Genomic DNA, 53,739 nt, shown 5'->3' with positions numbered 1-53,739 from the left:
ATGGGCACTGGCTAATTGTCACTTATTTATTCATTCAAATGAATCCGTTTGATTTAAAATGTAGGATCATGTGTTTAATTTGACAGAATAATGTAACCTCTCTCAGTTTGAACATCATCTAGGATACTCTTGACACAAGCTTCCCTTTCACAAATAAACATCTCCATGCACAGAGAAATAAAACTAAACTGCAAGTGTGTTTGTGGGTTTGAGATAAATACCTATATATTTGTCATTCTAGACAACTATTCAGTCCCAATTAATGTTTACTGATTAATTGTAGCTTGCAAGAAGCAGGCTGACAGTGACAGCAAACAGCATATGGGAGTAATAAGATACTGCCTGAACGTTCTAAGTCATTTGTAAAAACTGTATTATTTCTCAGCACTGTTCCGTGCTAGTGATTTGCATGAACACAATATATTCAGCTACATTAAAGGATTGTTTAGGATAGTGAATAAAACTGACATACACCACACTTACTAAATACTTGCTAAATACGAGCTTCTATGGTAGCCTATATATAACATAGCCCAGGGATATGACTCCAAAAAATCAATTGTGCTCAGTTCCCATTTGTTAGGCCAACAGCCCCACGGTTCAGAGCAGATCATCATTTTGGGCCCTGAGGACAATTATATTGAATATCTTTCTGTGGGACCTAGTTTGCCTCACAGCCATTCCATTCTTGATCAACACAGTGTAACAATCTGACCTTATAGCATGCTAGTCTAAATGGGAAAAGAAAGAAGCAAAGAAAGAAAGACACAAACAAATGTTGACTCTTAAAAAAACATTGGAATAGCCTATTGCGTTAACAACACAAAATGCCCCCCAAACAAGACAACATTCCCTGCTGAATAAAAAGATGGCCAGCAGCATGTCCACATGTTTGCTTTCTTAACACTCCTGCACCTATCCTACCGGTAGCCCACCCACAACAAAATAGAAAACAGAAAAACATCCTTCTTCTCAGGGCAAAAACAGTCAAACTCACAGAAGCGTATAGAAGTCTACTGCAGAAAGTGCATAATGTCAAACAACAACAACAACAAAAACACATATAGTGGCAATAACCCTATGGGAGGGCATCCTCCACTGATGGTCCTTGAGTTGCCGTGGACCAGTTTTGGAGGTTTGTTTGTATACAAGCTTCAGTCGTGAAGACATCTCATCAAGAACTCAGACTACAGACACTAGCCTAATGCTTGAGAAACAAACTGTTGTAATCTACAGTCTTCTGTAGCCTAAACGGACTGACTAAGACAATTGACACCTCAAATCAACTAATTTAGTAATCCCATACAGAATTTGTAGGCTATCAATCAGATCCGAGACAAAAAACACCGGTCATGGTGGTTGAGGTGCTGGAATTTAAAGTCAATAGGCTAGTCAAGCGCAAAAATTAATTTGTTCAAGCTTTTTGTCAAATACTTTCTTCAGGAATCAATGATGCTTAAGTGGGTCATAAAAGAAAGGTTTTAACATGACAATTTCCACTGTAACCTAGGGCCTACTGTCAACAACAACAAAAAAAGAAACACTGAAAGACAGAGAAAGAAAGAAAGAAAGAAAGAAAGAAAGAAAGAAAGAAAGAAAAAATGTGAAAAAGAAAGAAAGAATGACTAGAAACAAAACATGTAAATGTAAATGTAAAAGTCAGGTCATGTCATCATCAGAAGAATCACATGCCTACTTGGATGGAAGAGCATGGAACAAGGGTAACCCCTAACGGCCAGCTACGGATAATACCACAGAAGTACGTACTGTGAGGTAGGGGAGTGCACGTCACGGGGAAATTCAGGAACAGGAACTGGTGTGATGACGTTGAATGTTGATAGAGACGATGGCATCCATGGAGCAGTCTCTCCTAGATTTAACTGACAAAGAAACCCGTGAAAAATTGTCATTGTGGGAACGACGGACTGATCCCATGGCGCCGTTAACAGATAAACAGACAGACTCGATTTTGGAAATTCGTACCGCAGCTGAAACACTTCCCATTCCATCTGAGGTGAGTGCATGCTAACTTGTACATGCTAATGGTACATTGCTAGTTATCCTGCTGCATACTTTAGTAACGTTACCTTTTCTCTTGTGAGTCGGTTGTGTGTCATATAGGACAGTTGACATGTCATGTAAAGTTTTCATAGAAAGGTTGCATGCACCCATCTGTACTATTATCATATAAACAGAGGGTGCTTTTGACTGCATCTAGCTACAGTGATTCCAATGAGTGAGGTAGCTTGCCAGCTGGCTGGCTAACTGGCTTGCTAACTCTGCTCTCTCATTGCTATGTTAGGTCTACCCGGTTAGCGCTAGCGAGCTAGAAAGCTAACATAAAGTTGCTGTGGCAGCCTAATCGACTTGCCACGTCGCTAGCTGACTAGCCATTTATAAAAAATATAACCCCCCCATGCTGCGTGATTCTATGTATGTCCTTAGGTTTCATGTCGTTATTTTGCGAAATCAAGGGCTAAATTGATTTACGTGTAGAGGAATGGGTTGCTATTTGTTAAGTTACAATAGAATGATGTGATAGGACAGCTGATAAATCTGTCAACAAGCTAGCCAAGTTCAGTTGTGTGTTAGCTATCTAGGAGACTTACATTTAAAATTTGCTTGAATGAACAGTGTTTCTGTTTGAAGTTATGTTGCCAGTTCCCAGTGAATGCTATGTATGTCACATTTTGATCTCTTCTTTTTCATGTAGTTGCCTATCGAGGACCTCTGCAGCCTGACCTCACGCTCTTTGCGTAGCACGTTCACGACAACAGTGCCAGCATCTACGGAGGATGTGCTGCTAAAGGGCTTCCAAGCATTGGACCTAGAGAATGAGAGAATAGAGACGGCTCAACAGGTTAGCCCCCCCATCAGTCCACGGACTCAGTTACTTTTGTTTATGTTGAGTGTCCTTGTCTAATGACAACAACTTCTATCTGTCCTATCTGTTCTACAGTTTTTCTCTTGGTTCTCCAAGTTACAAGTTCAAATGGATAATGATGAAGGAGCTAAATACAGGTTTGGAGAAGTCTCTTGTCAGCATGACAGTCTTGCATGATTGGTCATTCAACTTTTATGATTCTATAATGTTTTGTAAAATGTGTAAAGCCCAGACGTTTACTTATTGTGAATAAGTGAGCGCAAGGCACTTGATTTGCGCTTTACACTATCTTTGTGTAAGAGATACTTTAGATAAAGATACTTTACACTATCTTTGCTTAAACTCTGGAAATTATATTTGGATTCTGGCTTTGTAGAGCAGGTATCTTCCATAAGGATAACCATGAAGTGTCATGTTTTATTCCGTCTGGCAGAAAAACAAGAGACAGTCTGAATGGCTATCAGGAACACTGTGACTCCATTTTGAATGACGTGAACGAGGCACTGCAGCACCTCGACTCGCTACAGAAGCAGTATCTGTTTGTGTCCACCAAAACAGGCACTTTGCACGAGGCCTGTGAGCAGCTTCTGAAAGAGCAGGTAAGAGAGCATGTTAGCTGAGAATGTGTGCTGGTGACTAAAGCTGGGGTTACACTTGCTGCAGACAACGCGTTCATGTTCGCATCATGGCTGCCTCGCGTGTTTTGCGTCGTTTGGTGCGTCAGCTGTAAGCGAACATGATGCGTCCGCGAGATGCAATACCGACAAGATAGTAGGGGGCGATCATGGAGATCCAGTGTCTCCGTGTTGTTTGTTTACATGAGCATGTGATCACTTGAGGCGATGTCATACCCGGCTTTAAGGTCCAATTTCCACATCTGATATTACTATAGTAATAGTGAAGACCTCCAGTTGGGTGCGTAATGCTGCATCAAGTCTGTTCACAGGACACAGCAGGTCGCACGCGAGCGCATACACTTACGCTTGGTCTAACAGCAAGTATGACCCCAGCCTTAAACAGACATTAAGACCAGTTCTTGCTTTTTCAGTATTCTGGCAATTAAATCCCAATTTGTCTTGTTTCTCAGTCTGAGCTTGTGGACTTGGCAGAGAGCATTCAGCAAAAGCTGTCATATTTCAATGAGTTGGAACACATAAATACGGTAGGTTTCAGTTACTATTTTGGGTCCTTTTTAAAGTGTGCCAGTTGTCCCACGACACTCTACAAATGTTACCAACTCTCTTTATCTCCTCAGAAATTAAATTCCCCTACCCTCTCAGTGAACAGTGAAGAATTTATTCCAGTACTTTCTAAGCTGGACGACTGCATCGAATACGTCTCTTCACATGTAAGTATATATGTGGTCTTTTTTTTTGGATATGTAAGTGTGGCTTTTTATGTTTCCTTCACCCCACTGGCAGAGTTTGCCTTCAGGGTTGGATGAATGTCAAAGGCTGAGCATGCACTGATGTAATATTCATTCTTCTCTCTGTTTACAATTCAGCCAAATTTCAAGGACTATCCTGTGTATCTCACCAAGTTCAAACAATGTCTCTCAAGAGCTATGCACCTCATGAAGACCCATACTGTGAATACCATGCAGAACCTTACTAGTCAACTCACAAAAAGGGTACGGATGCTTGCATGAGAAGTATGGCACCTGAATGACTGCACTGAAGTGTTATGGATGCTCTGTATGTTTCAGTTATTAACTCTTTCTCTCTTCTTAGGATCCATTGGGAACAGCCAATGCAGATAACGCTTTTACACTGTACTATGTGAAGTTCAGAGCCGCTGCTCCAAAAGTCAGGGTAATGTGTATGTCCTTGATCACAGTCTGTTTACATTGAAGTGGGCAGATAGCAAATGTTTTGCATTCCTCACACTCACAGAATGTTTACTTGTTTTTCTTGTTTTTCCAGACGTTAATAGAACAAGTAGAAAAGCGGTCGGAGAAGATTCCAGAGTAAGCTGAATTGAATTTGATTCAATTTAGCACAACTTTTTTTCTACAGTGTTACTGTTGTAATTGTCTGTTGTGTGTCTCGAGCTCCATTTGAGAAGACTGTAATGTCCCTTGTCCTGCGTAGATACCATCAGCTGCTGGATGAGATCCACCAGTGTTACCTGGACCAAAGAGAACTCCTGCTGAGTCCCAGCATCACCTCCACCATCACTGACCTGACCAGCCAGAACAACAAGGACCACTGCGCCCTGGTACCGCCCTTCAGACTGCAAAGCTCTCACACGCTATATCATGCATCATTGATTGATTGATTGATTGATTGATTGATTGATTGATTGATTATTCCTCCTGATAGTACGACATTTTGACCAGCACTGTAGTGATTGTTGGTGTTCTCCTCCCCCAGGTGCGCAGTGGCTGTGCCTTTATGGTTCACGTCTGTCAGGATGAACACCAGCTTTACAACGAGTTTTTCTCCAAGCCCACGTCAAAATTAGAGTGAGTCCAACACCACTGATGTTTTTCACTGAATAAGCAGTTCATGGTTATGAACTCAATCGATGAGCGTGCAGCTACCTGAGATACAGGTGTGACGAATTGACCAGCTTTATGACCGATAGAGAACATGTTCTCGATCCGGTTCCATTCAGAATTAAGAAGAAGCTAGTGAACCAGCTAGTGAACCAGCTTGCAAAAAGTCAAGTCAAGTCAAGTCATTTTTATTTGTAAAGCGCATTTAACATGCACAGAATGCAGCCCCAGGCGCTTTACACACAAGACTAATACATTAGACAGTGCCGAACAGAGCACTTGCTGGTTCAAGTCTGGACCTCCAGGATGGGGGGGGGGGGGTCCAGTGGGGCTCAGTGCTGACGGCCGGTTGCTTATTCTGCTGTGTGTCCCACAGCGAGCTGCTGGAGAAGCTGTGCCTGTCCCTGTACGACGTGCTGCGGCCGCTCATCATCCACGTCATCCACCTGGAGACGCTCTCCGAGCTCTGCAGCATCCTCAAGAACGAGATGCTGGACGACCACGTCCACAACAATGGTGACGCACCGCACTGGCACACTCGCTCACACTCACACTCGCACTGTACTAGCACTCACACTCACACTCACACATGCCATGAACGGGATGTCATTTGGATACCTAAATATGGACACAGATGTTTCACTCTGTAATCAGAAAATGTCTGACGGTTTGTTTTGTCCAATGCCAAGACATAGGGCACACGGTATAATGCTGAGTGTGACCCAGTTGTGATGACCTAGTTGCCATGGCGTTCTCCTGTCACAGTCTTTTTATAATCTCTTGCCCTGAACTGACCATGGTGCCGTGCATATGCTTGCGTGAAACTGTTTTTGGTGTGTGTGTGTGTGTGTGTGTGTGTGTGTGTGTGTGTGTGTGTGTGTGTGTGTTTGTGTGTTTCTGACCACTGGCAAGCTGACCTTATTGTGAGTTTGTGTGTGTGAAACCACTGGCAGGCCAAGCTGATTTGCATGCCGTTTTGAGGTTGTGTATGATTTTTGTGTGTGTGTGTGCGTGAGGGAGAAAGAGAGAGAGTGGCCACTGGCAGACTGAGCCACATCTCATGCTGTGTTGTGACTGTGTGTGTGAGACCACCGCTGGGCCAATCCCTGCTGTGTTTTGAGTGTGCGTGCGTGAGTGCACACACACACACACACACACACACACACACACACACACACACTCACAAAGAAGCGTATGTGTGTTTGCGGCCACTGGCACTCACACACACACACACACACACACACACACACACACACACACACACACACACACACACACACACACACACACACACACACACACACACACAGACACACAGACACACACAAGCCTATATGTGTGTGTGTGTTTGCGGCCACTGGCAGGCCATGCTGAAGTGTGTGTGTGTGCTGTGCTGTGTCCCCCTGGTCAGCGGGGCAGCTGGGGGCCTTTGAAGCGGTGGTGAAGCAGATGCTGGAGGACGTGCAGGAGCGGCTGGTCTACCGCACACACATCTACATCCAGTCCGACATCATCGGCTACAACCCCGCCCCCGGGGACCTGGCCTACCCCGAGAAGCTGGAGATGATGGAGGTGCGCCGCCGCCGCCGTTTGCTTGTCTTCGTCCCGTTTTAATCGTTTGTTTATTTTTCCGTTTAAATTGCTCGTTTGTTTGCGCGCTCTTGCTCCGCGCGGCCCGACAGGCTCCTCTCTCTTTAATAGCGTTTTTTTTTGTTGTCGTTTTGTTTTTCAGAAAATCGCCCAGAGCCTGAAGGAGGAGCAGCTGCGCTTGCAGTCGGCCGAATCCTCGTTCTCCGACGTGCAGCTCGAGGACCCCGAGGCCAGGAGGACCATTAGCTCTGGTTAGTGTGTGTGTGTGTCTGTCTGTGTCTGTGTGTGTGTGTGTGTGTGTGTGTGTGTGTGTGTGTGTGTGTGTGTGTGTGTGTGTGTTGTCACGATGACAAAAGGCAGGAGGATGCCAGGACGACGGAGAGTCACGCTGGCCTCTCCGCCGGTACTGGACCCTTCTCTCGGGCGGCTACAGGCCTTATTTTTTTTCCCCCTCGACTCTCGCTCGGCCTCTGCTCCTCACGCGTGCGTGATGTTTCCCTTGATGTTGCTGCCCCCTAACAGGCGGAGGAGGGGAGGGCTCGCGGCCGCAGACGTCCATCTCGCCGGCGGATTTGCACGGCATGTGGTACCCCACCGTCCGGCGCACCCTGGTTTGCCTGTCCAAGCTGTACCGCTGCATAGACGTGAGTCGCCGCCCCAGCACATCGGGGATTCAGTCTTTTCTTTCACAACACATTGTCTCGTGGCTTTATTGTTGGGGGGAAAAAGTGTCGGTGTCGGGGGACGAAGGGCTTTGACTTCTGCTGTTTAGACGTTCTGCTTGTGCACAGATCAGACAGTCGTAGTTCTTTTGGTAATCGGCGTAACATCTATCCATGTGCAATGGCGACTGTAGAGGAGTTTTAGCTTTTTACGGAGTAATGGTCTCTGTCACGAGGTCTTAATGCCCCTTTTGAAGGACACCGTTTCTGTTTTTTTTGTGTGTGTGTGCTTTTGCAGAGAGCGGTCTTTCAGGGCTTATCTCAAGAAGCCTTATCAGCCTGCATCCAGTCTCTCCTCAAAGCCTCCGATGTCATCCTCAAGAACAAGGTGGACACCGCTTTCCAGGGATACATTGTTCCCTTTTACACAAACACACACACGCACACGCACACTCTCTCTCTCTCTCACACACACACACACACACACACACACACACACACACAGAATTTACTCTTTCCGAAATTACATGTGTCAGGTTGATTTCCCACCACATTAGAAGACGCGGCAGTAATTTATCTCGTATGGCCACAACAGATATTACTTTTTTAAAAAAAATGATAAGGTGGTGATATTTTTTCTCTCCTCTGCACAGATTAAACGCAGTTTTTTCTCCCCTCCCCTCCTCCCCTCCCCCCTCCCCTCCTCTCCTCACGGGCTGAGAATAGAAGCAGTCGTCCCAGCCATGAATTAGTCACGGTGATTTCTTACGGCAGCGAGGGGCTGAGCCCTGCTTCTGCTGGCTCTCCATTGTGCCGCGTTCCCCCCTGTCTGCCTAACCTGGCATGTAAATACACTGTGCTCTTGGATCCAGCACGTCAGGAGGGGGGGGGGGAGGGATTGTGATGAATTTCAAACCAGATGTCAGGATGGCTTTCCAGGATCAAAGGGAGGCCCCTTGCGCGAGGCTGTCTAACAAATCCTTCACACACACACACACCACCACCACCATCATCACCACCCCCCTCCCCCCCCAGGCCTGCCACAGCAGCACAGACACGCAGCACAGACAGACGTTCAGACAGACAGACAGACGCTCCGACAGACAGACAGGCAGGGAGTGAGCGGGAGCTGCTGCTGAGAGTGTGCTAGCATGTGTTCCACCTCAGCGCCCTGAGGTGCCTTTAGCCACAGTGCACCTTTTGTATCTCCCGTGAGAGTCCAGCTCTGTCTGGATGAGTCAGGGACTGGCTGCTATAGTTACACCAACTCCCAGGGTTAGAATAGAGGTCTGAGTGTGTTGTCTGTGGATGAAGGTGTGTGTGTGTGTGTGATTCCTTGGACAGCTGTGGCGAGGCGGTGGTGAGGGTTAAGTCTGGAGGTTAAGTTAGCACGCGGGCCACACCTGACTGCTCTTTCTGCCCCTGCAGACGCAGGTCGACGGACAGCTGTTCCTGATTAAACACCTGCTCATCATGCGCGAGCAGATCGCCCCGTTCCACACCGACTTCGCCATCAAAGAGATTTCGCTCGACCTGAAGAAGACCAGAGGTTTGGGCCCCCTCACACTTGTCTTTCAACAGGCTTTCAACACGTGCATGTTGAGACGGCTCTGTAGCCAACACTAGGGGGCAGTCTTAGTCTTGCACTGGCTTGGGAATTGTGCGTTGTGAGTGTCTGTCTGTGTGTGAGAGCCTTGTCGTCTTTTGTTAGACGCTGCATTCAAAATCCTGAACCCCAGGGCTGTCCCCAAGTTCTTCAGACTCAACAGTCACAATGCCATCCTGGAATTTCTGTTGGAGGTAAATCATTGCTCTCTCTCTCTTTTTTTTGTATTTCCTTGTGTATCTTTTCCTGTTTTTTCGGGGTTGGGGAGGCAGGAAAAAAGCTTAATAATTTAGCCAGCAGTGCACCCGGAATGATTTATTATGCATGCCGTGCTTGATTGCCTCTCGCCATGCCTGCTGTCACACGTGCGGCGCTGTGTGCTGTCACCTCAGGGCACCCCCGAAATAAAGGAGCACTACATCGACTCGAAGAAAGACGTGGACCGCCACCTCAAGTCCAGCTGCGAGCAGTTCATTCAGCAGCAGACTGGCATCTTTGTGGGGAATCTGGAGGAGTTCCTCACCAAGGTGAGTCTGGAGAGGCGCCACGGATCCAGAGGCTTGGGCCGCAGCCCGAGACACTGTTTACCGCTCACACACACACACACACACACACACACACACTCCCCAGCCATGCTTTCCAGGGCTCTCACTCAATGGGAACACTGTCTCTGGCATAGCACAGCACACTGAGAGCCGTAGCTACTACAGGAGAGCACTAGTCCCACTGTCGGAGCAGTATTTCATAAATAAAATATGTGTTTAGTCTTTTTTGGGGAAGTCAGTCTGATTAAATAGCAAGCAGCAGCCCATCGCTCATGTGTGTTGCAATGCTGCCATGTTCTGTGTTTTATGTGAGCAAGGGTAATTTTTTTTTATGTGATTGGTCACTCTGATAAATCAAACGCCACACGCGTTGAGCAGGGGCTGCCTGAGCCAATGTGACGTGAGCGCTCCTCTCCCCGAGGCCACTACAGGCTTGTCACTGTGCTTTTCCAGGTGTCGGCTCTGAAAACAATGGCCGTCCAGGGAGGGCCCACGTACAACCTATCCCAGCAGCCCTGGGCCCAGCCGGGTGAGTCAGCTCCCATCAGCCTCACGGGGCGTGCGCCGGTGCGAGGAGAGACAGGCTCAGATCCGCTCCAACACCGCCCTCCTCCTCCTCCTCCTCCTCCCCGCCACCACACACACACACACACACACACAAATACACACACACGCACCAAAAAAAGTAGCATCAGACAGCTTATGCGGGCAGAGCAAGTGTTTAATGTGAGCACTGCGCGCGAGCGTGCCTTCTGACATTTTTTTTGTGTGTGTTTTTGTTCTCTTTGTCTCTCTCTCTTGTCACACACACGCAGCCAAGATCCACGACCTGGTGATGGATACGTACCGGGTTATAAAGAGCAAGCTGCCCGGCACGCTGCAGAGCATGTCTTTGTACTTGGCCAACAGAGACACGGAGTTCATCCTCTTCAAGCCTGTCAGGGTGGGTGGGCGCCGCTGTTACATCCTCGTCCTCCCCAGTCCGTGTCACTACCCATTTGCTGTGTCGGGGGGGTGGGGTGGGTGGGGGGGGCTGGTCGGGGGTTGAAGCGCCGGCGCTCACAGTGTGAACGGACTGCCTGGTGCCACTTCCCATTTGCGTTCGCCTCCCAACTTTCTTTTTTTTTTTTTTTTGTGTTGCGCGAGACAGAAATTGATTCCCCTTTTATACAAGACTTTTTGGCAGCTCTCTGTAAAAAGGGAAAGCCTGCGAGTACGTGTGTGGGTGCTCCTTCTGTAAGACGCTGCCATCTTTTTCAGCCCTCTCTGAATGTCTCTCTCTCTGTCCGTACAGAATAACATTCAGCAGGTGTTCCAGCGGCTGCACGCCTTGTTGCAGGAGGAGTACAGCGGGGAGGACCTCCAGATCATCGCCTGCCCCTCCATGGAGCAGGTAAGGTACCCCCTGGCTGCGGGCACGTGACTGCAGGCAGCATGGCAGGCCTCGCGCACGCACACACACACACACACACACCCGGCCAGATGGCTGCACACGTGGGGATTTCGAGGCGAGGGGCGGTGGGGGATGAGGAAGTGGGGGCAGCGGAATTGCAAATGAAGTCTCATCTCTGGCGCCATGTGCTTGGGTCCTTCCAGATCAACCTGCTGCTGTCTGTAAATAAGTAGTGGCCAGGTGCGGCCGGCCCGGCGAGCCCGGCCGAGTGGAGTTCCCGCGAGGCAGCGCTGCGATGGCACATCTCCTTTTGCCACACCACCCACTCCACTCCACTCCAGTGCCCCACCCCCCCCCCCCCCCCCTCTTCAGACCTCCCCTCCCCCGGAGCAGCGGCCCCTCCAGCAGCGCGGAGCACAAGCGGCGGTGGCGGCGGCGGCGATGGCGGCAGCAGCGGAGCGCCGAGCCGAGCCAAGCGTAGCCAAGCCGGTGGGAAGGGTTCCAGGAGGCTGCAGGGAGCCTATGGTGAGAGGAGCGTCTGGGGAAACAAGTTGGCGTTACGGAGCTCGGCTTGCCAGAGATGATGCAACAGATGACAAACACACAATTTCCCAAACAGTGCTTCTGCCTGGAAATCAGACATGATCCGGATTTGATTTGTTTTAATATATATATATATATGTGTGTATATGTACTGGAATTACTTGTATTTTTTAACAATCTAGTGCAGTTTTAATGGGAACTGAGAGTACGTGGGGCTTGTATTGGTCTTGGGATACGTCTGTGTTGTGGTGTGGGTTTACGGTCCGCAGAGCGCTCGGACTATACGATCGACATACTGTATCTTTGCGATGAAGCTGAAGGTCTCGCTTTGGGCCTCGGTAGCCCAATTTGCAGGAGCTTTTCTGGCATGGGCTGTCTCCTTTATAAGGACTAGTATAGAGAACTCTACAGGTTTCCAGTGTGTGCAGGGGGACTTGCTTTGTTGGTAATGGAGGGAAGACAGAGAGGCACGGCATAAAGATAGCTCTTCTAAGGGGAGAGCCACCTGCAATTAGGAAGGTCTGGCTTCCAAGTGCCCATTATGCCATCAATCAGTTGTTTTGTTAGCATGCCACGAGCAGTCAGGCTTTTAGAAGGGTCTTTAAATAGAAAACTTTCAGAGGGGGAGTTATAGTACCTCTCCTGGGAATCCTGGCAAAGGGAGAAACATTTATGGACTAACTCATGGACTTCAATGGACAAGTATGGCAAATCAGATATGCAGTACTATATTATATATCCCCACTAACAGATTAAGCTTTCAAAATACATATATACACTAAGATCATTTTTTTAGAGCAATACTATACAACCATGGTATAAATCAAACATGAAGTTATACGTTTCTATGTATCGTCCCCATCACAATGGTGAGGCATTAAGCACTTTTAAGAAATAGAAGTTTTGAATATGGGAATTAAATTTGCAGCTGAAGCAGAGTGTGTGAATTTCGAAGACTATGAAAAAAAAAATATCGTTGCACTCCTTCGAGATCCATTCCATCTTCATGACAGACACCTCAGCTACAAGCCGAAACCTTTTTTTTTTTTTTTGTAAAACTTGCTGACAGAGTTTTCGTTTAATGTTCCCACCATTTCACAAAACCTCCCTCATCCAGTTCTCAGGAGGACGTCTTCCCTGTTTTCTAGGAAGTCGGCTTCAACGTTCATGTAATTCCACCAGCCCTCCCCTGTCAGTAATGTGTGTTCAGGCAAAATATGTAAATTGGGAAAAAATCTTATGTTTTGTACCATTTTCTTTTTGTATATGAAATTTTATTCTACTATAAGGCATGAAGGGGGCTCACTTTGCACTGGCAAGATGTTACAGAATCATTCATTCAAGATACCACCATGGTACTGATTGTTGTACTTAACTTTCAATAAAGTAACAGATTTATTTAACATTTCCAAAAGGCATTTCCCCATTATTTCTCACACTACTCACACACTCATACACAGCAGTAGACTGGTAAACCCAGCCTGACCTGTCGGCGATTTGATTTTGTCCTGCAGCTCAGGCTGGAAACCGCTCATTTTTTTTTATCTACTTCCATTACAAATCTTCAGGGACCAATTGCAATCGCAAAGGTGGTTTATCAACCTGGTGCACTCAGATCATTGGTCCGATTGGTTGAAGGACTATCTAAATACGTACGGAGTCATTTGAACAATGCCCGTTGATCACGCCTCTTGTGCAGTAGAAAATACAGAGCAGACTCCCCAGACTAATGTTCCATCTTAAAAGATTGAGCATGGTCTGGTGATAGCCAGTCTAACACAGCAGGGTGTGAAAAGGAACCTCTATGATCATACTGAAAAACTTCACTGCTTACTTACGCAACATACAACATGTACTTGATGACATTGAAATGAACTGCATTTATACTTTGCATTATATTTCTGCTTTTTATTTCTGATATGAATCAATTTGTCCATGTGAAATCAATCGTGCCGTTCTTGTCAGGATATGAGGTAATTTGGGCCTGGATGGCCTGTGCTGCTTTGCCCTCTCCCTCCTCCTCCTCTCCCCCTGAGCACGGAGGCTGTACTGGGGGCCGACCTGGCCGGGCTCGGGCCGCTGAAAGGACACGCTGCCCTGGAGGTTCAGTAGCAGGCTGGAGATCTGCACGCTTCTCTTGTGGAGATAAGACTCGAGGATGTCAGGGCCTGGCCACATGAGGCCCTTTGAGTGTCCCACCTAGTGAAGCAGAATTATGGAGGGCTCAGCTGAAAGAACAGAACCAATGCTGCCGACAGGCTACCTGCTGAATAGGGCTGCTCATTTTTGTTATATTAAGTTCAGTATTCCAGATTTCACTTTAATCTGGGCCACTTCTGATCTGAGAGCTGAGAGCTGCACATTTCTTTTTGATTGCAATTAATTGCAGCCTTTGTGATTAGCTAATTCCATTAGTGCAAATTGCGATTTCGATTCAAATTGATTAATTGCGCAGCCCTACTGCTGAAGATATGACGTTGTGATATTTTCAGCCCGCAAAGTCGTCCGTCCAAGCTCACCTTGAGTTTGGTCCCCATGTTGAAGCGCACGCTGTTCCTGCCGGCGGTGAAGGTGAGGGGGATGTTCTCCTGGCTGCAGATGCGGATGCTGATGTGAGGGCTCAGCATCATGCCGATGGACTGTAGGGGCGGGGCGTGAACGTGGGCGCTGAGGTCCAGCCAGCTCCAGCATCTCTTCAGCGCCCCACTCTCGCTGCTCCAGGTACCACCCTCACGGGTCAGATTCACACTTGGGACAAAGAGCATCAAAGAGCGCGTAAGCAGATGGGTTTTGAGCACAAGAGCGCACTCAAAGTACTGTAATATAAAAGTGGGTTTTAAAAGCACAAAAGCAGCGTACCAAACAAGACAATCAAACAGCATGTAAGCAGATGTAAGCAGGTTTTGCACAAGAGCTCTTGCACCAAGCTCTTCAGAGAACATCTCCTCTCATAGCACTACTTACAGCTAGTCTTGCTTATCCTACGGACAATTGCACTCATTGATGCACTTAGTACACTCATTGATGCACTTATTGTGGTCGGTGTCTATTGTTGTAAAATGTGTTGCTAGAATTGCTCTAAAAAGCTTAAAAATGTTTTTACCATGTTGTAAGTTGCTTTGGTTAAAAAGCGTCAGCCAAATGTAATGTAATGTAATGTAAAAGAGCGCTCCCAAAGTACTGTAATATAAAAGTGGTTTTAAAAGCACATAAGCAGCATACCTAACAAGACCGTTGGGGTGGTAGCACGTGGCCTGGCCCCTGGATGTGAATATGGCCTGAATCCGCGGCAGGTATGGAGCGTCCTCCAGTATGATATAAATAAAATGTCCAGGATGGACTAAAGATATAAGGACTGCAATCCGACCTGATCGATAGCTAATGAGTCATTAAGGTAAGGAACATTTGCTCCATGTATAAGTTTCATAATATATAATAATAATATATAAGTTTCAAAGTCAAAACAAGAAAGCGAATGAAAAGGATACAAAACATGTCCTGTTCCGTCTGGAAATATAAGGACAAATGTTTTGCCATTCCTGTAGTATCTCACAAGGATGTTTGTCCTCTGTAAATGACAATGTGAAATGACGTGAAGTAACAATGCGTTTGGCTAGGACAGTAAACTGCTGATCCGAATCACATTAGCGAATCATGAAAAGGGAGACAGTTAGACACCTTGACCCCTGGTTCCCTATCTGGAAGGTTCAATGTCTCAGGAGGGGTAATGATTTCCATTTCCGGAAGTTGAGACTCCTCTTGGATGTTCCATAAGTCATTTGAAAGTCGATAGCAGATGGTGTTCTTTGAAACCATTTTATTTCCGGCTGCATTCAAAAGCAATGACAGTCAGTGCTGATATACAGATATGCTGATTTCAGTCAAATATTTGAAGTGTTCTTGAGAGCATGGTTATCTTATTTAATATGAAACTTTAATAGAAACAATTTATATGTTCATTAGGAGCCAGCTATTTCACTATTAAAACTAATATATATTTAATATTTAAGGATATGTATATAGCCTAATAGTACAAAATATTTACATGAACCTACGTTGTCTGGTGTAAAATACAGAGGGGTTTGAGTCTTGGGATCTTTTAGACACCCATTCTCTCAGCCTGGAAGACACAGAATGATGGTGAGCGCATTTTTCTGTAAGTGGAAGACACCCCTTCATAAATCTGAAATACAAGATGCATGCAATCCCCTCCTTAGAACCGACTTCCTATGATATCAGTTGACATGTCATCACCTCTGCGCTAGCTTTTCCTTGCCTTCGGTCAAAAGGGGATGAGGGTCGACGTCATTGATCTTTCTGTTTTCCTGTACAGATTTAGAGGCCTTTCCCTTCTCCTCTTCCCCCTCTTTGGGATCGGCCATCCTCCAGGCAACCTCACAACAAAACGACTGACAGCGGAATCACGTTGAGTGGGACAAAAGGGAATTCAAATGTAAGACATGAAAAAGCTAGACGTTGGGTTGGGACCCCCACCTCCGCTGGGTCGGTCATTTTCTCCAGCTGCTCGCGAGTCACTGGGGGTTTCTTCTCTCGCCGGCAGTGCTCGCACAGAAGAGACGCCAACTCACACTCGGGTAACTTCGCAGATGAATCTGAACTGGAAGTCAGGACTGTGATCTGTGAAAGGCATTTATGCACAGAGCATTTCAAGTATGTGTCAAACTTAACTTACTGCTGTAACTATCATAAGCTTGAATAAATCCTAACCTTGTCAAACTTCCCTGTCAAATGCTCCACTTGAGGAGGGACTTGTGAGTCTCTGCTCTTTGTTACAGTCTCCTCATTATCTTCCATGATTTCCATCTCAGCCGTCTCCTTTTTTTTGTGACAGCCAGATAAAAACACTTACTAATTCATTAAAAACAGAGAATAGCCATGGAGTTCTGTGTGAATGTGGGTTAACGTCTAAAATATTAATATATAACTATGCTGTCCTGAAATCTGATCATTTTAAAGCCACAATGTGCACTGTATTTCCCACCGAACAGCCAATGCATACATTTTTAAAACATGCATGGAATTCAGAAACAAAGGCGAAATGGCAGTAGGACATCACTGTTCAGTAGAGGAATTTGTGTTATACTTCAGGGCTTCTACCTCAGAGTTATGGCCTTTATGGTCCTCATGCTCGACAGGTGTCTTTTGATGTTTCACCACATATCCTTCAGTCTGACTGCACACTGGGTAAAATGAACATACATTGCGGTGTTGTTTTCACATTATGTAAGTCTATAGAATGAAACAGTACAGTAGGCCTCTTGAATAAAATGTAGAACACACAATCTACTGTAGCTATTTGTGTTTGTGTTTATGTTGATATTAAGCAGACACATTTCTACAAAGCGGATTACAATGACATCAATAAATACTATTGTCAACTCTAATATGTCAAAATTAGAGTTAATACTTAGTTCAAAGTAATGACATATAACCTATATACAAAATACCAATATTTGTAATAGATTTTTTACAGAATAATAACATCCCAAAACATGTACAAACTGTGACTGTAACAATGAATTAGTTAGATACAGGGTAAGAGTCTTTGGACGCTTTTTGAAAGATAGGCTACTGGGAAACATACTTACGGCTCTGGCTGTGCTTCTGTGAGACCCAATTCCATTCGGTCTGAGTTGATCTGCTTATTCTAGTGACGACTGTCCCATCCACTCCAAGGATGTGTACACACTCAGGAGAGGTGCAAGGGCTGTGAAGTTTGATAGTTGAGAGTTTGGACAAAAAACAAACAAAAAAAAAATTTGTTCTCCTAAAAGTTGTAGGCATGAAGTACTTTGAATGCAAAAACTACACAAATAGTCTACATTTTCTTACATGTTATTGCATGCTTTGTTCCTTCAAACACATCTACAACCAGATAACCTCTCATCTGTACACAGAACACACCAAGTGGCTATGGCATACCAAAGGCATGTGTGTGTGTGTGTGTGTGTGTGTGTGTGTGTGTGTGTGTGTGTGTGTGTGTGTGTGTGTGTATGTATGTGCGTGTGCGCGTGTGCGTCTGTGCATGTGTGCATGCGTGCGTCACAGTAGGCCTAATAACTCTAATAGCCAGTCCATTTCACCAAGTCCACTGCCTTGACTTCATTCACACAATGATGCAGTTATAGCAGCAGGATTCAGTTTCCATCCTACAATGGCTAAATAATTCAACTCACGAGGAATTTCTTGAGAGGCTTCTGTGTCCCTCACGAGAAGCTGAAAATAAGCAGACTGAATGATAATTTGATGCAGCCAAATAGTCAAAGCAAGTAAACTCTCATACCCAGCGAGGAGCTGACTCCTGATCAGAGACCCGGTTCACAGACAGCTGGCATCAGAGGCCACATGGCACACTTCTGGCTTACTGACTACAGAAGGCTCATCAAAACTAATTAAGAACAACAATACAACAACAAAGATTAGGCCTTCCACCAACACCCCCACTAGACTTACTAATTCTGCTATACTACTCTTACCACTGGGCTACCATTGATACTACTAGGCTGCTACTACTACTACTAGGCCTACATAGGCTCACTACTACTACTACTACTACTATAATACATAACAATAATAATAATAATAATAATAATAATAATAATAATAACAATATAATACTACTACTACTAATAATAATAATAATAGAATGTCACGAAAATAGGCTAATGACTAAATGCCACTCTCACCATATTCCTACCTTTCCTGCTTATCTGAGCTGTGCCATCATGGAGGTATCCTGTTGTTTCCAGGTATCCCTCGATGGACTGACTTGAACCATACAACCTGTCCGGTACCTTCAACTCTTTCTCCAGTCTCTGCACGTTTTCAACGGTGAGTTCGAGCGATGGACTCTCCACGCTCTTCGGACTAGTCCCTGATGGCTTGTCGTTCTCGCTTCCCGATTTTTTACTCATTTGTTCAGTTCAACTTATTCGCGCTAGACATATAGTCAGCAGTTTTACGCCGAACAACCAAATTTACCCCAAATGTCATGTTCAGTGCTAAACGTTACGCATAACAACAGAAATGCATCTCTTCAGGAATTCGAAATTACACGTTCCCATGGTATGTAATAATGATCTAGAGAGCTAGTCCAACCATCTATTTTCCATAGGCCTACTGTTGCCATCCAACCCGCATTTTGAAAGTGTTCAGTACCACAATAGGCAGTAATAACAGCCTACTAACACTATGGCTTAACCCGATGTGATTAATTAAGTTCGTGGATAGCCTACTCTTCAGCATTAAGTCTATGCTAAGTGGTAGAGTCCATAGACCATACTGTAGATTAATCCTATGCTACAGTATGTGCATTTTATTGTTTTGTCAGGAACCGTCATATTCAATATGTTTGACTACATTTACCAATGACAGTATGCAGATGTTCTTGTTTTGTTGTTTTATTGTTGAATAAATCTGTTTTTTTTTTTTTCGAAGATATATTCAAATGTATTTATCACAACACTGTATGAACATATAATCATCAATAGGATTATGCTTCTTTCGGTGGCACTGGCGTTTTTAACTTCCTTGGTGGAGTCTGCCGGTCCACCTGTCTCCTCAGTCTCTCCATTTGGGCGATGAGTCCGTAGAGGGGCTTTATGTTCTGGTGACTGGGCATGTGCTGATAGGCGATGTGTGTCTGGATTCTGTCCAAGAGAGAGTAAATCTCCAGACATTTAATTTGGAGATGCTTCTGCAGGGTGTCTGGCCCTGGCAGTGCTAGGCCTTCTGGGTACGTAAGCTGTTCAAACAGGAAACTGCATATTTATATATTGCAACAAGACTTGCATTTCCTTTCCCAACTGTAAATACTCTGTGGATAAAGTATCAAGATAGCACATATAACTCACCTTGAGCTTGGCGCCCACATTGAAGCGCACCCGGCACGTGCAGTGGCTAAAGGTGAGGTGGATGCGCTCCTGCGTTAGTATGCGGAGGCTGATAAAGGGATTGAGGGAGAGATAGAGAGGCTGGAATGGGAGAGGATGGATGTGCGGCTCAAGGTCATGCCAGCTCCAGCGCTGTCTCAGAGCACCAGCCTCACTGCACTGGAGCCCCTCAAGCTGGGTCAGATTCACCCTTCACAAGAGAGAGGCCACAACACATGATTCAGCTCACTCCTGTCATCAACTGCACATAATACATCAAGTGCAGTTTAGTTATAGATAGATACAGTAGATAGACAGATAGATAGATAGATAGATAGATAGATAGATACTTTATTGTAGCTTGGGTGCAGCCGAACTTTAGCCCCGCCTATATCATTTTTCAGCATTCTGACAAGAATTGAGGATGACGTAGTCAGGCTAACTTTATTAATCCCCAAAGGAAAAAAATCAAGAAATTGATATAGAAGTTATAGTTATAGAAGTAGCCCTATAGTTAACGCTGTACTGTAATGTGAAACGACAAATTCTCATCAAATAGGCCCTAAGTAAAAAAAACAAAAAACAAACAGGAATAGCACAAAAAGATCCAGATGTGTAGGCCTACCAAATGAGTCCATTAGGATGATAGCATGTTGAGTGCCCTCTGGATGTGAAGATGGCCAGTATATTAGGTTGGGATGGACTGTCCTCCAAGACTGTGTATGTAAAATCACCTCCACCGACGGAAGAAATTGAGATAGCTATGCAACCAGAGGGGTAACTAGATGTGTTAAGGACAAGATGGATGTGCCTTCTGCTTCATTTAACATGGGTGCTTCAAATGTAACATGAGTTACTGCTTTACTTCATGTGTAAAGGATACAAGACATTGCCAGTTCCATCTGGGAATACAGTAAGGAAAGGGCCTGCATCCGGATAGGACCTCACAAGCACTTTTTTCTGCTATCAAATGCAAGAAAAGGACATTCATTATTCAGCCTATACACACATTGGTCGAACTATCTGTTCAGACATAAATCCCACACATGAAAAACACTAATGAAGCATACAGTACCGTGTATGTCACAGGTGCTGCTCCCTGCACACTGAAAAAGTCACCCGTCTCTGGATCAACTTGGTGAAATGCGGGCTCTTCACGGATGGTCCAGTCTCCATTAGACAGCCTGTAGGAGATTGTTTTGATCTGCTGGCCACCTTCAGACACAAAAACAACATGACAATTATGCCCATATAAGAAATAAAATAATATAACTACTTAAATGAGTAATAATTCAAATAATACTTGAGCTGACCTGAGAAAAAACATTTCTGATTGCCAAGAGTTTGCACTCTTTGAATCTCAAATTCTCTCAACCTAAAATGTGCAAAGAAGGAAAAGAGAGAGTGGGTGAGGAGGGGGGAGCGAGACCAACAGTTAAAGAGATTGCCGATGAATATGGGGTGCCTGTTTTGGCTTTTTTTCCCCCCATAACTGATTTGTCACATAAACTAAGTCTTCACCACCAGACCTTTGCTCCGCTCGTTCCTTGGCCGCCCTTTTCTGGTGTTTACTCATGAATGGTGCATGAGGACCGACATCAATTTTCTTATCCAGCTCCAGATCAGCCAGAGCCCTCTCCTCCTCCAGGATCAGCATCCTCACCGCCTGGGCTCTCTCACAGCAGAAACGCTGGACACACCGACACCGCAACGCAACACAACTCTTACCGTAATTTCCAGACTATTACATTGATTTTGCAAAATTTCTTCTGCTATATGAGGTTAATACAGGGGGGGGGGGCAGTTAATATGGTGTTAATATGGTTTTGTTTCTTTTAACTTGCATAAAACACTGTCCTGTGGCTTATACACAATGCAGCTTATATGCGGGAAATTACTGTAATGCTCATCTAAATCTATCCAGTTTGTTCATATTTGTGGTCATCTTTGGTATAAAACACAATATCATATTGGCATAATTCAGTATGTTCCTGTGGCGCTGTAGCTACACTTTAAATGTGCTCACTTTTCTTGGCGTTTCGTGTGAGTGTGCTCACCGGTTCTGATTCAGGAGTGTTCTCTAATTGCGCTCGACTGATGAAGGACTCGCTCGGCTGGTGGCAGTAGTCACACAGAATGCTGTCTGTGCTCATCTCTGGCTGTCTCAGACGCAATACAGCAGGGCTCTGAGAGAACAGCAGCACATGTCTTTACATTCACTTCCTATCTAGATTGATCTACACTGACAAGAGACGAGAGTCACTTGAGCTTTGACTTGTACCTTGTACAGGACCGGAGGCTGTTTGGACTCAGGTCTATAGGCCAGCAGTGAGGGAGGTCCCACGTCAGGTATTCCATATAGCTTCTTCTCTTGCTGCCTTTCCATCTCCTCCACATTCTGTCAGTGAGGAAGGAAACAGGTGGTTTGAGACACTTAATGTGGGAGCACACATAACATACTTGCTTTCAATGTGGTCTTAAATATCTAATTTGCAGCACAACCGTCATGACACCTCAAAATCTGGAGCAATCACAAGTCCTCTAAGGTCAGCTGTTAACTCTTCAGCTGGTGTTTCCACAAGGTCCTCAACCACCAGATGCACTGCAGAGAGATTAAGTGAATCAGTAAGTGCTGACAGTCTGAGGTCTATGGCCTGGAGCTAGATTCTTGTCTGACGTGTTTGTGTGTGTACGACTACCTGAGGAGCTGTCTTTTTGCTGCCTGCGTACCAACCAGTCCCAGTCTGTTTGAGTCACTGTGTTGGCAACGGTGATGACTCTGCCATCTACTGTCTGGACCTCCATTACCTCAGGTGAGTCAGAGCAGTTATGGCCTGGAGCTCTGAAGAGTTTTGAGCAGGAGATGCTTTTTATACATATATATGCAATATATGTATTATTTCCAAAGCTATGCATTGTCTTACCCCATCATATGCTGATCAGATGCTGATGTCTTTGTTAAACTAGTCGTTGTTTCACCTGTAACACACAAAATACACTGTTGATCTGAATGTGCAAGCTGAGGATGGGTACAAACTTCTTCATGACAAAATAGACATGTAAATATCAGTTGTGTTAACTTACTGTAAACAACTTTCCAAAACAACTGACAACTGAACTGAATTTCCAAGACATTTTACATTTAGACCTTCAGGTTTTGTCCAGTTTTAATCACTTTCAAGCGTTTGCAGAAGAGGACGCTTTAATTAGTGTCTAGAACACTAAGCTTTCACAAATTTTGCCATCATATTGTACCTGCTGTGTCACACTGACGGTCTCTCTTTGACATTTGCTCATTATCAGCTGTCATCTGAGCTGATGACTCGTGTTGCCCGCGTGTCGAGGACAGAGTGGTCGAGAGCTTCGATCCACTTTCCACCCCCGGTGACCTAGTAGGCTTGCTCATTTTATCTAAGACATTGGTCTAAACGTGCTTTAAGATTAAATGCAAAGTACAGCGTTCAAATGGGACATTTATACTACTTCAGCATCAATTCACTTAATTCAGCAATTAGGCTAATGTGCTTTGAATGCGCATCTTTAGGATTGACTGGTTACTTTTTCCTACAGATGGCGCGATGTTTGGAGAAAGTACATGGCAACAACTGGTTGGCTTACAAATATGTATTATTACGTGTCCCCGTTCTGCAATTAAAATAGAACATAGTTTTGAAAAGAAAACGCTAGAACTAGAACATTTCCTGACAGGCAGCTAAACACATTCGCGATAAAGCATCGCAAGTGCTAATGGACTTGGCCTATCCCCTGTCAAAAAAAGTGCACTTGATTTTTCAAGTTCAGCGAGTTAATTCTCTTGGCCTTTGCTCACTCTGAAACGCGTTGTTCGTACACACTGTCCTGACTGAATGGGAAACAAACAGTGACTCTGTTTCAATGTGAAGAGGCCCGTCCTCATCATTTAATTTGCAAGGATTGAACTGAATGTAATTCAAGCTATTTGTGAAATATGCATAAGACCATAAGCTGTCCATGCCTTAATGGCTACGACATGCTTGTGTAACAGGGAAGAGCGTTTGATATACAGTATGCTGCCTGCCCTGTCGCCCCTGCAGTGTATTAAACCCGATAGGATGGGGTAGAAGAGATGACAGCTTTATGACTCAGCACTACCTTTCTTTCCCTATAAAAGTTTCACACCACCTTTGTGTGTAGCGTCAGATTTGCATCAACAACAAAGAATATGGTTATGAGGAATTTAACCACGCAGGAGTGATTTTTAGTATCTCAAGAGTTGTTTGGTGAGTAGGCTAAGTCACTGGTTGTCTTGTGGAAATTGTACTTTTTGTTTTAAGACGCAGTAGCCTAGTCTTTGGTATTATTTTAAGATTTAAACTCTTCTGTTCTTTCTTTCTTTTTCCTTTGCCATTTGTCTTTAGATAAATCTAATCATTTTCAAATCAATAGCTCTGGCACATCATGGAGAGAACAAATGTTTTCATCTTTTTCCTGCTCATCCAAGTAATCTCAGCCGCAAGTGTAGACAAGAGCACATATCAAGAGACATTCACCGACATCAATGAAACAATCTCTCGGACGTATCAGAAAGAGGAAGCGAACAACACATTGAGCGCATCAAACTTCACTCTGAAGGCCCCTGGGCAGAGTCCCAGTCCTCATCCAATGTGATCAGGGCCAACAAGGATCAAAGTGGTGTTCAAATACATCAACACGCTGGTGTCTTGTTTTGTTTTCATCACCGGAATGACAGGCAATCTGGCACTCCTCAGAATTATTTATGAGAACAAGGGCATGAGAAGTGGACCTAACATTCTAATCGCCAGTCTTGCTTTGGGAGATCTCATACATATTGTGATCGCCATACCTGTCAATGCTTACAAGGTAAGTGCAAATGTTACATGTTAATAATAATTGACAGCTAATTGTTAAATCACCTTATTTATTTGTTATTTGTCTTGTATGGTCAGATTCCATGTATTGTGTATATCATATCTTCCTAAAACAGGAATACATTGATATATCTATAATAATGCAAGTAGCAAACTATTATTTTCCTTCTTTCAGCTTCTGGCTGAGGATTGGCCATTTGGTGTGGCAATTTGTAAATTAGTGCCTTTCATTCAAAAAACATCTGTTGGAATAACAGTCTTGAGTTTATGTGCACTGAGCATAGACAGGTATGAAATATCAGCTTTCTGTGGAGAAACCTGTTTCAGTGTAATATGCTATTAGTCAAATCTTAGTTGAATATGTCTTATTTTACTCTGACAAATTGTCTGCTTGATACAGGCTAAAATATATGCTTCAACAACACTAACCATCATCTTAGTTGAATGTGTGTAAAAAGTAGTAATCAATGCATATTTTTACTCTTAGATACCGCGTTGTGGCCTCACGAAATCATATCAGAGGCCTTGGTGTTCCGAAGTGGACAGCGGTGAAACTGACTTTAATATGGATCATATCCACATTCCTTGCTGTGCCTGAGGCTGTGGGATTTAATATGATGGCAATGGACTATAAAGGGAGGCATCTTCGGATATGCCTCCTTCATCCAATACAGTCATCCCAGTTCATGCAGGTATTGTGCTGTTCGTAGAATGCCAGTTGTGTGTCATTAAACATACCAATGAGGGCAAAAATGGTGTAGAAACAATTTGCCCTTGAAATGTCTGTCCTTTCTGCTTATTTAAGTAAAACGAGTTTCAGTTATTATACTGAGGGGCTTGTGTTTTTGCTGTGCTTCCCTGTCCATCAATGTACTGAACTTAATAGTGTGTGATTTTACGACTTGGCTTGTCTTCAGAAACCAGCCTGGCAACATTGCCTTTTTTAAAACTGCTCTAACACACCCGGGTGGAAAAAAATTTATAGCCATGAACAAAGTCGATATAGGACTGTTGCCATGATATAAATTCGAGCCGAGTGCAATTGCTGGAAGCCCACTGCAACCCTGCCCCAATTTCAAAGTGTCTGTGTCAAGAGTTCTACTGAGTGTGCCCATCTCCCACCATTTCCACAAAGTCAATTATACAGTGTGTGCACACATGATGTTTTTCCCTCTTCCTCTAGTTTTATAAGAGCGCAAAGGATTGGTGGCTCTTTGGAATCTATTTCTGTATGCCGCTGGCTTGCACTGCACTGTTTTATACACTCATGACCTGTGAGATGCTGAAGAAAAGTAGGACACAGATTGGTTTTAATGACCATATCAAACAGGTAGGAGAGGTGCTTTTTTTTCTACCTCGATACACTCAGCCTGCAACTGTAAGAAGCCACATGATGCATTTCAAACATGTACTGGTCTCTCTTGCAGAGAAGAGAGGTGGCCAGGACTGTGTTCAGTTTGGTGCTGGTATTTGCGGTTTGTTGGCTGCCGTTACATCTCAGCAGAATCTTGAAACTAACTATTTATAATCAAAAGGATCCCCATCGATGTGATTTATTGAGGTAAGAAGGTGTTTTGAAAGACATATACATATTTGTTTCTGAGCAGATGTTCTAGTATGCATTTAATATTATCTATTTTTTTTCTCTTATAAAGAGGAAATATTTTTTTTCTCTCATATATATTCTTTCCCTTTTTTTTCTAGTGCCTTCCTTGTCCTGGATTACATTGGCATCAACATGGCCTCTGCAAATTCGTGCATGAACCCAATTGCTTTGTACGTTGTGAGCAAGAGATTCAAGGCACATTTCAAGGTAACACTGAACGTGTTTATAATCTTTGTGCTTTGATGTGCTCGTGTTAGTTATTACTGTCCAAGCAACACAACGCTCTTTGTAGAGAGAGAGAGAGAGAGAGAAAGAGAGAGAGAAAGAGAGAGAGAGAGAGAGAGGTGGTATTATAGAATGCTGTTTGATCCCCAGCCAGATCCCATTCGGCCTCATTGACCTTGAAGAACTACGCACTCACAAGTGTTGTCTCTTTTGAGATGACAATATTCAGGTGCAAACTGGCTGACAACACAGAGGAACAGATGCAGTTCTAAGGGATACAGTGAAGGATGGGACTTGCTATTGTAATACAGCCTTTCACTTAAATGTAGAACATTGTTGCACTATGTGTTAGCTATGTGTATAGACACACAGAATTCACGACCTTGTCTTTCCACAGGCCTGTCTGTTTTGTTGGAACACATCTTCCCAGACACTAGCACCAGATGAGAAGCAGACCTTGGAGAAGACCAAGGTCAACGGACAAGCCCCAGAGCGAAGCAAGGCCTGACACATGAAAGATGTTGCTGCCTCATTTGAACATGTTACTGTCGCAGCAATTTAGTGTTTTTGTTGTCGTTGTTGTTGGGTTTTTTTTACACATTTTGTATCTGAATGTAAAATCAAATTACGTTGAAGTTTCCATTCGTATTTTGACAGATTTGTTAAATATTTATGTCACGCTCGAAATTCTTTTTGTGTGTTGACTTTGAAAATTGGGATGTGACAGTGTTTATGAAGTATATAAAGCGTACACAATCAGAACATGACAGCTGCATGAAGCTTTCATGAGGAATGATGTTTGATGCAGATGCTTTCATGTTGCATTTATGTGTTGCTTCTCAGTACAACTCTGTGCACCCTGACTGACTTCTGTTTGACGTGCAACCGTAACATTGTGTTGTGTCCTTGAATGACATATATCATGTGTAAAAAGATCTCAAATAAAAGTGATATTTAAACATCAAGTGAGACAACGGGTCTAGCCTTTGTTTTTATTGTAATATATAATGACATATCAAAGCACAAATATTTACCACACAGCGATACACAAAAATATAGCTAATGTTGATTTTACAGGAAAACAAATAAAAAAAGATGAATCTCCCTTCACTGATATTAATGAGCTCCAAGGTATATGTTATGTCCTCTGTTACATTGCTTTTAACATCTCAACAAGTGGTGGCGCTGTTGAAATATGAATAGGTCTACATTGTCTTCCAAGGGTAATGTTATGTGGTAATGTTTGATGAGTCATCATACATTTATATGGCACTGGTCCTATAGCACAGCAAAAAGGTATTTTTTATGCATGTGTGTACTGGGGGATTTCTTCTGGGATGTCGTCTATTTACTTTTGCTCTACCTCCACATGCAGTGCAGAGTAGTGCTGTTCTTCCACAGCTTCTCTCTTTTGATAGATTTTGGGAAAAGAACACAATTAGAATTATTATGGAAGCTAAAAATAAGAGTTATTTTGTTACTTTGATAACAACGCCATGCTTAAGTTAATTTGTGGTTAACAAATGTAAAATCCAAACAAATGTGTGGGAGTTTAAGATGTGTCTAGACATAAATTATCCCATAAATTCCTATTGTATATTGAGGCTGCAATATCATAGCTTACTCCTAACAGTGTTGTATGGGAATGTCTTGTTTCTTTCAGGTGTAATGTAGGAGAACAGAGCATCAAGAGCAGTTATACCTTTCTGTGCTCCATGCCCAAAGACAATGTTATTTTGTTTTAGGGTTATCTGTTTCCATACTTTCTTGTAAACAAGTGGTGATGGCAGGGTGAATCCTCCAGACGTGTCATCCCTGACAGGTGTGAATAAAGCAGCAGTGGTTTTATGGCAAAGCTTCAAGCATTGTCGGCTCTCGTCAGCAGAACATCTGGTCTTGGCAAGAGCAGCGCAGGAGGCGCGGGATGGTCTTACCTCAGGCACCGACTTGATCTCACGCCTTACGTCATGCGCTACTTACAGATGTATATTATGGACCTATGCGTGGGTGACACTGTCTGAATCACGCGCATGTTAACGGATCGCTCGACTCTGAATTCCACATCTGAGAGGGCCTGTGGGGTTGTTCAAACAGACACAGCTAGTCATCATATCAAACGGGATTTGCCAGGTGTGTGGAAGATTGCTAGCAGGATAGCAGTCACAAGCCTGTGTACAAACAAGAAGCTTCATGTTTCTCACCAAAAAAAAAAAAAAACGTGTTCCTTTGTCATATTGATGTCAGAAGTGTGCAAATGAGAGAAAATGATTAGGACACAGCCCGCTTGTCTCCCCAGCCGTGCTGAGACGAGCTGGGAGAGAGTGCTCACTTTATGTGTGTGCACCACCACCAGTCAACACGACAAAGGGAAATGTATTAAATTGGAAGACGTCAGTGGATCTCTCCTCAGCACTGAATGACTGATTGATGACGGCCTATTTATAATGCATTGTTACATGTGTTGTGCATTGGGACACTTTATGGGAGACTTGAGAGTGGGAAAAGCAGGAGAAGTGGGATGACAGAATGAGGTCAGGAGGAGGCGGGGGAGGAGGAGGGAAGGGGGAATACTTGAACACCTGATAGGCCTGTCACAGGACAAGGCCCTGCATAGATTGGAAGGTTTTCAAAATCTCGCTATTTTGCCTGAGCCTCTCTCTTGCAGCGGCTCTGATCAATCTGTCCAACTTTTCACCGAGTGTTTCTCAGAGGTTCTTTTCATTTACTGTTGTGTGTACAGCTGCTGTGTTTTTTTTTCTTTTTACACTGAAACTGATGTGTGTTTGATTGGCCTTGGTGAGTTCTAATGCACAGGTATGTGGATTATTTGTATTATGACAGAAAATAGGATTCACTTTTTTTTCACCTACATGGATAAGAAAAATCAAAGAACATTCTAGGGGTTGTTATGGTTACTTTCAAAACATGCAGTCACTTGGACCCTTATCCATGTTTTCATACTTCCTTTCACTCAGCCTTTCAGTTACTCATTTAGTGAGTGACCTGCAATGCCACAGGTAACGCCACATAAACACAACCATGGTTCTAAGTCTATTGAGAAATGCAGCGTGTGCTTTTGAATGTAATATGTTTGACATTGACATGTGGCCTTTTTTTTCATAAGCTGGATATACAAAGCTATCTCAGTAAATTCATCATTCACTTAAGTGCTTTTTTGCAACCAATTTAATAGTGTATGTGTAAATAGTGCAGAATGGACATATGTTCTGTATTGATCTCTGTGTTTTATTTCCCATACTGTGGTTGTCCAGGTTTCTATCCATGTCCCATTAACTGATGTGTGAATGCAAATTATGGTAAAAAAAAAAAAAAAAAAAATACTGTTTTGATTTTTCTTTTTTAGGTTGAACCGTAGTGCATGAGCGGGAATAATTTCTTCTTTAAGTTGAACTGAAGTGCATGACTGAGCTTCTGAAGCCTACTTGGCCTCAATCTAGCAGAGGTGATTGGTCTTGGGATCATGTCTGGGCTGAGATTTAATCAGATTATTCTGTTACAAAATGCCTTTGAGGTCTTAAACATTTTGGCTGCGAAACTGTCACTGAATGTTACCCTTTAGTATTTTAGGACAAAAAAAAATGATATGTCTGCCAAATGGTTGTTTGCATTTCTTCTGTGTTGAAGCTACTATCTTACTAGCATTATTTTTCTTTCACCAAAGCAATGCATGCATTTCTCAAGAATCTTCACATGTGTGTTTTCTCTCATTTTCATGTGGGAAACTGCAATCCCCATTGCCTAAAAAAAGACTCCTCTCAAGCAAACATAGTCTTGAATAGCAAATGGTGTGATATTCATGTCATCTTTAAACAAGAGAGAGAGAGAGAGAGAGAGAGAGAGAAAGAGCGCCCGACACTTGCCTCAAAGTAATCTCTGAGCAGATAAGACCTAGATATCACGTCCCCTGGTACCAATGAGTCTCCCCTGCCTCTGGATTTAATTAAACAGTGTGAAATTAATTAACTAGCAGGGTGGCAGGTAAAGAGATTTCTCAGTGGGAACACACAGACAGTGAGTGACACAGACGAGCTTTGTGCTGCATGTACAGTGACAGGTAATGATGTGCTACTGTATGGGGTTATTTTGGGCATGCCACTGCATGTAGTAAGCACAGAGAGACTGGGGGGCGAGACAGGAAACAGACACAAAGAGTTATCAAAATAACAGCACCCCCAAAAATCAAAGTATGAACCTGTGTTTGATCTGTTCTATAAATTAATTACAATTTTCAGTTCTTTATAATAATTTGGTGCAAATTAGATGGAAATGAGATAAAATATTCATTTAGTTATCTGGGGAATCTGCCTGGCGGGCTTTTTAGACTTCAGTCTGGCTCAAAATGCTGTCCATATGGCAATTATGTACAGTAGTATTGCAGGAGTGTTGGTCTGATGCCTGCTGGCGGAGAGAGGAGAGGAGAGGAGAGGAGTCTGCCCGTGACAAACTGCTGCTAGGATTTGATGTGAGGCGAGGAGGATAATGAGGCTGTTGTAAGCCGTAAGTATAGAGCCTGCCCCAGGGTTGGCACATCTAAGCACCGGAGCTGTCATTGTTGCACATGCAGCCACCGATTAGAAACACATTTATGTTCCTTCTCATAAACTTTAGCCGCCGCTTCCAGTGCCACTCAACAACACAGCGCTGCAGTCCTGCCCCTAAACCCCTCCGACACCTCCCAGGAGGACGTGAGCGAAACGTTTTGCGTATAGTGTGTGGTCATTGATAACAGTTTTTTTTTTTTCTTTTCTTTTTTTTTTTCTTTCGATATTCCCTTTTGCTGACTCTTAACTGTTAGGGAACAGTCAAAATGTCCAACACATGTCAAGAAAAGTGATCCACTGGTATGAACCATTTGAACTGAATTCAGGACAAATTCTATATTCCAAATGGGCAAATGGTTTCCCCTTCATATTGTGAGTGTAGCTTCAGGTGTTCTGGGTCCAGTGCTCTTTTGCAACGGAACACTGGTATGCCATACATTCATTAGCAGTGGATGGTGAAAGAGCATTCAGAGCTTCCCGGGTCACAGGCTAGCTGTGTGGCTATTACACTCTGGATGGGGGGGGATGGAGGGGGGGGGGGGGTCAGATGCTTCACATGCCAGCCAAGTTCCAATGGAAATGGCATTGGGGGAGGAATGTAATGAGTCAAAGGCATCTAATTGAGTCAATAGATGCCACACACATCTGAATGGCTGGCATAGAATTAGGGGGGGTTGGGGGGGGGGGGGACGACGACTTCAGTCTTGAGGTGAGCAATTTACTCTTTTCCAATGATGAAACTGAGCAGGGGTCAGCCGCTCCATGCAGAACCAGCGGAGGCTGAATTAATGGGCATTTGGAGGGTGCATACTAAACAAGCAGGTGGGCTGGGTGCCACCCGCGCCTCGGGCAGCGCCACTCGGAAGGAGCGCGAGAACAGCGGGGGTGTGTCAGAAACGACCAGGCTAAGCTGCTAGTGGCCACTCAACCATGGGATTAAAACGCATTAAACCCATGTACCAAAACCATACTCTTTGTGGCAATATTAAGAATCTACAGGCGGAGGTGGCTTGGCTAATAATACCATGGCAGTTTGTGTTATTAGGTTTTTTTTCCCCCCTCCCCTCCCTCTCCAAAGGCCAACTACAATGAATGTAACTTTGTGCTTTCATGCAGAAAAACATAATGAGGGAATTTAAAAGGTTTTCTGTGTACTGGTTTAGGTGCAAAACTCGACCATGGCCAGTGTCGATTCCCTCTGGTGTGTGTGGATCTAATACAAAACATGCAATCAGAGGTAGGGAGCTCATGAAACGGTGGCTCACGCCAGCAGTGAATCGGAAGTGAGAAGAACTCGTTGCCTGCACGGCCACTGCACACTTTGAATATGCTCATAAGCATCACTAACTCGCCACCGTGGAACTCGGATAACCATCGCAAGCCTCCTTTGTTGCTCCGCCAAACCAGGAGGAGAAAAAAAAAAAAGTTGAAATGATGTCAGAGAATGGTTTGAGAAATACAGTATTTTTTTTTTTTTTTCAACTTTCAAAACTTTATCGCCCATAAAATGCAAATCGGTGATGGGATCTTTCTGTTGTTATGCGTCTCATTCATGATTCACTCAGGACATCAGCCAGCCTCCCAGAACACATCAAATATATTTTGCAGAGAATACAATTCTATTCCTTTCCATAAAGGATGGAGTCTGTTCTGTGCTCCTGGTCCACTGTGACCCTCCAAACCCGTTAGGGATGCTCTGTTGCCATGGGGACAAAGGCCTCCTCCGGGAGGCACCTGTGTGGAGGACCCTGAACATGTGGCAGCGGTGTTGACGCTGTAGCTTAGCAGCTGCGTACAGGTTGAGAGGGATGGAGAGATTTCAGGATACGCCTATCAAAAAAAAGGAAGACCTTAGCTATTTTCAGTGATCTCTCAATTAAGCCGCGAACAAAGACATATTCCTCAGAGGCACGTTGCCAAGGAGACACTATACTGTCTCTGTGCCCTCTTCAGTTCCTTTCTCTTTTTTTTTTTTTTGTCTTTTTCTAATTGCGAAATGTAGCCATTACAGGTAATTCTGTCTAAGGAGTAACCCCTAAGATTGCTCATAGTGCTGGCCCTCTTACTGTAGATTGATGCAATTCATTTAGCAGCTCTTAGCCAAAATGAAGCAAGCAGCACTTTTCTGGATGAAGTGATGAAGCGAAATGCTCAGTTTGATTTAGAGGTTTTCAGTACAGTGGAGAGGAGGAGAAAGGCTTTGGCCTTGGCTCAGAGACAGCCACTTTACCCTGCACTCAGTTTATATGTTTTATGTGAACATTGTTTTATAGTTTAATAGTTCCTATTCCATTTTTATGACCCAGCCCACGATATTCTCCTTTGTAAATGGTGCAAATGAAAAGATACACTGCATCGGATTTTAAATGACTCTCCATTCCTGGAAAGCGTTGGTGAATTTTTCAAGGGCTGAGGTTCCCATTTTTTTTTTTTTTTTTTTTTTTAAATTGATGGACCTTTTTTTTCTGGGCTGTAAATACATACACAAGGCAGAAAAACAAAGACAGAAACATAGATGGGCCCTTTTGGTGCATGTTGTGATTGTTTGAAATATCTCTGGAAAAACAGACACAGCAGCAACACACAATGAATAAATAAAACTTCCCACTCGGACGGGAGCGCTGCAACAGCAGCAATCCCTGCAAACCCCCGCCCCCCCCACCATGTTTTGATGGTGGACGATGAAAGCACAGGTGGATGCTAGAAAAACAGAGCAGAGAACCTTCCCCCGGCCATGGCCGCTGCTGCTGCTGCTGTATGCTGCCTAGCCCCCGCGCTCGCTCGCGCTCGTGTCTGTGGGCTCCCATTAGCGCAGGAGTGGTGGTTTGGTGTCTGGCTGTTGGACGCTGCAGGTCAGTGCTCACAAAGCTCTGTTTGTTCCTGGGCCTGCAGGGTTCCCTGGGTGAGCCTGGCTCCAGAGTGGAGGAGGAGGAGGAGGAGGAGGAGGAGGAGAGAGACAAACAAGAAAGCGCTTCAGTCTCTGACGCCGGAGTTTGCTCCCTCAACATATTTGTCTCTCTCTTTCCCCGCAACAGGGGTGCCTTTTCGCCAGCAACTTCCTTTTACTGAGCACTGAGCCGGAGGATCAACAAACTTGTGTTGTTTCTAAGTGAAGGAGCTTAAATGACACTTTTGTTGTTTTTTTCTGTTCTTTTCTCTTTTTTTTTGCTTTGTAAGATTCCTCTTGCCCTGCCCTCTCTCTCTCTTGTTTCTCTTTCCTTCCCAGTGACACAGAACGCATTTTGTTTTACGGTTGTAAAAATAGAGAGGCTTTTGTTTTCTTTTCTTTTCTATGAAATTACAGCACTTGCTCTTTCCCTTAGATAATTGCACTTGCTTTTTTCTTGTGAGCTTAATACATTTTAATCCCTGATGACCTATACCAAACTTCATGGGCAAGCTTGGCCTGGCTTTTTTTCTCTCCTCTCCACAGATTAATAAGAGAGCGGCCTCTCCTTGCTCTGTGGCTGTCAGGTCAAAGATTCAATACAGCGCTCCAATCTGCAGTCCAAGTATAACTCCATTATGGAGGAGACTTATAAACGTGGGCTGTGTGACACACAGCCGGTTGATTTAGTTTAATGACCATGACAGTGACAGTGCACTGATGGAAATTGGACTCCCCCCCGCAAATTTACATCACTTCAGGGTACTTGGGGGCTCTTTTAGTGGCTGCTCTCCGGAGCACGAGCCATCAGGAGGTCCTGGATATGTCATGCTTGTCACCTTCCTTTAAGTGCATCCGCAGACGTGGGAGGGGATTAATATTATATAGCCTACGGAAGCACACAGACTGTCTTATCAGCGCTGCGTCTACGATAAGCACCTCAGCTCCGGTGAAAACCAAAGGCTCTCTCTCCTTGCCCAGAGACAATCCTCTCTTATTCTTCTTCTTTACCTCACAAAGAGACATATATTTAAGGTGTGTGTTAATAGAGAGACATACATTTAATGTGAGTTAACAGAGAGACATACGTTTAATGTATGTTAATCGTCTCTTTAGAGTAATGCACAATAATGTTGCAGTTTAAATGCTGTCTACCGCATAACTATCACAAGCATTTTACTCTGGTGCTTTATCTTTTTCATTTCATTTTGAAATCTTTGAAATATTTTTGTTAGAAAAGATACTGTGTAATCTCCTTGCTTCATGGAGCCCCACTCTATCTCCTCCAAAGACATTCGACGCAAATATTAGCAGACATTATCATGCCCCGGGCCTTGTGACTTTTTCAATTTCACTGTGTCCATTCACAGATGTCAAAGTCAGTCTGCTTTTTTCCCCTGCTTTCAGTCTGGATCTTAGAAATTCAGATGACTCTAAAACAGTCCCCATAAAAGCCTCTTTCTCAGAGCGCTATCATTGAGGGTGATTTGCCTGTAATTTGCATGTAGAATCTCGCCATGTTGAATGCACTATAGATGGCTTGCAGAGCCCACCCACTTCTGTTTGTCGGATAATGTGACCTAAAATCTGGACTCTTCGACTGAAAGTGAGGAGCGAGTGCATGAGACAGAAAGTGAGAGAGCGCACGAGAGATTGCATGAGAGGAATGGAAAAGGACGGAGAAGTGTTAAAATTATTTAGGTGTCTCAGCTCTCCTGTTTTCACCGAAATGTCATTTTTTATTGAAATGTTTGGTTCTCGGTAGTCTTGGCACTCACCTCGCATTAGTCCACATCAATGGAGATGTCAGAGCACTAAGAAATGACTCTGCCATCCGCCTGGCACATCCGCCACTCTGCTGAGAGCAGGGGTGTGCTTGAGAAAAAATAAATAAATAAATAAAAAAGACCACATCAGAGAGTGTTAAAATCACTTACCCAAAGTCAGCAGTGTGATTAGCACAACACTTCTAATCAAATCAGACTGCAGAAGGTAATGACACACACCACAGATGCCACAGGCCAGAGACGCGGAGCCTGAGAGTCGCTAAATCAAACCAATAATGCGCTTTCGCATGCGGCCGCGCAGTCGTCTCCCACTGAATCCATGCTGCGCAGAGCCGAGTCTTTGACTTTAATCAGAGGGACATAGCATATTGAAGCAACCATATTTGATTAATTGTGACCTAGAAAAGAACTAAAGAACTAATTGCCAGAAGACAGCTCATATCTCGTCAAGGTTTATTACGGAGTCACAAGCAACAAAAAGCAATTCCATGTTTGTGCTTCTGTGACAGTAGGTTTCTTGTCTTTTCTTAAAAGGGTACAGTACTAAGGGTGCGGCTTATCTGCACCAGATATAGTGTAATTATAGACTAGTCTCAACAAAAGCCTGATGTTTCTACAATTTCACAGTGCTTCTGATGGGACACGAGCTTTATAAAGTTATATACAACCACATAAACATGTAACAAAAATAAATAGCACCATTACAAAAAGTGTATGAATAATGTCAACAGCTTAACTGTGTATCTTCGTTTTTAGCTGAGAGCTTGAGGTGATGACTGGTCATCGATTTCAGACAATGCCCATGATGCGGGCGACCCACCAGCGGCAGGGCAGGATGACCCGGCACGCCACTCGGCAGCCGTGGTAGTTGTAGGGCCACGGCCAGTACCCGCCCAGAGGCTCGCAGACCCGCTCGCAGTGGGTGTGGCTCCGTTGGCACTCCGTGCAGCAGATGCCGTTGTGGTCCAGCATGGGGTCGAAGAGCATGGAGCCGGCCTCTCCCTCCTGTCCGCGCTGCTGCTGCGCAACAGCGGAGAACAAGTCGTGTTAAGTAGGGTTCAGACCAAAGATTCCCGACGAGACGAGACAAGACGAGACGAGACGAGACGAGACGAGACGAGCCGCGACGTTCTAAAACCTTGCGACTGCGACTCAACATATTTAATGCTCTGCGATGGCTTGCAACTACGCGCAACTTCTAATTCACACCGCTGCAACCCCGTCTCATCGCGTCGGGAATCTTTGGTGTGAATTGGGCTTTAGACAAGGGGAGATGCTAGCCTGGGTGTTCCCATCCTGCCTTGCGCGGGGATTTCATTCACGCTGCTAGCGCAGGTCTGGAAACTACCGGCCTCATTTTTTGCCTGAGATAGGGGACCAATCACAGAACAGGGGGGGAAAGAAAGACGGTGATGAGCTATGCACAGACGCATTTGATAGACATCCGTAGTGCCCACTGAATGGATCTGGGCATTTTTTCAAATACCAGAAAATGAACGTCTGGTTGCCAGACCATGTCTCATTTGAGAAGTGGTAGACGCTAGCCAGGCTAGGGGGATGCACAAACTGTCGATAAAAAATAGCTTCAGGTATTTTTTGCCAGACTCTCCTACTTGATAGCTGCAAAGAAAAGAGAAATCTCTGGCCAAAAAAAAATCATACAATATCAATAACACTTTATTGTACATTTGTGTGACATATTAGCCTTCGAAACAGACTATCGCCTTTTCTTCATTGGCTGCAAAAAAAATGTCAATGACCTTAATTCAAGAGAGGTTACTGTCACTTCAAATAAAGCTTTTCCAACGTTCTTGAGTGAATTTCTCTCAAGGAAGCCAGTCGGACAGAGGGTCAGATGAGGTAACAGTCCAACATTTCCTGGCCTTATATGTTATTCATACGACTGGAAGAAAGACGTGTGAGCGCTGACATGCTAGAGGCGGTACTCACGTGGTAGGGGTTTTCGGGGTTAAAGGCAGATGTGGACCCCTCCCTGGCCTCTTCCTCGCCACCCCTGCCAGAGGTGATGTTCGGGGCAAAGTCGGTGGAGCCGTCGGCGGAACTCGGGAAGACCTCCGTGTCGTACTGACGCTTGGTGCGCTCGATATCCCGTTTTTCTCGGTCTCCCCTCGTGGCATCTATCACGAGGAACACACCTTAATCGTTATATCTCACGAATAATATGAAGAGTTCAGATGCAAAACACTCTAAATGCCACCTGTCAAAAATATAAGATAACAATGGTGAGTGAATCCTTTCCACACTTTAGTATACATCATCAAACCCACAAAATACCACTCTCTTCATGGTCTGACATATCGATTTGTAGGCAAAAACCTGAAGGAGCTTGACAAAAAAAAAAAGAAAGAAAGAAAGAAAATGCTCATTGAAAAGAAAAGTGGTCAGATGGATTTAGAGGGTTTTGTATCTGAACTCTTAAAGAATATCCTACGGCAGCCATAGATCAGTGGCTTACAGAGGAGCTGCACTTCAGTAAGGACAGCGAGGCCAAATGAATACAATATACTTACAATCTGATTCGAAGACAGAACAGTTTGTTTTGGCAGTAGGGTTTGGTTGTGGGCAAACTCCCAGAACATCCATTTGAGAATTGCAACACAGTTTAAATGGACATTTACATCACAGCCATTGTTAGACATCCGGAGTAGAATAACTAAACACTAGTTCTGGAGGCTCGGACAACTATGAGCCAAGAAGTTCAAATGTGGGGCTTGGGGAAGTGTTTAGCGTCGGGAATGTTTTGTAACCTTGAAATGAAAAGGTGACTAAATTGGAGAGGATCTAGAGCATGTTCACTCATTTGGTTGGTTAACATTGTGAATGGTATAATACACATACCGGTACTCACTTAGAACCATATGATCCCATATGCTTAACACAAAAATAGTGTACAATTATACACTCCACCTCCATGCAATCTGTCTGAAGACTCTGAAACTGATATTATAAGAAGTTGCACTCACATATCTTAAATTAATTAGTTGTAGTTGCTGTATTACCGTACAATGATCACAATACAAATAGACGAAGACATAACCATATCTAATGTCATTTTCATCCTCAATGGAAATGTGTTTCATGATAGAGTTTAGTTTAGTTTAGAGTTACCATAGATACAGGTTATAAAACAGTTGGCATATAGATGCATGCACTCACTTTCTTTCTTACCAATGTGCTTTAAATCCTGAAACTACACCTCAAGCACATCTTAATCAGTAAACCACTGAACAAATCTGTAATTTGGCTAATTTAATGTGATGGAAGACAATGTTTTTGTTTGAGATTCTTCCCTATGGTTCTCAATCTCAACCCTTTCATTTTAAAAATCAAAGTAAGGTGTATGCTCTCCACGCAATTAAAAGGCATCCATAAGGTTAATGGGGAAGTCCTATTTTCCACATTTTCGTAACAGCCAAAACGAATGAGGTTGTGGATCAGTCTGGTTCTGGTAAAATAAACCTCGCTCTTTTCAGAGGGGCGCCTTGATTCTGAACTTATGTGCTGGGGTTCTGACTGAAGTGTAGAGGGGGAAATGGGCCTAACTCAAAAGTAAATAACTGGAAGCAAATAAAAAACGACTTATGCATAAATGGGACAACATGGCTCAAGTAAATGTAATTCTACTATTACAGGCAAAATAACCACTGGCAACGTGAAAAGTTGCAAAACAAATCATTCCGCAAATCATCATCATTCAAGTTTTGGTTAACTTTTTTGTGATGTGTTTTCTGACAAACCTGAAAAAATGACTTATGCCATTATCTTAGGAAGGTGACGATAACAAAATAAAAGCTCAAATTGACCTATTTTCCCTTCAGGGTTTTAAGAGCATCCTTGAAACTCAAATACAAGGATTTTGTGCAAATAAACATCCTCAAGCATATTAGGGAATGTTATCAAATACTGTAGTTGAAACGTGTATGACATGGCTCCTTTAACACATATGAAACACTATCTCTGTTTACAGGATAAAATAGCTCTGGAAAGTTGTAAACATTACCATCCAGGTAGGTGGGGCGTAGCCAGAAGATGGGCAGGTGGCCACAGAGGTTGAGGAGTCTGCTGGTCAGGAAGCTGATGTCCTTCAGCGGCTCCTCTGAGGCGACCCAAACCAGAGACTTGTCGTCAAACTTGGCAGGCATGACTTCATCTTCCTAGGAGGACAACCAGAGTCACCTGACTGCCCCAGTGCTGTAGGCTAGTGCTTCTAACAGGGGAGCTACACCAGACGGGTAACTGAAGTGTTCCGTTCGCGAAGCGTATATGCTGCAGCAGTTAATAATCACTGTAATCAATGGAAGTACCTACACCAGACGCATACAGACAGTGGTGCGTATATTCGAAAAAAAAAATAGACCCGTCTTCTAAAATGGATTTTACGCGTAGTGAACGGAGCGCATCAGTTACACGCCTGGTGTAGCTCCCCTGTAGTGCTGCATGGCATGTGAGGAGCATATAGAACAGAACATTTTATGAATATTCTACAGGTCAAGACGTATAAAACCACTTCCTTCAAAATCATCATCCATCTTGGCCTTCTCAGCATCAGCCTTGAATTTCTTGAATTTCCCCTTGGGGATCAATAAAGTATCTATCTATCTATCTATCTATCTACTTTTTCTCACCTCCTCCTTAATTAATCAATTTCTGCCCTTCTTTGCGTTCCCTTCATAATACGTGATATTACATAACAGATCTCCCCCCCCCCCCCTTCTCTCCCAGCTGCACTCCCACACCTCAGATAACCTTACTGTAATTAAACGTTATTCTCTGCACTTTTATATTGATGGCACTAGCACCATGTTCATTTACAATCATACTTCATATCATGTCCTTGCATAGCTATATGCATTCAGGGCTATACTGCATGTTTACTCTCCTTCCACCTGCTGACACTTCATGTACACTTGTGATATAATAAATGATGAACCTGAGTTTTGTTACAGAGTTGAGACATTGTGTGCTGTGTTGTATTTTCTTTGATTCATTTCCTTTTCTTCCTCTTCTCTCTCTTTCTCTCTATCTATCTATCCCTCACTCTTCTTCCCTCTCTGCCAGGCCTGCCTGGGGCTTGTGCCCCTCTCCCCTTTTGAGTTAGGATTTCTCAAGGTTCCTTCCTGTTGAAAGGGAGATTTTTCTTGCCAGTGTCGCCATAGGCTTGCTCTTGGGGCACTGGGCCTTTGTTTCTGTGAAGTGCCTTCAGACAATGCTCATTTTTAACAGCGCTACACAAATACAACTGAACTGAACCAAACAAAATGTACATTGCCCCGTCAACAAAAAATATGTAGTTTGTGTTTGTGAGGGACTTCTTGGTGTGGTAGATTATCACAACGGCATTCTATGGAATTATATTAAGGCATTTCATTACAATGTTATAAAAAGCTCATACTGTACGTTCATTCAGCTTCTGGTGTGAATAATATCAGATGCTTTAGCATCCTTTATGTGTACACTACCATACAGAAATCATACCAGTTCAGTGATCAAAGACTCCTTGTTCACCGTGTCCACTTCTGGAAGATTGGCTTTGATTTGAGACTTGATGTAACACTTCTCTGCCCCAGAGAAACGGATCCCAGTAACTCCCTGCTAACAGGATCATAGCAGCAGCAGATATATAAAAAAAATCACAAACAAGCACATCCAAAAAATAGCCTAAAAGCTCTCATCTAATTGGAAGAAAATAAGAACGGCAAAAGTCAAAAATACTCCCAATTTGGAAATCATGAAGCTCTATTGCCTCTTCATTTCCGCTGCCAATTCTGAACCTCTCCAGGTTATTTTCAGAGTCAATCTCCATGGAACCCTCTTCAATCTTCCCATTAAGGCTCACGCTGTAGTGAAGATTGTACACCTGCAGAGATGAATCATGCGCAAGTGATCAAATGACTGTCATCTGCTTTTCATGTTGTCATGTCTCAAGAACTCTGCATGTAGACTTTTTTTTTTGCAATCCTCAAAAAAAAAAACCACATCCGAGAGAGAAGTTGGGGCTGATCAAGACCAGTGTGTGAAAGGTGTGTTACACATTACTGGCTAATGGGAAAGAGAGTAGACTGTCGGATATTCAAAAAAGCCTGATTCAGAGAGGAGCATATCAGGAGCAAATGCACACCCAGAAAAATCCTGAATATCTTAGATATTCCTTTTTGAAATGTATTTACAGTCACTGCGCTTTCACAAGACGTGGTCCACTAAACAGGCTAAATAGGTGGTCTGTGCACCTTTAACGTTATTTCACACTGGAGAGACTAACCCATTTCTCCCTATCTACAAACCCTGTACAATAATATGTTTCCTTTGGCAGAATCTCCCTGTGTGACACACATGCAGCTTCACATTTCTCTCACTTAGGTGCCTAGTGGTTCGGTCCAATTACAGCCATGATTGGAATGTAATACCTAACAGGAGGGCAGTGTTGGCCATGGGCAAAACAATTCCAACCTGCACTGCCTGCCCTTAACATGATCTTGTTATAATATGCATAGATATTCCACTATCATTAATGAGGCAACTGGTCCCCCTCATTCTAATCAATGAACACACACTTCTCTGGACTTAATCAGAATAGGCCTACTACTGCAGAGCTGGAGAGGGTCAATAGATCCCTGGTCAATACCCAAATGTTTCAATGGATTGGATAAATTGTATCTCACTAAATCACTACACACAGTCAAGCCCAAACAATACTCACAAATCCAAACATTTGTTTGATTTCTAAGATTTCTCACAGTATGTCTATAGGCTATCCATCACACTTATTAATTGAGACATTCACGATTGCTCATGAAATGCAAGGAAATAGTCTTATGCAAACTGCATAAGAAACATTTCTGAGCCTTATCAAATAGATGACAAGCTTTTTACATTTTTATCGCTGACTTTCAAGAGGTACAGAGCCCCGACTGCTCCAAGCAGCATGAGGGTTATGCCCGCGATGAGCGCTGTGGTGCCAATCCTCCAAAAACTAGTGTTGCTTGGCTTCAGAGTCGTCGCAGTGAAGGTCTATCAAAATATAAAAAAATGGTCGGCTGAAAGTATAAACGGTAAGATAGATATGATTTCTTTGGTCCTATAAATCAATACTCATGATTACATATTAGACTACTTCAGCCAATCTGCACTTAACCAATATGAACCTTAATCTTTAGCATGGTGCTTAGCATATTGTCTTACCGGTGAGAAACCTTTCTCCGGATCCATAGGACAAACATGAGTGAAAAGAATCTTCTCCGAACTTTCCTCCATCGTAGCGAATTGACTCCTGTTGCTGAAGTCTGCTCAAATTAAGAAAGTGCCCTCCCAGTAGCCTATGCGAGTGACCATAAGTCTGGAGTTATGTGAGAGAGGAAGCCAAACCGCAGCTTGGACGATTTAATGGAACATTTGGCTATGGCTTTTCCGGTGCATTTCTGTAGTCTAAATAAAATCATTCACAATGGTCATTTTAGACATTTAACACTTATTAGCCTACACTAACATACTTTTATCAAATATTGATTATTAGACCGGAGTAATATAGACTACAGTCTTAGATGTCAGGGTACCGGTTGCTACTTCAGTGAAGAAGTGTCCTAGCTATTGCTTCACTAGGTGATGACTGTATCAGTTCATGCTTACAAGTGGTTCATGGTTTATGATCGAATTAAACTGTTAAGCGTTAAGCGTTTCCAAATTGCTCTTAAACTGTAGATGATCATATGTTGAAGTAAAATACTCTTAATACATTTAAATATGTTTAACCAAAAGTAGCATATTTATATGAAATATAGGCATGGCTATGAGAAGCAAGATGCTTCTATATTTTAAATATTCTTGTGATGTGATGTTTCACGGATTATAAATGGGTGCAGTCGTATGCGCAAATTAACCCAGTGTTGTGGTGATTTGGATGCAGAGACCGTTGAAGTTACACTTAAAGGGATTGTAGTTTCTGGCGTATGTGTTTTTGCCAGAGGAGATGCTTGATGTTTGCAGTGTGTTGGTTCAAAATGAGTGTGCAGTGTTGTTACTCTCTAGCATTTTAAGGATGTGGAGACCAAAAACTTTCTAGCAGCTCTAGTCGCTAGGTGGACTTCTGTTGGCACGTATGATTAATTTGGTCTGTGTGAAGTCCATGTCCTCAACCCAAACGTATAGCCAGAAATAATGTGCTGCTGCTGAGTAGTAATGGTTGGCAGTGCCAACCGAGGGCCTGGAATATGAAGTGATTGTGTATGGACTGTGACAGTGATTGGTGGAGAGGGTGCTGAGGAACCGGCTCAAAGCGCACCCCTGTGGTGAGCATGTAGTGCCGTGGTGATTGGTGATGACGGTGTGTGCCACCCACTCCAACAGATCAGGATCTGCACACTTCAAAAGCTGCAGACATGCATAACCATCTCAGGGGCAAAAGATAGCATGTTGCATATGAATGGCATATGATATAAATTAATTAGTTATTTCTGTTGTTATGACTAATTTGTTCTTAATTTGTTCTTATTAATTTGTTCAGATCTGTTCTGCAGAGACCATCAAAGTAATATGAGGTGACACATAATTATGGGCATGAGTGACTACCTTTATTATTCGATGTGTGGTTTACAAAGTAAATGTGCTTAAAGTTGATAGTGTTCATGTGTTGCATCATTAATAGCAAAGTGTGGCATGTTGTGTGTAGTTAGTATAGCAGGTATATCATGTCAAACAAGAAAAGGTTGTGGGTAGAATTGGACATTGCAGTTGGAAGACATGAGAAGTCTGTTTCAAGAAATATCTTCAATTGCTCATTAAGGTAAGCTCATTAATCTGGAATCTGGAATTGTGCATGCCATCACAAGAGCTAGATAGATAGATAGATAGATAGATAGATAGATAGATAGATAGATACTTTATTGATCCCCAAGGGGAAATTCAAGAATTATACAATATTGATCTAGATGGTGGATGGTTTATGATTGGATTTTTTTTTTAGAAACATGAAGTGTTGTGGTTTGTACAGTAAGTGACACTGTGGTAGCGGGAACACAGTGATGTTCCTGATGGACCGGTTGTCGGCTTGTGCTCGAAACATCCACCTGGCATCACATTAGCTCTCAGGATGTCCTATTCTATGGTATAGCTCTATGATAACTGGACAAGGGTAAATTGTTATTATTATGTTCTTACCCAAAACCAAACCAACCTAACAAACACAAAACCTCACCCAAAACTCTAATGTGTACCATTAGTAGACTGGGTATAATGGCATTTTTTGATCATCAGAGTTGACAGAATTGCTGTTTTCCAAATTGACATTGTGTTTGTCTTGTAACATCACACAAAAAAACCCAATATCATCAGAAAAAAAGTAATTGCCCAACACATTTCCATTTCCTCCCTCCCTTATTTCACAGGCTCTGCTCTATATCCTTTGGAAAACCCAAATCAGTTAATGCCTCATTAGTTGAAGCCTCTTAGTTGTAATTCAGCCCAGTAAATGTGGGCAGCCGGCTGTGTGGGCTGATCCATGACTAATACAGCCACTCATGCACCAGCATCTACTAAATGTCTAATTCATGATGCTTTGGGCTCTTTGAAAAGTACCCATTAAAGATAGACGAATGCAACTTCGATCTCTTTCACACCTACTACTATGAAATGTTTGGAGAAGGACATCTTCGGGGTTGCGCTGTTGGATGCTCCGGGGCAATCCTAGTTCATTTTGTAGATGAAGTCTTGCTACAGTACGCCTCATCAAACTATTTATTTAAGAGTTTAAAGGTAACAGCAGGAGTAATAAAATAGCATTAGGCGTTCACAGGTACTGGTTATCCGCATTACCTGGTATCACACTGTCTTTTATCCACCTACAGTATTAGTCAAAGGCATAATTTAGCACTTCAGTGCATACTGCTGTAAAACACTGGAACATTGGGACAAGTCTTTTACATTTGTTAATAACACATCTTCTGGAAAGTGTCCACAGCCAAAATACAATTGACATGTTATAGTCAGTAGATGTTAAGAGCACCATGGCCTTCTAAATCCTCACTGACTGCACACATTATGATCTATTAATAGGTTTTCCTTGTTGTGGCTAAACTGAGGCTTAACATTCAAGTATGATATGACCTGTCATGTTGAATGACCTTTCAGCATTTGAGTAGATAAGAAAGCAGTGGGTGGCTCTCTAAGCCAAGATACATGCATTTGTTGCCCAAACACAGCATTTTGGATTTCTTTAAAACTGTTTATTTGTGCAACATTGTGACAAAATGGGATACAAACACAGAACACATTTAGGTTTTGTTTTTTTTTTTGTCATTGATTAAGACTGAATCTGAATTATTCTGCCCAGTAGTTGTCCATTACATGAGTCTCCACATGCCATATAAAATCAGAAGTGTTGTTTTTCCGTCTCTAATAGAAAAATATACTCTGTATTTACAAAGAAATGTAATATCAACATATTAGAAATAGTCAAAAAAGAGACCAAAGGGACAAACACCTACAGTACAAACACACCTAAACACTGTGCACTTGGGATTTTATGATTTTGAAAACCTATCATCATCATCCTCGTCATCATCATTATCATGAGCTGAAAATGTCTTTGTGGAATGTGTGTACAAGGGAATGCTGATCTCCTCCGACTCGGGAATCCTCTCTGGCTGCGCCGAGCACACGAGGATGTAGTCAAATTTTCTGTGCTGAACTTTTTCCTGAACACTGTAGGGACCACTTGTCTTGGGCATTTGAGCCTTGTTATGGCTTTCCCTCTGAAGACTGTCCCTTGGCAGCGTGGCTGTCTTGGCAAATGTCGAGAGATGTCTGTTAGATGGGTTGCCATTGGGTCTGATTGCTGATGGGCTCCAGCATCTGTCAGAATGGCCCAGGATCTTGCACTCACTTGTGCAGGCCCACAGCCCTATGGAAACAATGCAACACATGTCAGTCTCATTCAAAGGTCAGCTATCAATTGATCACTGCGTGGACACACAGTCATCGGTAGGGTCATTAGATATGTGTACCCTCATTGGGTGTACATGTCTTGAAATGGGCCCAGTGGGTGTACAGTACACTGTCATAACAGAGAGAATGTCAGTCATCTTTAAAAAAAAAAAAAAAAAAGAGAGAGATAATGTGTGAGTGTACACTGTGTGCTGGATGTGATTCAACTCCTTAAAGTCCACTACTACCAAATGTTTCACATCAGATAAAGAAAATGAAATCCTTTGGATCCCATCTATGTAGTGTGTTTTTTTGTTTTGTTTGATCTCTCTGCCATTTGAATATTAAAGGGGGAGCTCACCATTAACAGGTTGGCAGTCTTTTTTGTTCCCATCACTGATGTCTGAATCGCTGTCATTGATGTCACTGTCTCCTTTTCCACTGTCCTTCCCACTGATCTGTGGGTCTCTTGCTGAGATGGTTGTCATTGAGTTGCCCTTCCATATTGTAACAGGCCTCATGGTTTCTTTTCCATAGCCAGGCAAGGTACAATATCCCTATGAGAAAACAAAACACAGTATTAAAACACAGTAAACGACAAAACTGTCACCCACTTTCAAAATACAGAAAGATATGGCCATTTGCAAGAATCTACTGTACGTACCTCCACCTTGCAGTTTATCGTCCGTCCTTTGGGATGAAATACATGGCTTTTCTCTCTACCGCTCTTGGAGCTTGGACAGATGTCGTTACCAGCTGCAGGTACACTGGAGTTGATTAATACAGATTTGTTGGGAAATGGCTGTGCTTCAAACATGTTGCCAACATGGTCTGATATCAAAGCAACAGAATTGCTCTCCCCCTTTTCCAAGTGAGGCACATTTTCTTTGTCATGAAATCCACCTCCTCTCTTTTCCCTTTTGTGTCGACTGCAAATGGTGGTAATTAAGATAATAGCGAGTAAAAGGACTGTGCAGCTGCCTGCTAGAACCACAATAATTACAATTGACATGTCCCATTCATGAAGCTCATCCTCGCCGTTTTTGGCATACAAGTTGTCGGTGGGGGGAGCGCCAGCGGTGAGAATGAAATGTATTGTTGCTGTGGATGTTAGAGATGGCTGGCCATTGTCATTTACTGTGACCGTGACTTTCAATACCTCGTCCACGTCGAAGGTGAGCTTGCGGTGTATGTATATTTGCCCTGTGGCCCTGTTGATTGAAACCCCCAAATCTCCGCCCTCTGACAGTTTGTAGGAAAGCTCGGCGTTTCTGCCTTCATCAGCATCCCTGGCCTTTATCTGGGTTACAATGTAACCCGAAGGTGCATCTCTCGGCAGGAGAATCTCAGCAGTTCCGTTATTCAGGATGGGATGAATTATGGAGGGTGGGTTGTCATTTTGATCACCTATTTTTAGATTGATGGCGGCACTGCTGTGAAGCTGAGGCCAGCCACCGTCGCTTGCCTGGATTCGTATGTCCAGCTGTTTCATGACCTCATAGTTAAAACTTCTCAAAGCATAGACAGAGCCTGTGGCTGGATCCAGAGACACAAACGTTGATACAAGTGACCCCATCACAAGGCTGTCCAGCAGCTTGTAGGTGATTTTGGAATTACGTCCCAAGTCTACGTCGGTGGCAACGACGGTCATAATATACGCACCTGGTGCGTTGTTTTCCTCAATGGAAACTTCATAAAACGGTTTGCTAAACAGCGGCGCATTGTCATTTTCATCCGTCAGTCTAATTGTGTATTGGGAAATGGCTCTTAATGGGGGCGAGCCAAAGTCCTCCGCCACCACTGTTAAGTTATACTCAGGGATACGTTCACGGTCCAGGGGCGAGGTGGTGACTATAGTATAGCTGTCTTCGTGCGCCCGTTGAAGTTTGAAATGATCATGCCCGTAGAGGGTGCACTGGACCTGCCCATTCACTCCCGAGTCCCTGTCCGAGGTGCTGATTAGTGCCACAAAACTGTCTGGCTCCGCAGCCTCGGTGATGTAAGCTATACCTGCCGTGGTTGAAGTCATCGGAGTGATGCTGATTTCAGGGGCATTGTCGTTCACGTCTTTGACGTGAATTATGATTTTGCATAGCGATGGAGTGGGGTTTGCACCTAAATCAGTTGCCTGGACATCTAACTCGTACGTCTTTTTGTCTTCGAAATCAACTGGACTCTCAAGTGTTAAACGTCCCGATTTGCGTTCCACCTTAAAAAGTTGTCGGATCTCGGCAGAGACCTGTTTTCCGAATCCGTACACAACTTCCCCATTTAGTCCCTCGTCTGAGTCAACGGCGTTTAAATCCAATATAAGATACCCAACAGGAGCGTCCTCGGGTAAATCGACCGAAAAATTGTTTTGGTCAAAAACTGGATAGTTGTCATTAAAGTCGTTCACTTTGATGGTTATCTTAGTGGCCCCCGATCTAGAAGGGGTGCCTCCGTCGGTGGCAACAAGCTCCAGAACATGAGAGGACTGAGTCTCCCTGTCGAGCTCTTTCATTAGGACCAGCTCCGCATATTTAACCCCATCAGCTCTTGTCATCGCATCAATGGTAAAGTGACTGTTCACCGAAATCTGGTAGCTTTGGATGTAATTAGAGCCCACATCGGAGTCCTCTGCTGCATCTAAAGGGATTCTGGACCCCACAACAGCATTTTCAGAAATTTCAATTGTTGATTCTTTGTGTGGAAACTGTGGAGAGTTGTCATTGATATCTTTAATCTCCACCTCGACGTGAATTAATTTGAAGCGCTCTTTGGAAAAATTAACAACATCAAAAGTAAGCAGACAATGTGGATTGCGCTTGCAGATTCTCTCCCTGTCGATACGCTCTCCGACCGAAAGCTCCCCATCGCTCTCTCTCAGTCTGATAAAAGAAGCATTAAATTGTTTCATCATGCGAAAATTCGTTTTGGTGCCCGGTGAAGGAATCCAAGATAAGTCCCATGCAAGGTTACCGATCACAGTGCCTGGCCCACTCTCCTCATTTATTTGGTATCGCAGTGTATTTCCCTCTGTCACAGCTGGTGAAACAACCCATAGGCAAAGTATGATCAATCCAAGTATCCACCGATTTATCCAGGTAAATGTGTTTTGTTCCATTTTGAGGACTCTCCTATCACTTAGTTCTTCGGCTCTAATTAGGCAGTTATAATCCCATCGTTGAGCACATCATCTCGAGAAATGGTTTTCAGCATGTGCCGATCATCAGGTCTTCCAAACTGTACTGGAAGTCACTTGGTCGATGTGCGCACGCAGATGCGTTCACGTCCCGACCCCTCCCGCGCAGCGCGGGAACCTGCAGTGGCGGGGTCCTTTATGGAAATCCACATGCAAATGAGATGAAGTGTAGCCAATCCGCCTCTTTAGAATGGAAAGTAGACCACATAAAGGATATCTAAACCAATTCTTAATTTAGGTGAATACCTCTTGATTAACCTTTTATCTTTTGTCTTCTCTAAATTTAGGCACACACATCCACAGACTGAATTGTAATGAGGGTGCAGATTTTTCATTTTATCAGTTGCCTATCCTACAGTACAGCAGCAACTGGAAAACTGAAAAGGGGAAAAAAAAAGAACTGTCTGTAATCAGTGTTGAGATCTTTTATAGTCCTTTATCTGGTTATATCCTTAGTAGATCAAATCATTTCCAGACTAGAAAGGAATGAAGACAACTTTGTATTAGGACAAGATTCCTGGATGAATAGAAGCCCCATGCAATTCACAAGATCTCAAGAAGCCCAAATGTTTCTTTTTTTTAAAAGACTGGCTACTTGTGAGGTGCTGGAGATTAATCGCATGGAAAGAGAACTCATTGAGGACATCAGTCAGCATTATTCCAAAATGACAGACCCAGGGGATAATAACCTTGGAGGGGGCTTAGATAAGAACATCATCTCTTGTGCAAATGCAGCCCTGTCAGCCACTGTCAAAACTCTTCTCACCTAACGATGACAAATGCAGCCTTGTATGGGCTCTGAGGCATGTATTGAAATGCATTTATGAACCAATCAGGCCAATCATGTCAATACCCCCCCACACACACACACACACACACACACACCACCACCACCACCCCCATCTCTCTCTCTCTCTCTCTTTCTCTCTCTCTCTCTCTGTCCCTCTCTCTCTCTCCACATTTACTCCTGGCTTGCTCATTTATTGAAAAGAGAAGTCAGCCATTACGCGTGTGATATTATTGGTCACCAGGCACTTCTAAATGTATGCCGAAGACGCCGTGTTAGAAGTCTACTTTCTCTAGTTTATAGGGACCCCCAAAAAAGCAAGCACAAACTGCATTCTCAACAGGATCCATTATCTCCATGGAACTGCTATTGCTTTGAAAGTCTGGGGCAAATCATCTGTTGGTTCAAATGAATTCTAGCAAACGTGGAGAGAAAACTGTTTCAGGGAAGATAGGGATTTTCAAATTTACAGTTTGCTCACAGACATAATTCCATTTTAATGGGATTCTAAATGCATTCAGTTTCAGGGGATGTCTTTACATTTTCAAGTTTGCTAATCACTGCAGTCCATAATGTGCCTGAAGAAATACCATGATAGTCTACATTTATAGCTGGCTGTGAGCTCCAGATTCTTTCAGAGAGATTAGACATCAGCACCAAATTATACAGCGCTGATGCTCCAGTGGCCTGATGGTGGCTCTTGTGGGAGATCTCATTCTTTTAAGATTTCTTTAGAAATTCTGGATAGACCCTCTCCAACTGAGTTGGCTTTTGTGAACTGCAGAGAAATTGGCAACAATCAGGGATAAGCGTGCAGTGCACATGGTTTGGTATGCCAATCTTACTGCCGGTACGTAAAATACTCATTATTAGAAACGGGGCATAAACAAAACAAAAAAAAAGAGGAGGGCTCTATCCTCTTAGTCTAGTGCATTTTCAGGCATAAAAATTTACGGCACTCATCCTCTTTCAGTAGAGCCATTATAGATGGAGCTTGTCCCACAGCCATAACCCATAATGTTTGTGTTATAATTGGACAATTCATCAGAATACATTAACTGTGTGTCCTAGTAGTCCGGGGAGTTTTCACATTTTATGCAGCCTTCATAGTTAGTTGAAAGAGAAAACGATAAACTTGATCTACCTTTTGCATAATATTTACCCGCGGGTTTTATTTAATTATTTCTTGTAAGTAAATATTTAGATTTCATACCATCTGGTACCAGTGCAATTCAGATATGTTGAAATGAGAGGGAATGAAAATGATGGTTTGAGTGTTACGCGCTGCCTGTGCGGCTTTAATTAACTTTCCAACTATAGCATTCCCGGCTTGGTCCACACCCAAGCCTCCTTCAGTTCATTAGCTGAAGAAACCAACACGCTAACGGTGCCATTACTCTCTAAAGAGTCTTTGGCGCCATTCTGTGCCTCCCACACATGCAGGCTGCTTTCACATCATTTCCTGTTGATGACCCACGTCTTTGTCAGCTGTGATTCTCATTGTGTGGTGACCTTTAGAATATCATCACCCTTTGTCTGATTCTCCCAACATTACTGTCAAGGGCTGACAACAGATTTACACACTGGCATCTGCAAGCTGAGCTCAACAGCAGGCTGCTAGTCAAATTAACAAGCCTGAGTCAAAACACAGTTGAATTATGGGATGTGTTCTCTTCATAGTGTTGATGCTCCATTTCAAATAATCTATGTATTGTGCAAATCAAATAGTATTTCAGGCTTCATTGAGCTTTTGTCTCCTGTGCACAAGATGAGGTAAGATGAAACCGCTTGTAAAGTAGTTATATGGTGTTGTGTAGAAAATAGCAGCTCAGTGAATAATAACAAGAACACTAACTTCTGATAATAATGTCGCAACTAGCAAAAATAGTGTATTGTTTATGTTAGAGTATTGTACTTTTGTTGTTTTAAAGCTTTTGTGCAGAATTTCATTTGCCCGAAACTGGACGGATAACACTCCTAGCTCTGGCAGCATTAGGGAACCAGGCATGTACTGTAGTTCCTGTTATTCTACAGCAGATGAAAGTCCAACATGGAGTCTAGAGGTGCACGTTTGGTGTCTCATTCCAAACATATTTTACCATAGAATCCCATGACTGCCGCGGCATCAAACCAACTCCATCCCTCTCCTTGCACATTTCTCATTCCCTTCTTGTGTTTGCAAGGAATTCTCTACTGATTAAACGGAGCATCAAAATAAAAGCCTTTTGTGTTTGTGTGTGTTGTGTGTCAGCTGTCACATGGGCTTTAAAGGCCCACTGCACAGGTTGAGTCCTGAGAGGAACCGATGTGATGTTTTATTGATTCTTCTCACAGTGTCTAGAGACAATAAAGAGATTGAGTATTTCATTTAGGCTCTCTTTGTGATTTCGCTCAGAGCGAGAGAAAGCTGATGTTAAAGGCATCTTCGGTGAGTCCCAGCTCGCACATAAACAGATGCTCACAGATGGCTAAACCTGAGATGCTGGAGCAAATCCAGTCTCAGGAATGAGAGAGAATTCTTCCTGCTCTGCTCGTTAGTCCCCACTTGGGCTTGGATGGGGTAACTTGGTTGGTTCACACTGCTTTAGTTGTTGCTATGCTTGGCTATTGGTGATTATAGTCATTACTTGCCAGATAAAAATACAATTATAATTATTTTCATCAACCCCCTGGTACATTGTGGTGTATGGGAGCGTATAGGAGCGATCACTACTGTAATGAAATGTATATGCAGGGTCATATGGCTGCACAAGCTTCTTATAGTGGGTGTATGTACTAGAAGTCCTGTGATACACTATGCATGCATGCATATTAACTATCAGTATGTTAACAAGCCACATATATGGATTTGTTTGGCGATGCAAATAGTTGTTGAGAATGTCAGCACATCCTCTGTAACCTGTTCGATATGAGTTCGTTTGGTGCTATTTATTCAGCAGCACACGTTCACCGTGCTCATGATGGGGTTGCGCATGCAGGACCAATCAAATTTCTATTACAAGTGATTGGATCTCCTCACAGTTACCGTAGCGACAACTGGGCTTCTGACATTTATCAGCATATGCACGGCCAACTTGACCTGTCACAGAGCAAATCCATTTGGGGCACGCCGCTGACCTTTTTGACCGCGGCCATTTGTCATGACTGGAATTAAAATGACAAGACTTCCTCTTTGTCATCACCTGCAATAGCCCATTGAGGGGCTCGGCTGGAGCTGCAGGAATACAAATGATGTCAGAAATGACTTATTATTATGATTCCAGTGGCACTTGTGCTAGAACACAGA

The 53,739-nt window shown here is 43.5% G+C and overlaps 6 protein-coding genes across 6 annotated transcripts; 2 read left to right on the top strand and 4 right to left on the bottom strand.

Moving 5' to 3' along the window:
• Positions 1 to 1,804: 1,804 nt before the first annotated feature.
• Positions 1,805 to 13,127, top strand: cog3 (component of oligomeric golgi complex 3). Its single transcript, XM_062534607.1, has 23 exons — positions 1,805 to 2,014; positions 2,714 to 2,860; positions 2,960 to 3,021; positions 3,318 to 3,483; positions 3,972 to 4,046; positions 4,140 to 4,232; positions 4,389 to 4,514; positions 4,615 to 4,695; positions 4,807 to 4,850; positions 4,975 to 5,101; positions 5,257 to 5,348; positions 5,758 to 5,897; positions 6,793 to 6,953; positions 7,114 to 7,222; positions 7,494 to 7,615; positions 7,932 to 8,021; positions 9,062 to 9,182; positions 9,345 to 9,433; positions 9,632 to 9,766; positions 10,238 to 10,313; positions 10,600 to 10,727; positions 11,079 to 11,177; positions 11,381 to 13,127. Exons 1-23 carry the CDS (start codon positions 1,832 to 1,834, stop codon positions 11,408 to 11,410), a joined length of 2,496 nt encoding a protein of 831 aa, XP_062390591.1. The 5' UTR covers positions 1,805 to 1,831; the 3' UTR covers positions 11,411 to 13,127.
• Positions 13,128 to 13,628: 501 nt separating this feature from the next.
• On the bottom strand, positions 13,629 to 18,726 carry LOC134078891 (glutamate-rich protein 6-like). The gene is made up of 13 exons (XM_062535058.1): positions 18,439 to 18,726; positions 17,918 to 17,957; positions 17,330 to 17,448; positions 16,839 to 16,921; positions 16,449 to 16,556; positions 16,215 to 16,358; positions 15,975 to 16,129; positions 15,776 to 15,840; positions 15,399 to 15,547; positions 15,209 to 15,288; positions 14,943 to 15,098; positions 14,240 to 14,468; positions 13,629 to 13,919 (listed from the first exon to the last, which is right to left on the bottom strand). The coding sequence occupies exons 1-13, from the start codon at positions 18,653 to 18,655 to the stop codon at positions 13,629 to 13,631; spliced, it is 1,836 nt and encodes a 611-aa protein (XP_062391042.1). The 5' UTR covers positions 18,656 to 18,726.
• Positions 18,727 to 19,233: 507 nt separating this feature from the next.
• LOC134078046 (glutamate-rich protein 6-like) lies at positions 19,234 to 23,166 on the bottom strand. Its single transcript, XM_062533674.1, has 13 exons — positions 22,868 to 23,166; positions 22,537 to 22,591; positions 22,312 to 22,454; positions 22,126 to 22,214; positions 21,894 to 22,010; positions 21,670 to 21,798; positions 21,142 to 21,302; positions 20,926 to 20,987; positions 20,688 to 20,827; positions 20,496 to 20,572; positions 20,238 to 20,393; positions 19,595 to 19,823; positions 19,234 to 19,485 (listed from the first exon to the last, which is right to left on the bottom strand). Exons 1-13 carry the CDS (start codon positions 23,016 to 23,018, stop codon positions 19,234 to 19,236), a joined length of 1,761 nt encoding a protein of 586 aa, XP_062389658.1. The 5' UTR covers positions 23,019 to 23,166.
• An 883-nt stretch (positions 23,167 to 24,049) lies between these two features.
• ednrbb (endothelin receptor type Bb) lies at positions 24,050 to 26,819 on the top strand. The gene is given in 7 exon segments (XM_062533673.1): positions 24,050 to 24,472; positions 24,656 to 24,768; positions 24,968 to 25,172; positions 25,664 to 25,810; positions 25,908 to 26,041; positions 26,185 to 26,293; positions 26,709 to 26,819. Coding segments are annotated over 7 exon segments (1,242 nt in total).
• A 9,401-nt stretch (positions 26,820 to 36,220) lies between these two features.
• On the bottom strand, positions 36,221 to 42,819 carry cnmd (chondromodulin). Its single transcript, XM_062533672.1, has 7 exons — positions 42,748 to 42,819; positions 42,439 to 42,576; positions 41,281 to 41,425; positions 41,044 to 41,153; positions 39,569 to 39,722; positions 37,498 to 37,685; positions 36,221 to 36,567 (listed from the first exon to the last, which is right to left on the bottom strand). The coding sequence occupies exons 1-7, from the start codon at positions 42,817 to 42,819 to the stop codon at positions 36,337 to 36,339; spliced, it is 1,038 nt and encodes a 345-aa protein (XP_062389656.1). The 3' UTR covers positions 36,221 to 36,336.
• A 3,034-nt stretch (positions 42,820 to 45,853) lies between these two features.
• si:ch211-199f5.1 (protocadherin-8) lies at positions 45,854 to 50,569 on the bottom strand. The gene is made up of 4 exons (XM_062533457.1): positions 50,530 to 50,569; positions 47,147 to 49,509; positions 46,844 to 47,039; positions 45,854 to 46,459 (listed from the first exon to the last, which is right to left on the bottom strand). Exons 1-4 carry the CDS (start codon positions 50,567 to 50,569, stop codon positions 46,080 to 46,082), a joined length of 2,979 nt encoding a protein of 992 aa, XP_062389441.1. The 3' UTR covers positions 45,854 to 46,079.
• Between the last annotated feature and the right edge of the window lie 3,170 nt (positions 50,570 to 53,739).

The sequence above is a fragment of the Sardina pilchardus genome, chromosome 4 (assembly GCF_963854185.1).
Source record: "Sardina pilchardus chromosome 4, fSarPil1.1, whole genome shotgun sequence".
Lineage (NCBI taxonomy): Eukaryota > Metazoa > Chordata > Actinopteri > Clupeiformes > Clupeidae > Sardina > Sardina pilchardus.
The sequence above is the reverse complement of the archived record's forward strand: the minus strand, read 5'-3'. Positions and strand labels throughout refer to the sequence as shown.

What these genes read in the sequence shown, in the direction of transcription:
- cog3 (XM_062534607.1), top strand. Translation starts at nt 1,832, where the DNA reads ATGTTGATAGAGACGATGGCATCCATGGAGCAGTCTCTCCTAGATTTA. An exon ending in ATGTCATCCTCAAGAACAAG is followed by an intron (nt 8,022 to 9,061) that starts GTGGACACCGCT and finishes CTGCCCCTGCAG; the next exon opens with ACGCAGGTCGACGGACAGCT. An exon ending in TCCTCTTCAAGCCTGTCAGG is followed by an intron (nt 10,728 to 11,078) that starts GTGGGTGGGCGC and finishes CTGTCCGTACAG; the next exon opens with AATAACATTCAGCAGGTGTT.
- LOC134078891 (XM_062535058.1), bottom strand. Translation starts at nt 18,655, where the DNA reads ATGAGTAAAAAATCGGGAAGCGAGAACGACAAGCCATCAGGGACTAGT. An exon ending in AAATGACCGACCCAGCGGAG is followed by an intron (nt 16,130 to 16,214) that starts GTGGGGGTCCCA and finishes TTCCGCTGTCAG; the next exon opens with TCGTTTTGTTGTGAGGTTGC. An exon ending in AAGGAAAAGCTAGCGCAGAG is followed by an intron (nt 15,841 to 15,974) that starts GTGATGACATGT and finishes TGTGTCTTCCAG; the next exon opens with GCTGAGAGAATGGGTGTCTA.
- LOC134078046 (XM_062533674.1), bottom strand. Translation starts at nt 23,018, where the DNA reads ATGAGCAAGCCTACTAGGTCACCGGGGGTGGAAAGTGGATCGAAGCTC. An exon ending in AAGGAACGAGCGGAGCAAAG is followed by an intron (nt 20,988 to 21,141) that starts GTCTGGTGGTGA and finishes TGCACATTTTAG; the next exon opens with GTTGAGAGAATTTGAGATTC. An exon ending in CATCCTAATGGACTCATTTG is followed by an intron (nt 19,824 to 20,237) that starts GTAGGCCTACAC and finishes TCTCTTGTGAAG; the next exon opens with GGTGAATCTGACCCAGCTTG.
- cnmd (XM_062533672.1), bottom strand. Translation starts at nt 42,819, where the DNA reads ATGGAGGAAAGTTCGGAGAAGATTCTTTTCACTCATGTTTGTCCTATG. An exon ending in TGAAAGTCAGCGATAAAAAT is followed by an intron (nt 41,426 to 42,438) that starts GTAAAAAGCTTG and finishes TCATCTCTGCAG; the next exon opens with GTGTACAATCTTCACTACAG. An exon ending in TCATGATTTCCAAATTGGGA is followed by an intron (nt 41,154 to 41,280) that starts GTATTTTTGACT and finishes GTTAGCAGGGAG; the next exon opens with TTACTGGGATCCGTTTCTCT.
- si:ch211-199f5.1 (XM_062533457.1), bottom strand. Translation starts at nt 50,569, where the DNA reads ATGGGGGTGGTGGTGGTGGTGTGTGTGTGTGTGTGTGTGT. An exon ending in CGATAAACTGCAAGGTGGAG is followed by an intron (nt 47,040 to 47,146) that starts GTACGTACAGTA and finishes GTTTTCTCATAG; the next exon opens with GGATATTGTACCTTGCCTGG. An exon ending in AGACTGCCAACCTGTTAATG is followed by an intron (nt 46,460 to 46,843) that starts GTGAGCTCCCCC and finishes TTGTTTCCATAG; the next exon opens with GGCTGTGGGCCTGCACAAGT.